This window comes from Argentina silus (assembly GCF_951799395.1).
Source record: "Argentina silus genome assembly, chromosome: 11".
In the NCBI taxonomy this organism is placed as follows: Eukaryota; Metazoa; Chordata; class Actinopteri; order Argentiniformes; family Argentinidae; genus Argentina; species Argentina silus.
In genome coordinates this window covers 7,902,041-7,966,840 of record NC_139665.1, presented here as the reverse complement: position 1 = coordinate 7,966,840, position 64,800 = coordinate 7,902,041, and the positions used below count along the sequence as shown (strand labels likewise).

The 64,800-nt window shown below is 41.4% G+C and overlaps 3 protein-coding genes across 6 annotated transcripts in view; 2 read left to right on the top strand and 1 right to left on the bottom strand.

The window, feature by feature from the left end:
* Window positions 1-9,051: 9,051 nt before the first annotated feature.
* Window positions 9,052-16,631, top strand: LOC310811827 (synaptic vesicle glycoprotein 2A-like; the record flags this gene model as incomplete). Of its 2 annotated transcripts, none has more annotated exons than XM_083680139.1 (12): window positions 9,052-9,673; window positions 10,081-10,261; window positions 10,760-10,911; window positions 11,642-11,775; window positions 12,056-12,145; window positions 12,300-12,407; window positions 13,159-13,247; window positions 13,954-14,118; window positions 14,331-14,464; window positions 14,733-14,936; window positions 15,655-15,814; window positions 16,448-16,631. In XM_083680139.1, 12 exons carry the CDS (start codon window positions 9,052-9,054, stop codon window positions 16,629-16,631), a joined length of 2,223 nt encoding a protein of 740 aa, XP_083536265.1. The 2 variants fall into 2 exon arrangements, with proteins under 2 accessions (XP_083536265.1, XP_083536264.1); XM_083680138.1 differs by having other exon boundaries at window positions 9,052-9,730.
* A 7,153-nt stretch (window positions 16,632-23,784) lies between these two features.
* Window positions 23,785-33,075, top strand: LOC310812311 (Golgi phosphoprotein 3-like). 3 transcript variants are annotated; one of them, XM_083680813.1, is made up of 5 exons: window positions 23,785-23,920; window positions 26,044-26,233; window positions 29,159-29,290; window positions 29,470-29,584; window positions 29,927-33,074. In XM_083680813.1, the coding sequence occupies exons 2-5, from the start codon at window positions 26,063-26,065 to the stop codon at window positions 30,355-30,357; spliced, it is 849 nt and encodes a 282-aa protein (XP_083536939.1). In that variant the 5' UTR covers window positions 23,785-23,920; window positions 26,044-26,062; the 3' UTR covers window positions 30,358-33,074. The 3 variants fall into 3 exon arrangements, with proteins under 3 accessions (XP_083536939.1, XP_083536941.1, XP_083536940.1); XM_083680815.1 differs by lacking the exon at window positions 23,785-23,920 and adding an exon at window positions 23,938-24,137 and having other exon boundaries at window positions 29,927-33,075; XM_083680814.1 differs by lacking the exon at window positions 23,785-23,920 and adding an exon at window positions 23,938-25,109 and having other exon boundaries at window positions 29,927-33,075.
* Window positions 33,076-62,399: 29,324 nt separating this feature from the next.
* LOC310811640 (cathepsin S-like) overlaps window positions 62,400-64,800 on the bottom strand; it is a 3,191-nt gene continuing 790 nt past the window's right edge. The window contains exons 3-7 of the mRNA XM_083679869.1: window positions 64,770-64,800; window positions 64,018-64,242; window positions 63,589-63,754; window positions 62,727-62,829; window positions 62,400-62,516 (exon numbers count right to left, since the gene is read on the bottom strand). The exon at window positions 64,770-64,800 is cut by the window's right edge and continues 122 nt beyond it. Of these exons, the coding sequence (XP_083535995.1) occupies window positions 62,417-62,516; window positions 62,727-62,829; window positions 63,589-63,754; window positions 64,018-64,242; window positions 64,770-64,800 (625 nt within the window). The 3' untranslated portion in view covers window positions 62,400-62,416. The remainder of the gene's footprint in view (window positions 62,517-62,726; window positions 62,830-63,588; window positions 63,755-64,017; window positions 64,243-64,769) is intronic.

The window sequence follows — 64,800 nt, the reverse complement described above, 5'->3', positions numbered from 1 at the left end:
TGGAACTGTTTGGGGTCTGGGATTCACTTGTTCCCTTTCTGAACAGAGTTGGACAATGTTTCCGCAATATGCTGATCAATTAATTAAAGGGCTATTGATTAATTTTAACAATCTTATCTCATTTACCACTAGTCAACGCTCCTTTCAATCCATTCAATCACTTTTTTACACCAGTGTTTTGTTTTTGACAAAATAGCAGTAGCGTCTTTGTGGAATTTACTAGCAATGCTACTGCAAGTCAATGGGGTCCAAAACCATTACTTATGAAGTATGCCAAAGAGTGTTTCCGCATTTAACGCCAGTCACATGAAAGCTGAAAAATCAAAGTCAGTCTACCCTATTGCTATCCCAAACACGCTACGTAACCGTAACCGCGAAGTTGGTGCCAATACAACAGCATGGCAACTTGTTATTCCAAATCACACCTGAATTAAGGTGAATCCTAATTGGGCTCACTATGCACTAGTTGTGACACACTAGCCTCTTGACTTGACTCACAAGCGCATTCACTGATGGGGTGCAGGTGTCAGATCTTGCATTGAAGAGGGTGCGAAAAAACGCAAGCTAACAGAATGGTCAGGTCCGAAAAAGCAACTATTTTCAACTACTACAACTACTAAGTCTGTTCTTTCCATCTGTTAGAGCTACAAACAAACATTTGCCAACACCAACGTTGTGTAGCCTGTCATGTTACGTTATTGTTCCCACAAACACTACGACCTTTGGAAGTCCTATACAATGCATACATTGTCAACTTTGGACAACTTTGGATGTATCTTGAGGCACCCTTTCTTTTTTTCTTTTTTCAACATGCATTTTCAGGCTGAAACAATCCTCAGTCCTCCATCTGTAAACATACATTTTGACAGGACAGAAAAGTGAAAAGATAAAACTTTCATGAGCGATGAGAGAACATATTCATGATCCAATAAGCATCTTTTGACAGTTATGGCACTGATGTAATAAACTGGTTATTACTATGCTCAGAAGGGGTTTAGAAAGGCTCCACATGCACCATGGTCACCAATATACCTCCCATCGTTTTATCATTCCAAGTTCTTCACAGCAATTCCGCTCAAGTGTTCACTCTGTGTGTGTGATACTTCTTATGCACTCTTCAAAAACTTTTGTCTGACTCAACAGCTCACACAAAACATTATCATCCTCATTGTTCATTGATGTTAATATTTCCAAGGTGGAATTTCAAGCCTTCGCTGTAGTGGGACAAAAACAAGTCAAAAATGTAATGAAGATCCTCAACTATACTGGTCTGCACAGCTGCAGCCAGGGGGACAATGATTTTCCCCGTTTTACAGTGCACTAACTCAATGACATTAGTTGCACGTGCTGTAGGGAGACCTGGACCATGTGTCACACCTTTCTCAATGTGATCAATGACAGGGCAGTCAGAAACATTTACATTCAACAAATATTTGTGTTTTCTATAGATGTGCGTTTTTTTGTTTAACTTTATTGTTCGTCTTGATAGTTAAACACTGACTCCGGACAATCCACTATTCTATTGCTACAATCTACTATTGCACTATTATTTGTACACAGAATACACAGTATTTGGCTGCTATTTACTGTCTTTACTGACTGCTCTTTTTGCACTGTTTAAATTATTTTTATTGAATGTTTTACTTTTAGTATGTGTTATCTGTTGTGCTTGGGCACTTTATCTGTCTCACCGTGGGAGAGTGAGAAACGTCCTCTCAATTCCTTTGTATGTCTTGACATGTGAAGAATTGACAATAAAGCCACTTTGACTTTGACTTTGATATTTTTAGCTAGCAGGTGCATGTCTACATCTGACTACTGAAACCACTGCATCTTACTAATGAAACCACTACTTTTAAGCTATGGAACTGTTTTGGGTCTGGAGGTGAACCATTCTGTTTTCTGTTTAATTCTGTTTCACAAATCCTGTATGAGGCAAAGCATTAACAGGTATGCATGCTATCTCTAAATCCACATGTTAAAACTGGTGATACAGACCAATGTGGCGAATTTGATTTATAGTGAAAATAAATGTGTGTTGCATATAGGACAGTCATACAAAGCAGGCATTTTGACAGATGTTTAGGAATCTTGAAATGGTAGTCCTCAAAGTCATTCATCTGTAGCCACTGGCAGACATCCTCAACTGAAAAAGCATTGTGAAATAAATCAATCTGATCTCCACCGTGCTCATTTCTTCTGGAAGTATGTGCAATGTTGTTACAGCCCATTAGGCTGATAATAACAACGGGTGGGCGAACTCAAAATGAATTACAATGCAGCAATCACTCCTATACGCAGAGACAAACATGTATAGGGCTGGGTATCTTTGGAAATGTGGAAACCAATTCCTGTTCTTGAATTCAACACCGGTTCCTTAACTATTCTTTTTTCAGTTCCTATGAATGACAGTGCATTTATATCTTCAATAGCTTGAATATTTTTCTTCCCCATTTATGTCTATGATCCTTACCTTTCAAATATAAAAAAAAATCTAAAATGGATCTTTGTCACTTTGAATAAGGATAAGCAATAAGCTCTCTCATTCAAATCTGCTGGCAACTTTGAACATGTAAGATCTGTGAGGTCTCCACTTGGCAATTATTTTAAAGAAATATCAGCCTATTTGAAATTACTAGGAAATGCTGATCTAAACATCTGCCAACATGCCTGACTTTAACCAGATTGCTAACGGCAAGCATATTCAATTGTAGCCTAATGATAAAAGAACTTGCACTTCTGTGTGAGTCCTAAAATACGGCGCTTCCCCTTTAAATGAAGCGTACGAGTGGGCAGTTCGGGAGTCAATATGGCGGCCACAACTGTGTGGGATGGGCCAGTGGTAGGCATAGCAACAGGGGGCAGGTGTGTGTGTGTGACTGAGACAGAAATATGGGGGTGGCATTTTAATATTCAGCTCAGGAAGACATGCCCAGTTACATGGAAATATTGTTTCAGAGACCTCCTCGTATAGGAATGCGTGTACGCAATGAGTGTATAGACTACACTAAATTAGGCCATGGTAATATTAGGAATATAATATATTATATTATATTTCTCTTTCTTCGAGACATACAGATCCAAATTACATTAACTCTTCTGTTTGATCAAATTTGGAGCAGATCTATCTTCTATTTTAGCGTTATGGTAGCCTACTATTCTGAGTCATTGCACTGGCTGTATTGAGACAATTTCAGATTTAGGCAATATTTAGGTTTATGCATTCTTGAAGATAGGATAAAACACGCGATTTAAGTGAACCAACTTATTTTAGCACTTTTCCATGCAGGCCTACAAAAGCTTGACATTTACTCATCATTTAAAGATTGACATTTACTATCATTTACACCTGTAATTGTTGCTAGCAAATTCACACGTGTATGAATACTTCTGACGCACCAATGATTGTGGAGGGTGTGGCAGTTCATTATTTAATGTGAACATAACATGGATAAGTGGTGGGTTAAAAGACCAACGAGTGGTTTGAAATAGCCTACGAGTTGTGGTGGTGAAATTTCACTGAGCATCTTCACATGACAAACCGAGCCGGAGGGGCGTGATGGTGTGTTTCAGCCGTGGACCAGAGAGGGGGGAGGGGACCTCCATTGGTCGCTGTGCAGTGTGGTACCTCTCGATTCTCGCATCACGCTTCCTCTACCATAGCTAGACGCTTGGTTTACGTGGAGGATCCACGTTCGAGCATCATCGCTCTTTACGCAACATCATCGCACCCTTATCCTGTGTGCAACATTCACGCTGGGATATATCGATAGTCAAGGCCATCCCCGGGATTAAGGTGAGATTGTCCTGTTACCTTTACTGAGATTCAACTGACACTTGATCAATTTGATTCATGTTTAGGCTCATATATGCAGTGTTATTTCACCTAATGATGAATGTGGATGGGTGTGCTCTCCAAATATGCTTTAACGGCCGAAATGTAGGATGTGGAAATCATAAGGTGTGTATTCATGTAGGCATATCTATTTAAAGGCAATTAAGATACATGTTGATGCAGATAATTGTAATATTGTTGCCAGATTCGTCAAAAAGGTCTACATCAGTCCCTGCGTAAAAACGCATTGCCTGTAGCCCGGTCACGACTACATTTCTTCAAATCAAATGAATGGGACTTCAAGATATTGCTAATTAGCTACCATGCATTTAGCTTAGTTTAAGACAATTGCCTAACAGACACTAACGTTACCCAGGCCTAACAGTTTGCGAGATATTATATTGAAATACAGGCTACTCCGAAATAAAATATCAGATAGGCCTATCATTCATAACGGATAAATAAATCCGTTAAAATGTTCCATTGTCCATCACATAGGTCTATTCATCATGTTTTGTTCTGTTGGGCAACTTGTGTTGACGATCGAGGGGATATCATTTTAAGATGTTTTGGGGGTGGGGGTTCCATGCTTAAGTGACGCGTATACTGTAGGCTAATATCAGAAATGCATGTTATTAAGCAGTGGCTCTCATTACGGGCGAGTCACCTTTCAATGATGGAAATGTCGAAGGGAAGCGGTGTTGTCACCGCTTTACAATTCAAGACAGAAATATTGTTGTAACGGTCCTTGCCTCCATCTCCACAACGACCTTGTCATTAGAAATGTGACACTCAGCATGGCGCCATTTGTTGCAGATGCGCCATGGGGTTTACAAGTTGCCTTACCAAATAGATTTTTTTCCTTAAAATATAGCCTGTACACCGTAAAGAAAATATGCACAATCCTTAGTTTCCAAATCATCTGGAGGACTAACACGTTTGGAGAACGCCTCTTGATTAGATCAATTCCTGTAATAAATGGTAAATTAATGAATAATAAGGTTTTGGCCAGTGAACCTTAAAGTGAAAGTGCATTCCCTATGTATGGTAGGCCTATAAGCAACCTTCAGGGGCTTCAGAACATTTCAAATGTATAAAGAATTATAAAAAAAAAAAAAAAAAAATCTCGGAGAATCAAGTTATTCAATAAATAATGCATTTGGACACTTGTGTAACTCCTGAGGTAATCAAGAATGATGCTGTTTGTGGGTTTATTTTGCTGTATATAGGCCTGGACCAAACCTGGACCAAAAATTATAAATAAATGAATAAATAATAAAACATTAGTGTACATTTTGTACATTTAAATACATGCATGAATAAATCAATGAGTGAGGAAATATGAAAATGACTATATTATGGCGCACTATGTAATTGTATACCATAATATCTATCTCAGCCAATCCTTTTAGAATTTAAAAAAATATATATATATCTCGTTCAGGGGAATATCAATGGAATATCAAATAGCGATTTGTAATCTAGCTCAGTGCTAGCACATGTAATTGAGAGATAAATAGGCAGATGAGGTTGTCAATCTGGTAATTTGACTAATCCCATAAAATGGGCTATTTTAATCTACTCCTGGACTAGAAAAAAAAGCTTTCATTGGAGATGCTCCATTGAGCATGGTCTTTAATCCAGGACTAGTCTTAATCTAGATCAGGTAAACTAGCTCAATGGTATGAGATTTAGCATTACTGAAAAGTGAGGTTGCTCATTGTCACCTGTCTTTGACCATATCTATCCCTTCATGTGTAACATTTTGAATAGACTACTGACCAATATGTAACATATCTGCTGTGTGTGTGTGTGTGTGTGTGTGTGTGTGTGTGTTTCTGTGAAATGGCTTTGACTGCTCTGAATCATGACAATGTTAACATTCAAATGAAAATGTATGTTTGGTGCCAGAGTCTGGCTAAACTGTAACGCTGTCGCAGTGGAGGCTGATGGAGGGAGAAATCGGAGGATGGGCTCATTGTAATGCATCTAAAACTCCTGCACATATACAATGCCCCTTGTTCGTTCCCCAGGTCCAATTCTGTGCTGTGTTCCCCCATCTTATGTCTCTTATTTAAACTTGATCTCAATCGTGTCCAAAAGTGAAGTGGAATACCACTCTCCTCTAAATGTATGTTTGGAGTGTGTGTCAGCAACACTCACCCGCCAGGCTTTCTTATAGTTGGTGGTAGGTGGATGTGTTGTCATTGCTGTATCCACTTGTGTCCTCCTCACCCCTGCTGCTTTTGGCACAGCAGAGTCTAATGATGGGTCATTCTGGCCCTCTAATCGTCTGATCTGCATCCCTGTTGCCAGCAGGGAATTCTCTATTTTTCTCTCTCTCTCTCTCTCTCTCTCTCTCAATCTGTCTCTTCATTTCACTCTTTTCTCTCCCTTTGTCAATCTCTTTCTCTTGTCCCTTGTTCTCCCTATTTCTTTCTCTCCGTCTCTGTTTTGTTTTCCATCCCTTTATCTATCAATCTATCAATCTCTCAGTTCCTCTTCCCTGGCTCCCTCTCTCTTTCCATCTGCTCATGCTGTCTCCTGTCCTTCCAAGGTTTTGAAATCAGTCCCAGTCCCAGTACACATTCCTCTCCACACTGTAATCAAGTTTATTTACTCAATGTTGTACATTGTTATTGTTTTCCCCTAATGTAATTCCAAACACTGCCCGTTCATAATCTAGATGAACTAGTTGAAGATACACATTTAAACCTCCCAGAATGCAATGATAAAGAAAGGAGAGCCATATCATAACTTATTTCCAGTCTGTGCCAAAGATCAAGGGGACTGCTCTTTTACTAAATAAATCTTGAAGCCACATTCATCGATAGAGAAAATATAGAATTGGAAAAAGTCAAAAGGACAAATATAGATGCAGTGCAGTAGCGTGTCCCTCTGGGAAATCAAATGTAAACATTGGCGGGTATACACTCATTAAGAGTAGAGGCTTTCCCCGCACTGCACTTACAGAAGAATTTGATTTGCACAACAGCAGGTTCTGGTTAGAGGGAGTTGATACTTAATGAATTGTACAGTCAGGTTGGGTATGCCAGATTATTTCATAGCGAGATGTGTGTGGAAATGCCCCTATCAGCAGTGAGTGAATACCATCCAATGCACTGTTAGATTGTGGATGTTCAGTTAGCTTAGAAGTGTCATCATGGCCCATTGATCCAATTGATTTTATCATGGTATCATGTCAGTTGTATGAATTCAATGAGCTCTTATTTAGTAAGTATTTTGGTACCTTGGTCCAGTGCAGTAGTAATAAATACGGTTATCAGTATTTATTGAATATACTGGAGGGTCCATACTCCAGGGGTGGTGCTGTCTACTAATCAAAGATTTATTGATGTGCTCCCTGCCTTTTATGCCTTTTGGAGACCCTGCATGCACATTTGGCACATTAATCCCTTATGTACTTATGACTGTAACTAATCGCTGACTCTGTGTTACTGCTCGGTTGGAGAATGCCTACACTGTTAAATGACCCGCCCTCTGCCATAGTCCAATACTACTTTGTTATCTGTGGAGGCTGGTGGAGGTAGAAATAGGTTTGATACCATTCCTCATTCTATTCCACGCATGACAATGAGCCCATCCTGTTACAGCCTTCTCAGTGTTTCCCTGCTGCAGAGTGGTTATCAGTTGGACACCAGACGCAGTCTTTCAACAGGAGAACGTTAAGCCATTTCTAATCAGTTTTCAGAGAGTGCAAATTGAGATAAGATGCTCCTTGGCAACTGCTTAGGAATATACCTTCCCTAGCAACAGTAACAGGCATATACTGTAGGCTTTCTCATTTTCAGCTTAAGGTTGATCAAGGAATTACTGTACATAGAATAACACTCGGAATATGGAACCAAGATATTTAGAATGTCATTTGTAGTTCAATTCATGATAAACCCATTGATTCTTGAAGAATATAATTTATAAAAGCCTACGGTGTTTATTGCCCCATTGTTTACAGACACAAGAAGATAAACAAACAATGTTGAACTGTCAGTTCTGCCTGTGAATTTAAATGGGCTAATATGTTCAGCCCCATCCCTCTACCCAAACAAGTGGCAGGACTGCAATTGTTCTAAAAAAATAAATGTGAGATTTGTTCTGCTGTTCAATGAGGGGTGAACAGGGTCTTTTACCCAGACAATGAGGTTAGAAAAGATACAGTTTGAACTTCAATTTCAACATCCGAGTGACTGATGCATCTCTGGTCTTGTCTCCACCGGCTCATGACTTGATACCCACACATGGCCATGACAAACACACACACACACACACACACAAATATAAATAGAAGCCAACAAATTCACAACAGCAAGGATGCAGTGTAGTGGTCTCAATTCAACAATTACACATATACAAATGTACATAAATTACCTATCTGACCTTGGTGGGATTTGAGGATTTGAGTCAGCAAACAAAGTCTATTTTTTTTCCTCCAACTAGATATGCCGACTCTAACACACAAATTATATTATTCAACTGCAAAAAGCACTGCTGCTTCTTAAAATAATCTATGCAAAATGTCTGTCAAAATGTGTTATAAGCAACATTTCTGTCAAAATGCAAGTTGTATTGCATGCATTATGTATCTACCTGTCAAATAGGTTTGGGTTTTCAGGGCATATGGATGGGAATACCATGTATCATTTCCACATTGAAATGGAAATATGTGTGTTTGTGTGTGTCAAAGAATTAAGATTGATATTGTATAGTCGAATTTGTTTGGACTTTAGTTGGATTCTTACTGTATTACGCTGTATGCGGGAAATTACTTCAGGGGTACATTTCACATTCTATTCTATGATTGGATTTTTTCTGTTGGATGTGTTATTGAATTTCAAGTAAGTATCCCAAGGATAGTGTAATTAAAATGTAATTGACTCATAGTCTGATCAGGGGTAGGGTCTATTTAATTTCAATTCAGGAGAACAATTGAAAAGTGTGTTTTATCTTCACGCTGACTAATGTATTGTAAATGTAACAATGTGCTGTGCTTTAACTCTCAGACACAAGAGAAGCTATTATGAGTCGGATGTTTGTCGGCACTGTGATCCAATAGAGCACAACCGTCAGCTACCGTCTGAGGGAACCCTGGAACACTGCCTGACGCAAACCACTCCAGAGAGACTTCACCTGAGCGTCCAGCTGCTCTTCAGGTGAACCCTTACAACCTCGTCCCTCACCACTCCTCAATCCCAGAAAAAATGGAGGAAGGAGGCTACCAAAACCGGACCGCCTTCATAAAGGGCGCCAAGGACATTGCCAAGGAGGTCAAGCGGCAGGCGGCCAAGAAGGTGGGCCGGGGCATGGACCGGATGACCGACGAGTACAGCAAGCGCTCCTACGCGCGCTTCGAAGAGGACGATGATGACGACTACCCCATGCAGGGCGGCCAGGGCGGCGGCTTCTACCGCGGCGACAGCCAGGCGGCCAACGACGACGAGGGAGGCCACAGCGACTCCACCGAGGGCCACGATGAGGACGACGAGATCTATGAAGGGGAGTACCAGGGAATCCCCCGTGCCGACTCGGGCAAGGCCGGTGATGGTCAGCTGGTAGTGGGGCCGGACGCGGTTGGGGCGGGGGGGCAGCAGTTCAGGGACGTGGCCCTCTCGGAGGTGGAGCGGCGCAAGGACCAGGAAGAGTTGGCCCAGCAGTACGAGACCATCCTGCAGGAGTGCGGGCATGGGAAGTTCCAGTGGACTCTGTACTTTGTGCTGGGGCTGGCACTCATGGCGGACGGCGTGGAGATCTTTGTGGTGGGCTTCGTGCTCCCCAGCGCGGAGAAGGATATGTGTCTGTCAGAGCCCAACAAGGGCATGCTGGGTAAGTTCATCCTGTTTTTTTTGCCCATGGATTTGATTGATTTGCACACCAGGTACAGTAAGTGAGGCCTGAATAGTCTTTTTTTTATTGGTTTGGTATAGTGTTAGTGTTCTCAGAGTTTGTTCTCATACATACACACACACACACACACACACACACACACACACACACACACATACTATATATATTTTTATTGGAACTGGAATTCCAAGAAGTCGATTTCTTGAATACAATTAGCGTTTATTCTGTAGAAACTTTAAATAATGTTTATTTTATCATAGAAAATATGTAATTTTAATATAATAAAATAATATAATTTTATTTAAGAAATTCACACTCATATAGTTTTTTATGGGTACAGCTGTCTACTAATATTTGCTTATTGTGTGCCTCTCTTTCCTCTGCAGGACTGATTGTATATTTGGGGATGATGGTCGGGGCGTTCCTGTGGGGTGGGCTCGCAGACCGGATTGGCCGCAAGCAGTCTCTTCTCATCTCTCTCTCCATCAACAGCGTCTTCTCATTCTTTTCCTCCTTCGTCCAGGGCTATAGCACTTTTCTCTTCTGCCGTCTCCTCTCTGGTGTTGGGTAAGGACAGACAGACAGACAGACAGGCAGGCAGGCAGCCAGGCAGCCAGGCAGGCAGCCAGGCAGGCAGGCAGGCAGGCAGGCAGACAGACAGACAGACAGACAGACAGACAGACAGACAGACAGACACCGTCTAATCTCCGGTGTCGGGTAAAGTCATACAGACAAACTTATTTGTACCCTAGGTCAATCATTTTGGGGTTTATAATCCCAAATTAAACTTTAATTCAAGGATGCAAAGGGAGATACAATACAGACCAACCATGTATACTAACAGGATAAATCATATACACAATTAGCTTTGCAAAGTGAGGAATTAATTGCTGCATATTTCAACATTGGTAAATTACTGGAATTACCAAAATTGCTGGTAAAGTTCCATGGTTTTGGAAAGTTTCGTAAACTCACAGGAACTTTGCAACCCCACAAACAACACACAGTACTTAACAGATTCTACACATTTCTTATTCCAGCTAAATTCTGTTAAATGTTCTCTAGGATCGGCGGCTCCATCCCCATTGTGTTCTCCTACTACTCTGAGTTCCTGGCCCAGGAGAAGAGAGGAGAGCACCTCAGCTGGCTGTGCATGTTCTGGATGATCGGGGGCATCTACGCCTCGGCCATGGCCTGGGCCATCATCCCTCACTACGGTGAGCAGCCTGAGGTTGCTTTCAAACAAGAATGATTCTAAAATGATTATTGATGTATCAAAGTTGATATTTCGGGTTTACCTGGGCCTCCTTTAAAGGGGCAGTCTAATAGAATAGATCTTTATTGTCCGTTGTGCAACAGAAATGATTTGTTTGTTCAAGCTGACAAATCACTGGAGAAAATCATCAAAGATATCAATGTAGTGTAGATGACCGGGGTCAGGATTCATCTGTTGTAGAAAGCAACTTTCTGCACTGCTGTTTCAGAACCTTATTTGATTTCTAGTTAACTCTTGATTTGAAAATCAGCAGTCAACCGTTCATATTGTACCACGGGATTGCTGGTGTCTAAATCAAGTAATGTAGTGCAATGGGCCAGTTGCGCTAACCACATGGATCTTCACTGGAGTTAAACTTTTTTAAAATATGTTTTTAGGGCATTTCTGCTTTATTGGGATAGAGACAGTAGAGGTTGACATGAAGGATGGGTGAAAGAGAGGAGGGATGACATGCAAGATATGTCGAGGGTCGGAGTTGAACCAGGAACCTTGCGATTATGTGGTACGCCACTAAGCGCCCACACTGGAGTTAAACTTTGATATTTTATTTTATTTTTGATATATTATTTATTTGATATTTGATAAATTCAACCTCAACACACCAGTTGTCTGTGCTTAATCCCACTTCTCTCTCCTTCTCTCTTTCTCTCTTTTTGTTCCTGTCCTCCCAGGATGGAGTTTCCAGATGGGGTCAGCGTACCAGTTCCACAGCTGGCGTGTGTTTGTGCTGGTGTGTGCTTTCCCCTCCGTGGCAGCCATTATTGCTCTCAACACCATGCCAGAAAGCCCTCGCTTCTACCTTGAGGTACGCAGGGTTCAGTTTCTCCCTTGAAAAAATAAATCAATAAAAATGTCGGAAGTTGAATGGCTGATCAATATTTCAAATGTCACAATTGCACAAAAACATGACTGGGTCCTACACCTTGGAAACTGAATGTTATAGAAAGAGTAATAGTTTATTTGTTTCTTTAAAGGGTTTTAGTCTATAACATTAAAGAGTGGACAGAAGGGTTTTTAAGGATGAAATGTTTTATATTTTGTAATCTTTCAACTTCCAAGTGTGTATGCTCTCATTTCTAAAAAAGAACGGCAAACACGATGAAGGCTGGATGATTCTGAAGCAAGTTCACGACACCAACATGAGAGCCAAGGGACACCCAGAAAGAGTGTTTTCAGTGAGTATCTATGAGAACATTTTAGGGCAAAATCTCTCTGCCTGTCCCTATCATTTGTCTTTGATTTTTGCATTATTGTTCCCATCCTCATAGCACATAGATGAACAGCTGTACCTCATGGTTTACCTCATGATTTACATGTAACTTTGCCCAGGTCACCACCATCAAGACTGTGAAGCAGATGGACGAGCTGGTGGACATGGGAGGCGATACAGCAGCCTGGCAACGCTATAGGATGAAGCTAACCAGTCTCTTCCAACAGGTGAGGGGCACGGTCATGGTGAGAAAACTCTCAACATCTACGATATGGTCCTGGTGAACTACAGAACTGTAGTGAGCGTGCAGGCTTTTGATCCAGACCATCTCCGTCACAGCTGTTTCAAATCAAGTAATCTTCGTCCTCAGTCTAGACCCATAGTATAAAGGGGGTCGTGTTCCAGAGGCGGCCACACTGAAGTCAAATCTAGCCTCACCTAGCAAAGCACTTCAGATTTTTAGAAGTCAGGTGGCCACCTAGCTAGCCTAAGTACAGTGCTGCGCAGTAGTAGCTTCTCAGTGCAGAGATCCTGACCCCTGCACTACCTTTTATACAAGGAAACAAAGAGGGGCATGGTGTCCCGAAAAATTTGAATATCGGCAATTAGATAGGAGTTAGAAATTGCATGCTTTTGAGGAAATAAATCCTCTTTTTGGGTTTGTTATTGACTCAATTCCTGCCCGAATTCTTTCTTCTTCTGTCTATTGGTTATGACACAAGAATGTAAGGAAAATTTGATTATTAGGTCACAGGGACAATTGTTTTGGGAAATATTGGTATTTAACCACATTTCCACACAGAAAAGAAACATATTGTATTGATTATGAGTGTATACAATAATGCCCAATAATACATTTACGTGACCCCGAGTTTATATTATTGATAGGGTCAGGGGTAGTTTAGGGCTGCTGTGTATTACTTATCCCCATGTCAGGAGTAAAACAAAGACAGACATGTTTTATGTGGGCCTCAATAGGTGCGGAGTAACTTCCTGGCCTGCTTCAATCCAGAATACAAACGGACCACGTTCATGTTGATGGCTGTGTGGTTTACCATGTCTTTCAGGTAAGAGAACGAAGGCTACGGACACGCTCAGAAATGTTTCGGTCCGACTCACCTCGTTACCGTGGTTCTTGTTTAAGCTTTCACACGTCCGTTCTTCTCTTATTACCGGTTTCGTTAAAGCCGCTTCACATCGCCCTTCTGCCGTGATCATTTTAGTCAGTCCGTAGAGGGCCTTATCTTTCAGCACACCTTCTCCTCCAATGTATTTAGAGAATTATCATTGAGAATGAGGCGAAGGTGAAGGACACGAGGATGGTATGATACTTTAGGAATAAATAGCAATGGTCGATCCTCACCTCCTTCTCACTGAGTATTGTATGTATTGGAGGAGAAGGTATGTTGAAATGAACGACTTTTGGGATCAAGGATGGATGTGTGAAACCTTTAACAAGAACCACTATAACAAGGTGAGGAGGACCATTACTCTGACTCCATCAGTGGAGGCTGGTGGAGGTAGAAATCAGAGGACGGGCTCATTGTAATGCATGAAATGGCATGAGGAATGGTACCAAAAACGTTAAAACGATCATTTTGATCTCAGGGATGGTCAGTCCTTGCATCCATAGCTCCTATGAATTTGAGAGTGGTAACATTTCTCCAGCCCCATTCCTCAGCTGTTTACCAAAATAAGTGGCGGGGAGACAGCTTTGTTGTTGTTTGAATCCCAGATTGCCCCTTTAATCTGTGGAAATGATTTCATCCCCAGTTACTATGGGCTGACAGTGTGGTTCCCGGACATGATCAAGTACATCCAGAAGCAGGAATACGCCTCACGCACCAAGTTCTTCAGCAAGGAGCTCGTCGAGCACGTCACCTTTAACTTCACCTTAGAGAATCAGGTGCACCGCGATGGAAAGTACTTTAATGATAAGTAAGTCCTCATTCAGGCCAAAACAGGTCTGGCCAGTTTTCTGAAAAAGAAAAAAAAACAAATCTTCATTATGAGAAAAAATGTATTATGAAAAAAACAACATTTTAAATGTACATTGGTGAAATGTGCTGCACTTGGGTTTGCTAAATCAGTTAACTGTAATATGATGTGGGGTCACTGAACGTGTTCCCTACTTCTCTGTTACCTGCCAGGTTCATGAACCTCAAGATGAAGTCTATGGTCTTTGAAGACTCTGTGTTTGAGGAATGCTACTTTGAGGACATTACCTCCAGCAACACCTTCTTCAGAAACTGCACCTTCATATCAACCCTCTTTTACAACACAGGTAAGCTCCTAACAATACCTACTAATCTCCCTTTGTGCCTCGCGAGCGGCTAAGGTAACCTACTAAATTCCGGATCAAGCGGATCAGGCATAACATTTGGGGGGGTGGAGACCTGCTGACAACTTCCCTTCCCCAGTGTTTACTTCCTGCGCCCCCAACATCTCAATCCAGAGATGACATTCTGGGTTCAGAGTTTACGATCAGGATAATGATGTGTCCTTGCCCGCTTCTTAACACGTCCCTCTCTTGCTTTCCTCTCTCTCCTCAGACTTGTTCAAGTACAGGATCATCAACAGCAAATTGGTGAATAGCACCTTCCTACACAACAAAGAGGGCTGTATGCTCGACTTCAGTGACGACAACAACGCCTACATGATCTACTTTGTCAGCTTCCTGGGGACGTTGGCTGTGTTGCCAGGCAACATAGTATCAGCCCTGCTGATGGACAAAATCGGTCGCCTGAGGATGCTGGGTAAGTCACAACAGTCTACTATAAATGTCTATTTCAGTCAGGACACTCACGTCAGGTTAACCACTTATTACATGAAAATGGTAATATGTTTAAGCTTGGCATAATTGGATGGCTCCACTCTGTATAGCTCCCTGCCTTGAAAATGGTAATACATTTAAGCTTGGCATAATTGGATGGCTCCATTCTGTAGAGCTCCCTGCCTGGAGTAACCCTAACCACAACATACAAGTATACAATATGGCAGGGAGCCCATGGCTTATCAAACCCCCCCGTAAGAAGGCTACATAGAGAGCGACCAATTGGGTGGAGGCTAGGGGTGGTGGGTGGGACGACTGCACAGTTAGGGTTAGGGTTAGCCAGTGCAATATTCACACTGTTGAATGCTACAGAGGCGTGTAAACTTGGCTGCTTTTAAGCCTCTGTCCCTTGAACATGTAACAGGTGTTTTTGCATGCTCGTGAACCAGCTGTCTTGTTACCTGACGGACAGCTGGGCCGTTTGACTGAGAGTATCCTGCCTGAACTACTGCTAACTCCATATTATAACTACTGCTAACTCCAATTTCAATCATGCTGTGTTAGTCCTGATTGAGTGGGCACCACGAAATTCAAAGTCGTCCTTCCTCTCTCTCTTTCCCCCCTCCCTCCACCGTTGTCTGAATCCTTCTCTAATTTTCTTTTGCTCTCTTCCATCTCAACCTCTTTTCGCTCTTCTACAGCGGGCTCCAGTGTCATATCCTGTGTGAGCTGCTTCTTCCTGTTGTTTGGGAGCAATGAGTCGGGTATGATAGCCCTCCTGTGTCTCTTTGGTGGCATCAGCATCGCCTCCTGGAACGCCTTGGACGTCCTGACTGTAGAGCTGTACCCTTCAGACAAAAGGTAAGCTCATCTCATCTCAGCTCATCAAGCTGTGAGGCCCAGTCAGTTGACTTGCTGAAAAGCATACATCAGGGGAATCCCGTCCCACTTAACACAAGAAATGGCTCCCTAATGGTATTTTTGTACCCACAGAAGTATTTGTATTCTTCCTTAAAGGGGCAATCATTTTGGGATTTATATGTATGATATATAGCCACTGATTATTGAACAATATAACCAAGAAATAATCAAGAAAGCGTGACTTGGAGAATTGGAGTTATTATGCAGTATGAGTATCGATTGGGCTCGTCTGTGATTGTTGTACAGTGGCCATCTGGCTTTACAGATGGCTTATCGTAGTTAGATAATTCAGTATCGAGTACTCAATATAGAAATTGTGAGGTCTAGCTTTATCTACAGAATATTTATTCTATTTTCATAATCATCATAATTCCATGCATCCTCTCTACAAATCTTGCCTTAAATCTCATGCATTTAATACAGTAGCATTTTAATATTCAACTTTGTTAATTAATTTAAAGCAAATAATCAAAAATAATGTCTTAGAGTTTCAATCTTAGATGTTCTAAGTTAACCTTCATTTAGAAAAAAACCAAAATGTGTCTGACTATTTCCATTCTTTTATTTTTTTAGGACCACTGCATTTGGCTTCTTAAATGCGCTCTGCAAGCTAGCCGCTGTCCTGGGCATAAGCATCTTCCAGTCCTTTGTAGGCATCACCAAGGCTGTGCCTATCTTGTTTGCTTCGGGTGCACTCGCTGCTGGCAGTTTCCTGGCATTAAAGCTGCCTGAAACACGTGGCCAGGTGCTGCAGTAGGACGATTCGCCACTGGAGGGCTGGAGAATGTGGCAACCTCGGTCCGACCAACCCTACACTCTCAGCCCTACAGGCTTGCCATCCAACACTGCCCATCCAACACCAACAACAGCCAATACCAGTGGAACAACAGTTCCTTCCTGTAAACTACTGAGAACGAATTTGGCTAGCATCACTCTAAAAGTGTAGTACACCCAAAATGTGTGCATTTTATAAACAACAATGCACATTAGAATCAATTACTAAACTGTATTTGTCAATCTAAGAGCAGCTTCATGATATTTTATCTTTTATACATTTCTTCATAATGTCATGAATTATACTAATTCAGTAGCCAGTGTAACCCACTCTACGGTATGACTCACAGTGGCATCAACACCAAGTTATAACTAACGACACAAACAAACACAGAGTCTGGGATAATGGACTGATAACAAATCCTTTTCTCTTGGACTCTATTGCCCAAATCACACACGGCGGGGCCGAGCCGAGCTCTGTCAAGCTGTACTGTGTAGGCCAAGTTATGCATCCACCGTAGTTGCTGTAACGATGCTGGAAAGGACAATGTGAAAAGAAAATACCCAAGCCAGCACAGTACGGTTCGGGTCGGGTTCGGGTCCCTTTCCTGTGTCCTATGTCCTTGACTACAACGATGTGAAAGGACTCGATAGATGCAAATGATATGCTGTGGCCAGTGGAGAGCAAGATGAGAATTGCTTTCGCTTATCCAGTCCTATCATATCAGTGGTAACACAGAAATAGCAAAGGACCACAGACAAGAAACCCAGTTGGTATTTTGAACAATTTAACAATGATTAGTTTGCCACCCCTGCTAGCGTTAGAACAACTTTGATTAGCTAGAAGATCAACTATTGATCGGCTGAGTTGAGATTGCTTCCCAGTGAAAACCTGCTCCAACAGTAAACCACTGCCAAAGGATATAGAGAGATGCCTCAAGATAGTTTCACTGCCAGATGATGATACTGTAGATATGTAGATGCTAGAGAAAGATATTAGATAATAGATATTGACTAACAAGAGAGGGAGAACATTCCGGTACACTCAACTCAGCCAAGCAGACTTGAGCCTCAAACCATCCAAATAATCAATCTAACTTTACTTTTTTTTTTTTTTTAATTAGCAGAAAGAAATCTTTTTGGATTGCTCCTCACTAATTACACTTGTTACCTGTTTTTGATTATCTCTCGATTTTTTGTAAATGCTGTTTATCTTTTTATTGTAAAAGTTGTACCTTTTTGTCTTAATCTAGATTCACCAGATCATTACTGTGTGTACAGTAGCAGGTTGATGATTGATCTGCTAATCCAAATACTTACCTTGGGTTTCTTACTGTAATTCACTGTTTTGTAAGGGAAAATTGTCTATGCTTGTGTGCAAAAAATGCCAAACTAACAGATCAAGGGCCAGATCCATGAGGCTTTGCGGTGGTGCAAACCCAGTAGCGCCTGTGAAAACGCTTTCTTTTTTGCACGTGATAAGAGGAAAATCTGGGCCGCAGTTTATTTGTGCTTTAGCCTTAAAGGTGCACTATGTAACATTCAAGCTTTCTAATGGTTCTAAATGACTTATGTTGACGATGTTTAATCGGTAGAGATCAGGGAATGAGATCCCTTGAAAGAAATATTTCAATTACAAACGTTGTTTTGGTCCCAAAAAGCGCTGTCTAAAATCACATGTCTAGGGGGCGACACCTCGGTTTGTCTGGCCATGTGTGTCCTAGGGGAGTGGACTTACCGATTCTTGTCTATCTGCCTCTTCAAATCGTGCGTGCATGCAGAAACACAACAGCTAATGTCTGACATTGCAAGTCCGTTTCGGGGGGGTTATATTATTAAAATTACAGTATTATTTCTACTACCCAAATGATTGATACAGTAGACGCTTTTAACTGCAAATAAGCACATATTTATGTAGAGGCGAAAACATAGGCATAATTGGTGAGCTTTTGCACATTGACATTGTGCACCATACCCACAATCAACACAAATTCCCTCAAAGCTCTGTATATTCCTCAACCTCACTGACGTCTATTATTCGTTTAATTTTGCCGCCTGGACCTGGCGAGTATTCAACTTCTATATTAGCTATATTCTTGACAACTGTTACCATGCAACTAGTCTTATAAGTGTTCCCATCTGGGTAGGAAAGCACCTGGCCTCGTCCCGACATCTGTAATGGGAGGAGAGACAACACACAAACGACAACTTTTTTATTGTGACCATATTTAAACTAAGAATTTGCAGTTCATTGGGATACATTGGGAAAACATTTATCAAACCTTAATTTGCTGCTCTCTTAGTAGATAATATGGCTCCAAGAGCTTACTAAGTAGTAAAAAGGAAAATAAAAGCTCAAATGAATCATTACTTAAATATTTATTTTGATATTATTTATTTTCCAGGATGATTCTTGATTCAATATCCTAACAAGGAAAATAATAACACGATTAATGTAAATATTGTAGTTTATTTATCAATGGCAGTTTGAAGGGATCGGTTTTGTTGATATGCAAAAAACAACTGCATACATGTTTGTCTGTGTCACATTTATGTAAAAGAAAAGAAAATGTGAAATATATCATCAAATAGTTGTGTGTAGTGTGTATGAGAGAGAGGGATGGAGTAACAGAGACTGTGAGTGGCTGTGACTGTGAGTCTTTTTATGCTAAACTATTTGCATAATTTGACAGTTAAATTTTGTTGCCCATTTCACAAATACAATGGTCATACAGTGCTTAAAAGTGACATACACCTGTTAGCGTCAGTAGGCTATTTGACTATTATGTATTGCTAGTCTCCTCTTAGTTTGCCACCTTGCAAACATCAGAATGTAAACACATTTGAGATCCAATATCAGGCAGATTTGAATGCCCCCAGCTGTGGAAATTCAAACCGTCTTGTTCACTAGGCTTAAGGCACAGAACTTTTAGCATGCACTTAGCAATCACTGTCAAAAACCGGCAGCTAACTTAAACACCTATATTAGTTTGAGACCATTTGTTTTTCTTTACATAATATCTTATAATATGAATATGACAAATACCAGAACCTTAACCTCTTTCCGAGTACAAGCACATGATTTCAAAAGTTCTTCAGTCAAGAAACAATGCAGTACATTTTATTAAAGCACAAAGTAATCTAAACTAACTGTTAATAAGCACATCATCCCGAAGTCATACCACTCATGGGAATAGCACCATGCTAGTAATAGCACTACCTCTCAGATAGAAAAAAGTTTTACTTTTACCAATAGTTCAGAGGGTGGTAGCGGATCAGTGGAGGCTGGTGGAGGTAGAAATCGGAGGACAGGCTCATGGCTTGTAATCCATGGAATGGTAACAAACACACATGTGTTTGATCACATTCCTCATACTATATATTACAATGAGCCCGTCCTCGGATTTCTACCTCCACCAGCCTCCACTGTAGTGGATAGTAGCAGAGTGCCCCAAAAATACCATAAGCGTACAGGAAATACAATGGCAAAGGGATGGGGGAGCACTCTCTGGTTTACAGTTAAAACTGTATCATTTAATCATGTAGCACAGAGTCAAAAGTACCCACATTGGGTTACAGGGATGTAGCACTCTAGAGAACCAACATTGAAAAGGGAACTAACGAAATAATACAGTTTTACATGCTGGCCAAGATCTGGCCTTTTCATGGCAAAGATGGTCAAAGATAACGCAGGAATGGCAGCCAGAGCCGACCCACTTCTGTTATACCTGGGCCACATCCGGATACCGATAGAAAACAGACGTGGGCCAGATCTGGGCCATCATTTCTCTGCTGACTGGGTAGAGAGTGCTCCCCCGTCCCTTTTACTCAGAACCAAAACGGGTTCTCTTACAGGGACAAGCAGGAAAACACTTTGGTTCTAGGTAGAACCTCTTTTTCTAGTGTGTAGCAACCAGTCGTTCACATCAAGGGCTCAACTGAATCGATTTTTCCCAGTAGCATGAAAACATTTTTTTTCCCTGTAGTAAAAAAAGATGCTTGATGATTGATGATTGATGATTGATTCCCCTCACAGGTAGATGCTTCCCATTTTCAGAATAACGTGTGTGTGTGTGCGCACGGGCAGCAATTTTGTCAACAAAAACAGTGCATTGCCTACTTTGCTGAGATGGTATTTATTGAATCTGGCCCTTAGTCTGTGCACATTGGGCTGAATCCTAACTTTGGGTCTGCGCATGTAGGCTAACTTTGACATTCATGTAAATAATACATTGATATCAATATGACAGTTGATCTGAAGTTTGGATTCGGCCCTTTGTAAAGTGCTTACTTGTTACCATGTTGACGCCATTCATTCTTATCTTTGTGTCACGAGTGTGTGGTGACAATCAGCTGATGGAGATCTCTTCCATTGCTTCAGTACAGTGTGAGTGTGATATAGCTAAGTGCAGGATGAGTGGGCTTTCTTGAATGTGTTGACTGATGCTGTGATTTCCCTGTTGCTGTGTGCTTGGTTTATGTGAGTGTGTCTGACTTGGTTCTGTAATGCTTTCTAAGAATTGCATCTCTGTAGTGTTGTATACAGTATGTCTGTGAGTTACATTTGGTGTTATTTGTGCGTGCGCATTTGCACCTACGAGTGACGCTTATTCTACCCTATTCTTATTCTAGTTCTAACTTGTGTATGTTTGCGGGACTGTGCGAAAGATAACTGTAACACAATGTGTTCATTCAATGCGTGTGTAGATTGAGTTTGTGATCTCTGTTGTATTAAGTGTGTCTGTGTGTGTGTGTGCGTGCGTGTGCGTGTGTGTGACAAAACATTTTTCTACTTCTTCTGTTCTGGTATTTTCATCCCTAAGAACGAACACAGCTCAATAGGGGCAGATACTGTATAACATATCTATGAACAAAGATACTAATGCAATAGATATAGATGTGATGTGATGTTCTTCATACAGTAGTATTAGACTTGGGCGCTCTTTTGCTGATTAGGCCCATCGATAAACACTCCCCTTGTGAGATTGAATGAAAATAGAAATGTTGTCCCTGTGATGGTACTGTTCAGTAAGTACACAGTACTGTTAACATGTTCACTTTTTGTTTCATAGCTTGACATTGCAAGGTAATTATGAGGACCACAGGTGAAGTCACCCTCAAAGTCTATCAGTGGCTCAATTCAGTCAAACATGAATCACAGAATTTTTCAGAAAAGTATAAACGTTATTTTCTCCTGCGGTCAGATAAAATTGACAAGTGGGTTTGGGTTGTGTCAGAAATACCAGGTAGCATCTTCTACAGGGTAGATGTCTCCAAGCTTTCAGAATTAGTAGGTTGTTTACACAAATACACTATGTAAAGATGGCCAGGTTTCATTGAATCTGAACCTAGGTCTCAGGTTGTAGGCACTGATCGACAGATACTGTAGGAACTGATTTTTTAAGTCATTGATTGGAGGTAAGCCAGTAAAACTGTATTGTCTCTATTTTTCCCTCACGTTGAAAGTAAACAGTCCCTCCATAGCACTAGGATGTAGGACCAGCTTACTGTATGCTCCCCATATCCTAAACTTTTTAAACCATTTGGGAGAAACATGTGAAACTGTCCCAAATCAGCGTCTAACATAGCCCTCACAGTAGGCAGGATGTCAAGCATGCTTGTGGTATCTGATCTCTGTATGCCTGGTGTGTTTATCCAAAGCAGAAACTGTTTTTTATTGCTGTTGTATGGTAGTAAGGTAGTACTTGGATCTATGTATTGCTTCTATGATCAGCAGTGATCAGAGTGGGATGACTTGGTGCAAGTTTAGTGTGTGTTATTTCGAAAGTATGCAGTTCTAGTCTTTGGTGATCCTATTCCTTACTGTTTAATGGTTGTGTTTATCTCTGTTTTCAGTGGGGGCTATTGAAATGATGGGTAGGCTTATTACTGGGAGCACAGAAATCACAGCAATAAAAGGGAATTGTCCTTGTCCTTTCTCAGTGAACAAAGGCACGTTATCGAGAATAAATGGGTGTCATAGTCAAGTTGAGTGTGTATTTTAAAAGACATGTACTCATCAAAAGAGCGCCCTATGTCAACCACTTTGCCATTATTTAAATGTGACTTACAAATCAACATGCTGTCATTGTACTGTGTAGAAACTGTAGATGTTTGTACGTATGAGTATAAAATATGTGGGCTAAAAAGATAAAGGAAAAACAAGTTGAAAAAAACGATCAACATGGCAGAACACTATTGTATGTTGTCTGTGTGTTTTGTAAATGACAATTAACAAAAAAGATGTGAATAAATTCTTCATTAATTACTCCCATGGGATATTGAGAATATTTGACAGTGATGCTGACATGGTGCTGTATTTATTTTATGTGATTTGTTTATTATGCTGGGATTTGCACTTGTGTGCTATTTATCTCTCCAGTTCTATGAAGAAAATGATAAATCACTATGGAAATAAAAACAAAGGAAAAACATTTACCTGTTATTTTCTGTGAAAATACTGTAGTGTGCACTGTACATGATGTAGATGTTTGTATGATGATGTCTGGTTTTTACTGTAGTGCTGTTGTGTGTGCAAAACGAAATATTTCCCCGGCCGACACACTGACTTTCAGGCAAAAGACACACACCCAAGTGCACAGACATGGCTGGGATCCTGCATCTTGTGGGCCATCTGCGGGATCTTGATGGCCTCGATGGAGAGGTAGGTGCTGGTGTACCAGGAGTTTCCAGGATGAAGCAAAACCACAGCTTGAAGACTTTTGGTGAACCTGCAGGCAATTAAGTAAGACTTAATAAAAAAGAAAGAAACTCCTCATGTGAAAATAAGAATTGGTTCATTGATTCATAAAATATCTCTAAACAATGCCATTGTAAACAAACACATATAGCTCCAAAACAAATGTTGATCTCATGTCGTGGCATCCATAGCTCTGTCTATGAATTTGAGAGTGCAGCCTACAAAACAGACCCTTCCATCAGCTGTTTACCCTAAAAAAAAGTGACGGGGTACCGCTTTGTTGTTTGAATACTAGATTGCCGCTTTAAACGAATGTTGTGACGGATACCTTTACCGTAGCACTGTAAATCCACCTGGTGTGATTCTGATTGGACAAGAGCGAATGACGGTCGGAATGCTCAGTGCACCGTGGAAGCATCCGTGCTTATTGTAGGTTGTTGCATTACCAGGAAGTTCTGTGTTAGCTGTCAGTACTTTGAAGAGAACTGTGATTGTAGCTTTACTTGATCCCTGCTACAGACTTAACGAATCTCGCCCTCTGTCTCGACGAAACAACTGCACATATACTGAAAGTAAGTAGCGTTTCTTAAAAGCTGTGACCGATCGATGGGTGACGATGAGGCTGTAGGTCAGTTTGATTCAGTCTACCTGCTGGAATGGAATGGAATGGAATGGAATGGAATGGAACATTCAACTTAATGGAACGGTATCAAATGTCAACGAAGTTGTAGCAGTTCAATGACACAGTGTTCGGGCTTCTGATGAAAGACACGCTCAAACCTGCTACGGGTATTTGTAACAGAAGATTAACGTTTTCGTTCTAGGTGGTATTTGCTGACCCGACCAACTTGATTAATATTTTATTAACATAGTTTATATTGCCGGTGACGTTTACGCGTCCCCGTCAAACAGTGTGTTAATGTTAGTGTCGTGTTTCCATACGCTTTAGATTGCCTGCATGACAATAATTATATATTTCAAATGAGGCATATGTTTTATTCACTAACTGTTGATGCTCGCAGATGACATACCATTGCGTGTAGCCTAATCTTGTCATTCAACTCAAACATGAATTGCATTTACATTTGGTGTTGTTAAACCGACAAATTGAGATAACATCAATTAATGTTCTGAATTAAATATTAATATGTTACAATTTTCTTCAAAATGCATGAAAACGCTTCTAATGCAAAGTTCACATATAAATAAGCCAGCATCAGTGAAGTTTTGCCTTTGATAGGCAACCAATTTCTATTTGAGATAACCGCTTTACTCAAATAGCGCAATTTTCATTTGAACAATTTCAAAGCGCATAGAACTGAGTGCATTAAAAAAAAAAAAAAAAAAAAAAAAAAAAACATATTATTAACAACAAAGACAATTACAGGAAGGCCTGTCTGAAGAGGTGAGTTTCTAGTCCTGATTTGAAGGAGCAGGAGTCTTTTGGCAGTCTCATTCCAGAGCGAGGGGCGGGAGAGCAGAAGGTGTGGCCACCCATTGAGCACAGCTTAGTCCTGGGCACGCGGAGTTGGAGGCTGTTGCCGGATCTCAACCTGCGGGACGAGTTTTAGTCCTTCAGTGGATATGGCCCAATGCAGGGACTTCAAAACAGGGGTGATGTGTTTCTGCACTCTCACCAGGACCCAGGCAGAGCTGTTCTGGATGTATTGGAGCTTCTGCAGGCTCTTGCTGGGGATACTATTACAGTAATCCAGCCCTGAGGAGACAACGGCTTGGATGAGCTTCTCTGCATCAGGCTGTGTGAGGGTCGGACAAAGTTTTGAAATGTTTTTCAGGTGTAGGAAAGAGGCTTTACATATGTTTTTTTAATGTTGATGACAAACACCAGGGAGGTTTCATATTTATGGCAATGTTGGAGACTTGAGCAGAGATTGAGATGTTTTGACCAGCGATGGAGAGGAGGGTTATGTTAGAATGCTGGACCCGGTGGGGGGTGCCTACAAGTAGGGCTTTAGTGTTGCTGCTATTAAGTTATAGACAGTTGACTGTCATCTAGGCCTTTATCTCCTCAAGGCATCTGTTGAGGCGTACAGTGGCTGTAGAGGGATCTGAGTTTTTATATAAAGTTGAGTGTCATCTGTATAACACTGGTGTCTATACTGTACCTTCTCATTCGTCTGAATTAGGCTCCTGGGAGGCTAGAAAAAATGTTTTTGTCAATGGGCCGAGATTTTTCAAAGATGTATGGCAAATAGATAGTAAGAAATGGCAAGAATGATGCACAACACCCAATTTGTTCAACCCCAGTATGACATCAACCTTTTAGTTAACTTGCTGGCTAGTTTTTATCTGTCATTATTTGACAGATAAGTAGTCAAAAATAGTCACTATTTTCGCTCGCCTATCCTGATCACAGTTATGTGGATATACAAAAATAACGGACGGGGCTTGTGTCCTCGGCCAGTTTGGGGCTGCTGTTACAGATCCAAACCTTCTGCATACTATATACTGTATTCTGATGAGATAAAGCCTATAAGCATTAGCTTTGGAAAGTCTTCACCGTGTGTAGTGGATTTAATACTCCACACATGGACTACATAAAGGGAGAGGTCTAATCTGTGGTAGTATCGGAAAAAGAGAAAGAAAGAAAGAAAGACATGAAAAATACTGTACCTCTCATTTCCTCCCCCTCTTCACTCCCCTGCAAATGACTTAGAATTCCCTGTCTTTCCAGGTGGCCTGGTTGGGGCAGGATGACTACTGTAACCCGTCGGAACCGTCATATAGAGGCGACTGTGGAGAAGCGAGGTCCGAACGAGGAAGATGAAGATGAAAGAGTGGAGGAAGACGAAGACAAAGGGGACTCGAAAGATCTCCGGCTCACTCTTATGGAGGATATCCTGCTTCTGGGACTCAAAGACGAGGTACATGAAATCTATGGTGTTTTACTGTCCTGGCGCCCCGCTGGTGGAACGAGCTTCCCACTGCTGTCATGACTGCAGAGTCACTACCTATCTTCCGCCGTAGATTGAAGACCCATCTCTTCAGGCTACTACTACTACTATCTTAACTGTCCCTCCTAATGACCTCTTCATCCCCACTACCCCCCTGTGCAAGTTTCTCTCCTGTAAATAAATATAAAAAATAATAATAAAATCTTCCTTTCTTCTAGCATTGTGACTGCCAATAGCCCCTGGTCTCAGCATAGATTTTTTATGATGACTGATGGATAGATGATTCATTTACTTAGTCAAATGTATTTGTTGTATGTCGCCTTGGATAAAGGTGACTGCTATACATTTACATTTACGTAAATGTACAGGCCCTCCCGAACCAGTCATCAATATCAGGCCATGTTGCTAACCAGGAAGTAGAACTATCTGAAATATGATATTGAATACTATCCCTAACCCCTTACCCAAACCTCACCCCTAACCTTATGCCTAACTCTAACCTTAAATTAGCACAATGGTATATTGAATAATCAAAGCTGTTTCTTGAAGGTTTGGTATTGGCCCATGTCTTGACGTCAGAAATGGGTTTCATTTCATAGTCTTTGTGTGTTTAGCAACAGGGATGGTATTTGCAAAGTAAATGTCCATCTATACTGTACATGATTCATAGTTCTGAAGTAGCCTAGTTAGCTAGCAAGCTGGTTATCGGAACATAATTTGATGTTAGTTAGTTGCTGGTTATCGTTGGGATACATACAGGGCTCTATCTGTTGCAGTTGTTTTATATTTTCAAGGTATTCCCAATCAGGTTCAGATTCAGGTTCATACCTGGCTAAAAATCTCGGGCTTTGTGCCACTGTGTTCGCTAGCTACCATCATTTTATGTGGGGTTTGTTTTGGTTCTTGTGAAAGGCTGAGGCAGTGACCATTCTGTCAGCCAATCAGGGCTGAGGAACATGAATATTATTGACTCATGAAAACACACCCACAGTGGCAGACTGTATTTCCAAGAGAAAAATATCAAATAAATCATTACAAATAGTTGTTGATGATTTAAAAAAATAAAATAAAAAAAATAATGCACACATTGGTTTATTAGATGCTTAGTAATAATACAAAATTGAAATTAAACCGACTGGAGTGGAGCTTTAAAGGTGAAGTAGACACACTGCCTCAATAAGACATTTCAATGAGGCATTATTCTAGAATAAACTGGCACATTAATAAAGTAATAATTTGTATAATTTCAGCCAATAGTTAGAAAGTAAAAGTATTGCTCATTAGAGAAAAAACGGGTCCCCATCGTGTGCCCTGCAGTCTGTGCGTGGGGATTCCACTGGGGCTCTCTGCAACCACATAGGACCCCAAGCCCACGCAAGCTAGCTACGTTAGCTAACTTTGTGGAGACCTCTATGTATTGAAAACCCTAACCCTAAAGCTTACAAATATTGGCGCTCATAAACTAGATCATGTGGCTGAATAACGTAAGACAATGATGCAGTTGATTGATTATATTTATACGAGCTATACATTGAAAACTAGATGTTTAAAAAATACAGACAGTCGCAAAGATCCCGTAGCATATCTTTAATTGTAATAACCATAATTAATATTTTATTCTATCTTGTGGGATCGCTTTAACATTTTGTGCGCATTCTTTCCAACCTCGTGCACACGTATTACTATGTGGTGTGCACGCATTCGACTAAATATGTCTTAATTGGGGTCTTAATCATCTGTGAGTAATGTAAATTCTAGTCTTCTGTGTTCATTCAGGATGGTGATGTCTGATTAAATTAGCTTTGCATTGTTTCCAGTCAAGACTCAACATCCTGTATCCATATGTATGTGAAGTGACAGTTGCTAGTGTTTGGCTTTCTCATAGCTTTTGTTATTGGGATAACAATTGTTGGAAAAGTTTAATCAATGGCTCTCTGAAGATGTTGCACAATGTTTGCAAATGGTTCGTAATGTTTGTCATTTGCTTTACTTTGCATAGTGTTCAAAACGACACACCCATATCAAGGACATACAGTGCATTCGGAAAGTATTCAGACCCTGTCACTTTTTCCACATTTTGTTATGTTACAGCCTTATTCTAAAATGGATTTTTTTTTTTTTTTTTTTATCTCATCAATCTATACACAATACCCCATAGTGACAAAGCCAAAACTGTTTTTTTTTTTAGAAATGTTTGCTAATTTATTAAAAATAATAAACCGAAATATCACATTTACATAAGTGTTCAGACCCTTTACTCAGTACTTTGTTGAAGCACCTTTGGCAGCAATTACAGCCTCAAGTCTTCTTTGGTATTCAGTAGGGACAGATACAAAAACATAAAACATTGACACATTGAATAATCAAGAGTCAGATGCATTTCACCATCATGCTTTAGCTAATTTTCAGCATCAGTCCCGAGTTGGATCTTCAAATAAGAAATTAACAGATAAAAAGTACACACTGCGGACACTGGCCCTTAAATGCTCACCCGTGGTATAGCAGGATCTTCCCGTTCTTCACATCGGCGTAGTGAAGTAGATTTGGGTGAAGGTGGGGCTAAAGTTGTTTGATACGATTTTTTACATTCCTTCATCTTTTTTGGACCAACTGGCAGAGCAGGTTTTGACAGTGGAATCTAACCTCGATATCCTTTGACTGCTTTAAAGTAGGTCTAATGCTGTCGAACAAGCTTGATGATGAAACAAATTAAAGCAACATCCCCTAACTTGGATGTCACTTTGTGACAATGTCATTGTAAACATGGCTAGGGAGCTTAATGGAGTCAGTGACGTTTGACTGTCCGTAAAGACGGGGTGCCACTAGTCGTTATTATTATTATTATTATCTGCTGTAATAAACTGCTTAAGTACCTGTGTTTGGTTCGTCTCCTAGGGTTACATATCCTTCTGGAATGAATGTATCTCGTCTGGATTGCGTGGCTGCATTGTAATTGAGCTGGCCCTCAGGGGCCGCATCCAACTAGAGCCTGTAACCATGAAGAGAAAAAAATTGCTGGACCGCAAGGTACGTATGTACTTAAAAAAATTAAAAATAAATAAAGTGAATTGGCAAGTTACACTATCCTTCTTAATCCTATGTTTATTCTTTCAATCCTTCACTAAGATTTGGCACTTGGTTCTGAACCCGTTCAGTCTCAGAGCATGTGTGTAAACATTGGTGACCTGTAACCTCTACATGACCAGGTGCTGCTCAAGTCAGCTGCCCCCACTGGGGACGTGTTACTGGACGAGGCTCTGAAGCACATCAAGGCAACTGAGCCGGCAGAGACCGTCAACAACTGGATCGAGCTGCTCACAGGTGTGAATGGGGTAACACTTTACATGAAGTTGACCTAAACCTGTGAAGTAATTACTCTAGTAACAATATTGTACTGTATTAACATGTCATTATAGTAATAATTGTCAGGGGCTGGGATAGGTGTCAGCCTGAGAGAGATTCACAATTCTGTAACAATTTTCATTTTTTTTTAGTAGATTAATATCACAATTGTTTGGCTAACATGAATGACTTAAGACAGATTGATTGACAACTGTAGCTCAATGTCCAGAAGTCATTCAGTCATATATGTGTTTTCTTGGGCTTACATGACAGTATCTCAAGTAAATCTTTAATCTTCACATGTCTTGCTTTCGGAGTCAGGCGAATCGTGGAATCCCATGAAGCTCCACTACCAGATGCGTAACGTGCGCGAGCGCCTGGCCAAGAGCTTGGCAGAGAAGGGTGTCCTCACCACTGCCAAGCAGAACTTCCTGTTATTCGACATGGTCACACACCCAGTCACCAACACCACAGAGAAGCAACGTCTGGTGAGACGGGTGCAAGACTCCCTGCTGGACCGCTGGGTGAATGACCACCGGCGCATGGATACCAGGGTGCTGGCCTTGCTGGTCCTGGCCCACGGGTCTGACGTGCTGGAGAACGTGCTGGCGCAGCTCCCTGACGAAAGCTATGAGGTAGTGTCTGCCCGCTACCAGGCCCTAGTCAAAAGCGACCCCAACGTTGAGGGCCGGAGCAATGATGGCCCTCGCGAAATTATCTGGGCCGTCTTGGATGCATTCAACAAGGATTGATTGGATTTGCCTGTATAACATTTGGCCTCCTCCAATGAATCATTCCTCAGTTTCTAGGTTGAGGCCATAGGGTTAGTAGCGCAAGGGGGTTGGGAATGCGGGGATGCTTAAGAGCAACAGCATCATTTTCCTTTTTTCAATTTATTTAACCATGTTGGTCTACTCAGTAACAATCATCGTTGTTTTTCATAAGTCCTGAGATCCATAAATGTCATCAACTTTCCTCTCTTTTGAGTTCTCAGGGTTTTTTTGTTGTTGTTCTACAGTGCTTTGTTGCAGCTGTAGGTATTAATGTTTAATGTGGCTGGCTTTTTATTTATGTTTTATATACGAACCCAGCAACTTTTGATTCAATCTAGAGGGTGCACAATGTCATCATAATAATGTCAGAACTATCTGACTACTTGATCATTGTGGCTGAGCTCGTACAGCTAAAACAAAAAATCTATCTTATTATATTATTTGCGTCATTATAAAGAAAACTCTTCTCCATTCCAGAGATTAAGTTGGGTGTGGTTGGCTTTTTGTTTTACTTTCTCTGATCATAATATCAAGGGGTTCTTCCATTGTGGAAGAACATTACCACTTTTGAACTTTTTGTTGCTGCCTTCTGGTCACATATATCAGTATGTACCATGGCAAAATACTCTACATACCTCTGACACACCTCATTTGAATGTATTGTTGTTAAGTTGGCCAGACCTGTAGGACTGGAGTCACTTACACAGAGGCTAAAAAAAAAGACTGCACCTTTAACAATGGTAATGTTATGTTTATTTGTGTGAAAGTGAAAAAGTGGTCGCTGACTCTCAGATTACTTTGATATCATTTATTTAAGAATACATTAATTGAATTGGTTAACTGTGCCTAAGTGACCTTTTTACCCATTCTCTACCCTAGTATCTATGTAGGGAGATATATTTTGGAATAATAATATAAGATTTTTATCAAGATTGTGTGATCTCATGTCTGTTGTTATTTCTGTGATGTCATGAGTCTGACCAACTTTGGTTTGTGATCATGTTAATACAGGAGGTTTTCTTTAATGTGACAGAATTGTATAAAACTTGATTATTATCAAATGTCGTCACATCCTCCAATACACCAGTACCTCAGGAGTGCCTTACAGAAGTGCAGTTATCACTGGAGGTAGTGATGGCAGCTTCTCTCCGGTTTTTCACTCAAACCATGCCAGATTTCCCCGTCACACTGGGATTCAAACTGGCAATCGATTTTTGTGTTTTTTATTATACACATATATTTCAATATCAACAATTGCAGAAAATAAAGCTGATAGTGACTTTAATGCAAGTTTGATTGAATTGAGTGCCAAGTCAGACAAAGAGGATCAGGGTGCCATGCATTGTTGCATCCACAAGATGGCGGCAGCACCTCATCTACTATAGTGCAGATGCCTCCATTGGAGTAGTGAATGTCTCACAGTATCTTGTTAAAAATCGCCAATAATCCAAGGGTCCAATATATGTATTAAATTGCCCTGAGACACACATTTAGCTAGCCCATGATATGCATTTTACATACTTATAATCTACATGTTTGTAATGTCTATTTTCGTTTATAAAGTTTTACCATCCTTTTAACCTAATACAGAGGACAACCTATTACAGTAGGTCTTGTTTCACTGTTACATGAAATAACCCTCTTTTACTGTTTAAGTTCCTCAGGTAGATCAACCTTTAGATTTTCAATAACATGATACTACTGCAGTCACTCTGGTTCACATACATTGTGACTGTTATGCTTATTTTACTCTCTTGATATGCCACGAAGCTGTGTCAGATGCCACTATAAATGGGACTAAATTTAATTCCAATACCACCCTATAGGGGCTGGGGGTACAGATGGCATACATGGTGTTTTCAGTGGCATGATGATGTAACACAGTCAAAGATGCCAATTCTATGTTGGCATACCATCCCTGTATGAAGACCCCTTTAGACTAGATGTTTACTTGAGATCCTTGACATCCATATGGTCATTCAAGAGATACTTTCTTCCGAAGCAACCTTCTCATGCTACTTAAAGGGGCAATCTGGGATTCTGTACATCCATTTTTGGACTTTTAAATTATTGATATATAGTCATATTATATTGAATGTTACACATATTATTGAATAATTAACTTATAAATGCGTCATGCGCTTAGTTCAACTGTCTTACCCCATCAGAACCCAAAATATAAGCTTGTTTTACCCGATTATAGTATAGCTATAATCATTAGTATAGCTTAAAAACATAATTAAAACTATCATTTTGATCTCATGGCTGGTCAGGCCTTGCATTCATAGGTCCATTTGTGTATTTTAGAGTGGTTACATTTATCCAGCCCCATCCCTAAGCGGTTCACCAAATAAAGTGGCAGGGAGAACACTTTGTTATCGTGTGAATCCCAGATTTCCCCTTTAAACAATGGTGGATTCTTCTGTCTCTGTTCCTACTCATAAAAACAGAACTATTTTTTACCTTCTGCTATTAGGATTTTTAACTAGGGCACTTGTCTTGTCTATTACATTCTGTTTTTCTAAAATAACTGTTTCCATCTCTTCTTCCACGCTAAAAGTAGGATAACAGGCACGTGCCGGTTGTCACCACAATGTGTAATCAATGTGGACCCTCAACAAAGCTCACTGCACTGTTGGGGCTCCCTGGGGAACAGCATTTGTATTGTGGATAACGTGGTATAGATGTCAGTTTGTTTCTCTGCCCATTCTCCACACTCCTTTCTTTCTTTTGAGCCTTTCCTCTCAGTATGGTCTAGGCCTGGTTTGAATGTGGGGGTGGAGACTGGGATGGGGATGGGAGTGGAGGCAGGGATGAGGGTAGAGGTGGAGACCGGGATGGGGGTGGAGACAGGGATGTGGATGGGGATGAGGGTGGAGGTGGAGACGGGGATGGGGGTGGCCATAGGATTACAGGTAACCTTCCATGGACAGCAGAGGTTTTGGGCAAAGAAATTACCTCTCTTATATACAGTAGAATCTGTCTGTCCACCTATCAGCTACTGAGGATGAAGGGAATGGGATTGTGCCTGTTGGTTACTTATTCCACGTGAGGTCCAAATAATAAGTCACAAATATTATTTACAAAGTTTACTTTACAAAGTTCATAGAATATATGTGCTATTTGAATAAGGTGGCCTAATAACCTTCATGTGAATTGGGCCTCACCAAGACCCAAGATCCACCATGGGGTGATGAATATAACAAAGAATAAACCTGCAATGACACCAGAAAAAAGCTCTGAAAAGCCTTGATTTCATAGCTGGTGATTAAATAGTCAACACATGTGTTGGACATTCTAAAATGAAAGCCACTGAAATGTTTCATCAAATCTGAATGCAATGATTAAACTAAGAAGTGGACAATGAATGATTTGGTTTTGGTTTCAACAGGTAGAATTTCACCCTGCTTCTCCAATTCACAAATTTCCCTCTTTCCCCTTCAGAGCCCTATGTTTAATTAACAGGAAAGCAGACGACCCACAAAAAAAAAACTGTGTAGGCCCCAAAATGGGTATATCGATCCATGGCTCTCTCACCAGCGGGGGAAAAAAATGGCGGTTCAGGGGCAAGACAATTCCGGACACCTCGATCAATATCACGCTTCATCATCTCGTTGCCATGGTAACCTGTCGAGAGGGAGGACACTGCCTGTCATTTATTTAGTCCGGACGATTCCTGCTCAAAGCGAGCGTGTGCCGTTAAAGAGAGGAGGGTCACAGGGATAAACGGGTCAAGGCTCCTCCTGAAGCCCTCCTCGCTTCAGCAATGCTATGTGGAAAAATGCGATGCGGAAAAAAAAAAAACATCATCCAGGAGGGCGCTTTGTGAGTGGCTGGGCAAAGGGCCAAGGTTTTTGCCGCCTTTCATCCTATAGGCCCTTTCTCAACTGTTGGAAACTCGATTCCTCGCCGTCCTCTCTCACGTCCTCCACTCTCGTCCTACTCAAAACTCCTGGGAAACCAGGAGAATAAATAAACTTGATTGGAAACGCCACTGTGAATGACAACATTCAGCTCCAACACATCTGCTGGAAATGTTGGAGATATGAGATCTCCATAAGTGTGACTTATAAGAATCCACAACGTATTCCCCCTTACCAAGTACAGTCCACCCATTAATGTAACTAGATAACTTTCGGAATACTGCTAGGGCCTTCCTCCCATACAGTATCTCTCTGGACTGATGACATCAGCACCCAGAGTATCCTCACACCATAGATTGAGGGCTCTTGTCATTGACCCCAATCTTGGGAGGGTCATGCAAATATGATCCTTGGAGAAGTGTCTTCTCCTTAGCCCTCATGGTCATCATCCAATCAGCTGCCGTGCTCGGAGGTGGACAGGTTCCTATTCTCTCACTGAGGTAAAAGCTGACTTGGGGTCAAGTAGGAGGGGGGTTGTTGGTTAGGGGAGGGGCTTTAGCTCTGCAGTCTTTCAGCTGGACAATAGGGAGCCTGGTGACCTGTGACCCCTGTTGGCTGCTTCAGATGGTCCTGCCTCCACAATCCCAAACCGGTCAATAGTGACCTTTGCAGCTTACTGTGATGGGCCCTATTGATTTACTCAGAACAGGACTGCAATAGCATAGGCACTCCCGCTTCTGCAATGGTGCACAACTGTGGTCCTGGAAGCCTGCTGTGTCTGCTGGTTTTAGCCACTCCTTAACAGTTTTCTTCGCTGGCATTTTATTTATTTATTTTATTTCGATGGACTCTTCTATGGGGTTTTTATATTTTATCTTATTCTTGCTTTATGTTTTTCTTATTTCAGAATTTACATTTCTATAGTGTGTTCTGTACGTTTCGTAAAAGTGTAAAATACATTTTGTAAAAATTTGAAATAAAGTGGGATTTGATTTAAAGTGCTATCTGAAGTGCTAGAATTAAAAACATTTGCTTTACTTTGGGGGTCATTTCCTCCACTGGGGTCACAGAGCCATCTGTATCCAAAGGTCATTCACTTTGGCCACCATCTGGGTTAGGATGTCTCTCTCTCTCCCTCTCTCTCTCTCCTGGACACACGACACAAAATAGAGGGGCCAAAGGTTCCCTATGCTCTTGTGCCCATTGTCATGGTCAATGACGTTAAGCTTTGTGAGCCTTTTTTTCTGCAACGTGAACCCTATTGGCTAGTAAGGAGATGGTGGTTGAAGGAGAAAAGGAGAAGAGTGTAGTAAGAGAAAACAGCCTCATCTCTAAACACAGGGGGAGGAGAAGGGAGGGGGCGAGGGAAGGGGGAGAGGGAGGTTCGCCGCAGTCCATTTATTATCACAGAGATCAATAACCTCCACCATGACGGGGGTTGCTAGGCGACTGCAACATCCAAGATGGAGTCAGAGAGGTGGAGAGGAGCAAAAGCCAGCTGGGGTTATGGGTCATCAGCAGGGTCGTTGGTCACTCTGAAGTGAGGAGGGGTAGGGGGATGTAGTGTTGTCACTTTCTGTATGGTCTGAAAGAAGTGTGTAAGAAGAGCATTGCTGTTTTGTCACCGCATCAGGTAGAAACACTTGAACTCATTTAGTGCTGAGGGTGAATAAAGTCGCCAAATGGTCAACATTCTAGAGTGCCAAGGGTGACTTTATTCACCAAGAATGCATAACTGATGATGCTTAATTTTGTAGCCAATCAGAGTATTGTTGCTAGGTAAATACCACATAAAACACTTGCTGGTGAGCGTTCCAGGAATACTTGGTGAGTTGATGAGTTAATAGCTAAAAAACAACGGGAACAACATCTGTGGCCAAATCACCTCAATTGAACTCTTTGACTTGGTCGGATGTTACTTTGTGTTGATTTGGCCACAAATGTATAACTTTGTTTTTGTCCCCAATCACTCCATTGTTTTTTGTTAGCGGTGGCTAACAAAAGGATTTCTTTATTTAGCTGACGCAAATGATAAAAACATGAGAAAAGTCGTGACAGGTTCATTCATCGGTTCATTTATCCCAGCCCACTAACTGCCGGAGACCTGCCCTCCGCCTCTGTGCTAACTGAGACTTTGCTAAACTAAATTATCAACAAAGCGTCCAAGACAACTAAACCAAGTGCAGACGAATGTAAATGTAAATGTAAACGGTTGACACAGACGTTGTGGTGCTGGCACAAGATCTTTCATTATGATAAACTTTGGCATTTGGAATAGGCAAGAATTTCCCATACCTGGCAGCCAATTAAAGTTGCAGGTGGCCTCAGACCAGAAAAGGCACATGCACGCCCAATGCGTTGACAGGGTGTAACACAGTGTCAAGCTTTGTTGGCCATGGTAAAAAGATTGTCTGGGCCAACTGGAACATTCTACCAGAGCTCACAGATGCATGACTAAAACTGTCCTCTGCACCGTGTGATATTCCTCACGATGCAATGCACACCATTGAGAGTTTTGTTATCCCACTGTATGACAGGACATGAACAGAGGTCAATGTCCATTTTGCTATGGCCCCCTGTGGTGGCGCTATATGTACATCTTTTCAGGGTACATACTGTAAATCTACATCACAAAATGATCAGAAAGCATTCAAATTAAAGGTTTGTAAAATAGTGGTACCATTGGTGGCCATTTTTAAAAATGGCTGCTACAGCTGCCAGGGGCCAAATCTGTAGTGGCTTCATATCGTACATAAATCTACCTTTGTGCCAAATGTAGTGCTTTCATCAAAAAGTGAACAATATATTGGCTTTACTAGGAGAGAGAGAGAGAGAGAGAGAGAGAGAGAGAGAAAGAGGAGGGGGCAGGCCTTTCAGGCTGTATCAATCGCCTGGGTCTCGGCCATTGAAAGTATTGATTAGTTACCTTCCTTATTAACATGCTGATTAAAACAGGCAAGAGGAGAGAGAGAGAGAGTGAGAGAGAGAGAGAGAGAGAAACAGATGGTTAGAAATGGGGGAAGGAAGCAGGCTCTTGGTTGTCTCTTCGAGGGAACGACAGAAAAGCAAGTGGCAGGATGTGGAAGAGGAAGAGAGGAACAGGGAAAGCAAGAGGAAGGAGAGAGGTGTCATCACAGCAGGGAGAACAGACAGAAGACAGAAGAGGAGGAAGGGGGGAGAGATGGAGGGATGGAGGGATGGAGGAAGGTTGATGCCCAGCTGAATGAAACCTCCAAAAGGCCTGGACTACCTTCAAGTAAGAGGCTCCACAAGTCTTTGGGAGGAACATTGGGGGAATATCAGAGGACCATTACAGTGAGATACCCTGCAATGGGACCTATGATAGGGGCCATTTAACACCTGTTCTGTGCAATGAGTGATAACCATACTGTATGGTTCTTCAATACAAGGACGTGGACCTGTAACAAACAATATCTACATCAGAGGTACAGTAGGGATCTTTCCCATTTCTTATTTGATTGTCAATGCTGTGTACTGTGTGCATTCTGTCTTTATTAGTGTGTGTGTGTGTGTGTGTGTGTGTGTGTGTGTGTATGTGCCTCCATGTGTAAGTGTGCATTCTGTCTTTATTATTGTGTGTGTGTGTGTGTGTGTGTGTGTGTGTGTGTGTGTGTGTGTGTGTGTGTGTGTGTGAATTCTATCTTTATTATTGTGAGTGAGTGAGAGAGAGAGAGAAAGAGAGAGAAATAGGTGAAGTTGCGTGGGGGGGGGGGGGGGGGGGGGGGCGGAGGGGGCCCTTGCTGCCATTTTGCATCTGGAAACTCACCACACATCAACAAACAAAGGCTGGTTTGCCAAGTTCTGTTCTGTTCTGTTCTGTTCTGTTCTGTTCTGTGTCTTGATACATCAAACTGTATCAGAGATTGAGCTTTGCATAAGCCAAGGCTGGAAATGATCAACGTGCAAAAAAAGAGGGGAATTGTTCCTTTCTCCAGAAACAGCTTCTAGGTAAAAATATATCAGCTCTTTGAAAGTTCATTCTGAAACAACCATCGTTCAATTTACGGCAATTAGGTCACCTGTTCTTCTTTTGTAATTGCAAATACTCTGAATAACAGATATATGGCATCATGTTTGAACTAAACTAGAAGCTACTGTACAAGACAATGCCTTTAAGCTTTGGAATTCTAATGATGACATACAGTTGTCATAAACTTTCATCACATATCATGCATGTTTATAATACACTTATGTAGGCTATATGACAGAATATTGAATCAGTGATTTGAATGATTTTACAATTTCCTTACACTGCTTCTGTACCTCACCTGCCAGTCATTTCAGGCTGCTACATATATTCCTACAACAGTATTTATTGTATATCTTTATGAATTTTAGAAAGTGTATCCCAGCGCAGGTTCTAGGCTTTGAGAGGCCCTCGGCAAGACTGCCAGGACTCCCTACAGGTCATTTGTAATTAACATTAATTTATGGGAAGATCATTATGTTCACGTTCATGTTCACGTCCATGTGTTGTTAACCCAAAGCAGGGCATTGCTAGAATTGTTTCTGAATATCTATTGTACATGAAAAGTTTTTCCCTTTTTGAATTATGAATTTGAATGAAATCGAGAGCAGAGAGTGGTAGAGGAAGCAGCTATGGAGATCAGGGAAATGGTGATGGTCAAGTCAGTGGATAATATATCAGTCTACATTTGATAGACAGTTGTAGATTGAGTTCATGTTTATTTTCATCCAGCAAACAGTAGTGTGCAGTATCAACACTAGTGTGTAGTATCAACAGTAGTGTGTAGTATGTACTGTATGTAGTAAACAGTAGTGTGTAGTATGTATGTACTAAGCATGTATCAACAGTAGTGTGTAGTATGTACATAGTAAGTATGTATCAACAGTAGTGTGTACTATATATGTAGTAAAAATGTATCAACAGTAGTGTAGTATGTATGTCGTAAACAGTGGTGGAGAAGCCACTCTGAAAATGTAATGACTTTACAACGAAAGAAGTTGAACTACACCCAAGCTACCCTTGAAAGAAATATAGTTTGTCAAACTAAAGCTACTTTGAAAAAGTAGAAACTACTTCAACCAACACATGATAATGAGTTACTGAAAGATGATAGAAAGTGTGTAATTGAAATGCTCTGAAATCACTGCAAGAGAGAAAAAAGGTGAGGTGGAGCAAAGTGGGGAGACCGTAGGCAGTGAAGTAAAAAATAGTAGGGAAATTGAAGTTCAAGGGCTGGAATAATAGCTTAATTGCAATGATTTGTTTTCTTTTCTTTTGGGAAAATGTAGAGTAGTGACAGTAGCTTACTTACCGCTACATGGCAAAACAAGTAGTTAACTATCGCAGGAGCTTTGCGTTCAGGACTGTGGAATTCTTTTTTGTCAACTGCTTCTGTGCTTGCTCTCTTTTTTTTACTGTTATGTTGTTAAACACGCTATACATATAAAATAAAATAAGATATGACTGATTGATTGATAGAATCTGAACAATAGAATAAATTTCTCAAGGCTAAGCACAAAGATGGCTAAGGCTATGGAAGCCTCATATGTATTCAGAACAACTCAACCATCATTGAACAACAATATTGTTGAAGATTTAACTGACCCAACGTTTAGATTTGCTGGATGAAGATAGGTAACCCAAACCCTAACCCTAATTACAGTGTGTGTGTGTGTGTGTGTGTGTGTGTGTGTGTGTGTGTGTGTGTGTGTGTGTGTGTGTGTGTGTCTGTGTGTCTGTGTGTCTGTCTGTCTGTCTGTCTGTCTGTCTGTCTGTCTGTGTGTGTGTGTGTGTGTGTGTGTGTGTGTGTGTGTGTGTGTGTGTGTGTGTGTGTGTGTGTGTGTGTGTGTGTGTCTGTGTGTGTGTGTCTGTCTGTGTGTGTGTGTGTGCGTGTGTGTGTGTGTGTCTCACCAGACTAGTTTTCTTTTCCAATCTACTTTGACTTTTTTGTCATCAGTTGTACTATAACAGAATGTTAATACAATGTTGTTGCTACAGCAATGTGATTTCATAGGTAAGTAATGTTACTTCATATAAAGTATTACCAGATTTTCAATAACAAACAGTTCCCCAATGTCTCTCAACCACCCAAGGTCCGACCTGAATATATAGTGTTGATTGAAGTGTTTTATCATGCCAAAAATAAATTGTTTTGAAGGCACTGTATGTATCTATAACCATTCTTAAAGAAACGAGGAGATACAGGATTCATCAGAGGGTAGTACTGTAGTCTACAGTCAGATGGCCATTGTCCAATACTAAATATCACAAGCAATTATCAATGTGATCATTTTTCAGCAAATATGTATTACTTCATGTGATATTCAGTCTTGGGTGTCAATTGTCGTTTGGTTTATTTCATTAGTTGTGTTCTATAATTACTCTTATGTTTTCCTCACAGCAATGCAAATCAATAAAATACTTTTATAGGCACGATAAATTGGCATACACATCTTATAGAGCATTCACCCGCATTCATCAGAAAATAGGCCTTTATTCTAATGGAATTTATAGTCTATATCTCACGCACATTTGAAACATATCAACCTATTTTAACAAACAATATTTGGTCAAATCAAACAAAAAGTTAGCGATAGAATAAAAATAAACTAATAATGTAAGTGAACTATACTCCTTCACGTTTATTGACCATATCAAATCACTATAACAGACTCCTATAGACAGCATTGCAATTGTTAAAAGCATGCTCATAATAAAAACAATAGCAACAACAACACAACAGCAGCAGTAATAATACAATACAGGAACTGAATGCAAATCACTCAAAAAGCACACATTTTGGCCAAATATATATGAGTATGCAAGCGGTAGGCGTAGCCTGTAGACAAGTCCATCTTACATGGTCTTTATAACCGTCAGTTACAATCAATTTTATGGACGAATGAATGGGCAGCTCCTATTACATGACATGGTTGCTGTTACTTCATTTTTGTTTGACAGCAGTTGATTTGTTACAGCAGTGCTTGCACTGCTCTGTTTAAATTATGCATGGACCTGAATGATATTGTCTGAACTGTGTTTTTCTTTTTCTTTTCTTTTTTGTTTGAGCGTTTTTAATTTTAATTTAGTGTTGCCCTTAAGATAACCAACATATTTGGTTCAAGGCTTTTGGCCTTTTGTAATCTAGGTGCAATTTAGTTAACAATATGGACTATGTTTCGATAATACATGGCTTTATCCCGTATTTGAATGCGACGTATCTTGCATTCCGCAAAATGTCCTAGCAACTCCATATTTGGTGTCGACGTAACTGCGGCCAAACGCATTCACAGGGGCGCTCGACGTATTATGATAGGGAGGTATTCAAGCCTTATGATGCTGTAAACGGCCCAAATTAAGAGAGACGTGGCTGATATTTGGACCCATTCCAGCAAGGTTATAATAGTGTATATTTCTCTATTGCGAAATATATATGTGGAAATATAAATGTGGCCGGGGGCTAATGTAGGCCTATGGCAGACCTGTGTCGCACCAGACAGTAGCCTTGCCTATCAGGTGCGGAATCAATGATTTTAATCAAAGACTTTTTTTAAAAGAAATAATCTGTTAAGAAAAGCAGGCTATTGCAAAAGGCCTATACACTGTATTGTTCTAAGAACACTCTTTGGGGTCTTGGATCCCAATATGTGTCCATCCTGAATTATCTATTATTCGTCGCCTCATAATGTGATTCGAATAGATTACAAGGTTTCTCCCTCTGTAGGCTACTTAATCTTTGTTTGGATAGATACAAAAACAGGCAACAACACATAGCCTAGGATTAACTCATGATACCTTTATCTATCAATCTATCAAATGATCTCAAAATGTTGTTTAATGTTGATTCATTAGATTCATAGTCTACATTTCATTTGGATAAATTTCTAAAACACGATGGACATCCTGGTAGGGTTAGTTTAAATTACTGGGTTAAAGAATTAGCTTTATCTTAACTTTCAAAAAATAAAACATTCGGTTTTAGACCAAAGTGCATTCATGGGTAATTTCAGGTCAAATATATTTCAGTATTTTCATTAGGCCTATTCAACAATATGCGCATGGGGAACACGCAAGTTTTAATAGCCATGAAGTTGGTCTATTGATTTTATTTATTTATTTATAATAATAAATGATAGCCTAGTATTCTATATTTCACGTCACTTTTAGTCGTACAGATAGGCTACTTCACTGCACTTGGGGATAAGGGCCACTAAGCAAGTAAAGGCCTACAGTTTATTTTTTTGTTAATATGCGAGAAAGCTTCAAAACAAAGCCATAGCATCATACTCTTGGCATTTACTTTATTTGATTTAAGGGGCTGAAAAGCTCTATAACATTTTTATAGTTTTTAAAAGCACAATCTGGGATTTGTTCTGCTGTTCAATTTGAACTGCTGTTCATACAGGGCGCAATCCTATCTCCAGTTATCTGCACTTCACTCTCATTTTCGCGCATAATCAGCCATGCCCAGATTATACCTTCCCTCCGTGTTTTACTCAGCGACTCTTAATTCAACACAGTCTGTAAATGTATATAAAGACCACCTGCTTCGTCTATGTACACTATACAGTGTATAGCCACGATGGGCCCTGCTTTACATGTCATGGTTTTGTTTAGGGATTGGGAGAGGAGACGGAGACGGGATGTCCCAGGGGGTGAGAGGGTGTTTAGGCCTCGTTTGAACATAAAGGGCATGACCGATCGACAATGTATAGGCTATAACGGTTCCGTTTGGACAGGGCGGTAATACACTACTTGCGCAAGTCCGGTGACCTGGAAGGCCGCATTGAACATGCCCATGGGATCCCGGTCCTGAAGATGACAACCGCGCTCTCGGTCCTGGCCAGAGGGTCATTTTAGCGGGTGTCGAGGGATGTGATGGTTATACCCAGTCATCGGTGTCATGGTGCCATGGTGTCAAATTCCTTGCAGGGATGTTAAGGCACACCAACACATTCATCCAATTCCCCAGTAGGCCTCCAATTCCCCAGTAGGCCTACACCCGCTGAAACACGGCGCGTAAAAGCTGGGTTTCACTGATTTGCTGGTTTCCCCAACGAGCTAGGACCATTGATTACACCCATGTGGGTATAAGGGCACCTTCTGTGGACGACCGCATACATCGAAAAAGGTTCCACAGCATGAATATGTAAGTGGTGTGCGACGCCGATAAGGATATTCAATCGATATACCATAGTAGACCAGGAGGTATGACAACACAGTTCATAGCCAATTTGTGAGGCCACTATATCACCAAATGGAATCAATGCACATTTGAAGTTATGATGAACTGCCATCATTGCTTTACCATCATTTTGTGGATTTCCATGGCATGGTGAGGGTTAGGGTTAGGGGTTCCAATCCGTACATTTAATCAGAACAAAATTCAGTAGCCTAGGTCTATCGTAAAATAATCTAGTTGGGAGTTATTTGCCTACAAACACAAGCTTTCACGCAGAGCTGGAATTTATTTGTCACGGATGGCATTGGATTCACTACATGTTATTGCACCGAGTAGTCTTAATTAAAGGTGCATGTGCATTAAAGGGGAAGCCGAGATTGTGCATGTGAAAACCCATTTGGAATAAAACCCCTTGACATAATGTTCGTTGGCCATCTAACATCGTGGGCAAATTAACATGTTTTTTAAACTGAGATATGCGGTTGCTTATTCATGGTTATGATACGAACAACTATGGTGAGCGTAAAGTTATCAGAATTAAGATAGCGCTTAAGTGGGGAAGTTAGGATTCCGGCCACAATCAGTATGATAAATAGACCACTCAAATTCATAGAAAGGGCTCTGGATAGTTTTAAATGTATTTCAAAGATTCTTTGTTAAAAAATACAGTTTACTAATAATGAATTAAAACAACCTTATATTTTGGGTAGCCTAATGATAAAGCAATCTAAGTCAGTCGTAGGCCAATTAAGTTTATTAGGCATTTATAAGTCATAGCCTATTCTTTGAGAATCATATATTACAATGACTATTGAATAGCTGGACAAATCCAAGATTGTGGATTTCAATGATCGGATACAAAGAAGTAGTTTAAAACATTTTGAGGTAGGCCTATACAAATATAGTTAGTTATAGTTATAGTTATACAAATACAGCCTCGTTTTCTTGCGTTAATGGGATTTATTATGTTTTAAACAGAAAGACAGATATAGACATGCATTAATGTAATTATAATGTAATAATGCATTAATGCATATAATATCTCAAACTGCTTAACGGTGAAAACACTTTTTTCAAACAACTGACACATTTTCATAACAGTGTTGGCTAGGCCTGTGTAGGCTCCATGCGATCTAATCTTTTTTTTTTTTTTGGGGGGGGGGGGGGGGGGATCGATAATAGTGCATAATAGAGTGGTCATACTGTCTGCAACAAAGGGTGGTGTGATCGACATGAAACCGGGCTTGATATGGAAACCTGCAGACCATACATTAGCAATCTCGGACTGCACTTCTTGGTTCATTGCGGACGGGCGAAGGCCGCTGATATAGCCTTGGATTGTCAAGCCTGTCTTCGGTAATATTCGAAAATCCTAAATTAGAACTACTGAAAATGAGCAAACATTAATAAACCCTACCAAGCCTTAATTAAACAGGGGCATTTGAGACTGCAAATAGGCCACTACGGTAGACTATAGGCCCTCTATGTGTTATATCTTTTATACTTTTCATAATTCACTTATTTTTTTAAAATGATTTATGTAGCCTACATGTGAAAACGTGAAGAAGGTATTAGGTCTACTTGAAAATAAGAATAGATTTTCTTTTCACAACGGAAAACGAAAGAGAGTGCCTGCGTGTCCCAGATTGTTAGAAAAATAGCGTTTAGGATGGACTCAAACTCTATAAGGCTATTATGATTATGATTATATCATCATGATCATTATTTTCCTTTTTGGCTTTATAACTCGAGCTTCAACCTCTAAATGCATCTGCTTGTTAGAGGTCAAACACACACACACACACACACACACACACACACACACACACACACACACACACACACACACACACACACACACACACACACACACGCAGACAGACAGACAGACAGACAGACAGACAGACAGACAGACAGACAGACAGACAGACACACACACACACACACACACACACACACACACACAGAGAGAGAAAGAGACACACACACACACACACACACACACACACACACACACACACACACACACACACACACACACACAGAGAGAGAAAGAGACACACACACACACACACACACACACACACACACACACACACACACACACATACACTCTCCCTATTTTGACCAAGACATTACGCTTATTAAAATCCAAGTCTGTGTTTCCATATGCGCCAGGAGATGAACTCTCACCCTTCTTCTGTATTGGTCGTGCTGCAAAGAACCTTCGACCATTTTACCTCCAGCTATGCCCTCTCTCTCGCTTCATAGATTTCTCCCCCACATCCAAACATGCAAGCCGCGGATCGATACAGCAACATCTGCTCACCATAGGCCCCGGTCCCAGCACAGCACACAAAGCTACATTTGATTTGCCTCTCTTTGCTGTTAAATCAAGACTGGTTTCTAAATCATTTTGAAAACCTAAATGTATGCAAAGCTTACTCAAATTGTCATCGTTTCAACTGGGCTATTAGATCTACTCTCGAATTAAACCCTTTTACCTCTATGTTAATTTCCCCATTGCCTTAATGCAATAGGCTATCACAGCAGATGGATTGCAGTAGGCTGTGTGTTCCGTGACAATAGTGTCGGTAAATTCTGAGTTGTCAGAAACATTTAACACGTTTCTTTGATCGGTCAACGTTACCACATTGACATCACCTGAATGGGTTAACAGGAGTTGGAATTTCAATGCACATCTGTCAGATTTTTTAAAGTGACATGCCGAAATGGGAGAGCGAAGGAGGGAGGGAGAGGGAGGGAGGAGGCGGAATGGAAGAGAGCGCGTTAGTGGGGGGAAATCGATAAAGTGAGAAGCGAGAGGGTAGGGAGGCAAAAATAATCTCACGAAAGAAAGAGAAAAGGAAAAAAGAAAAAAGAACGACCAAATCGCAAACGTGAGCACGAACGGAATGACTTCACCATCTCCTTTCTCCAGAGCAGCAAAACCGCTCATCTGATCGTTATTCTTTTGCACCTCAAACGCGCATTCTAATGGAAGACACATATTGAATGAGGTATCGAGGGCGTCGATACGACGTTGGCAGCAGGTTCTATTAGCCTACATTCTGGATTACCGAACATTGTATCTGCGGTCGACCCACATTGTGTAGTTTGGGTTGGCTACTTTATTTTGTTACCGCTTGTCGTCCGTCGCCAATGTGTCGCGAGGTAAGCAAGGATAGCCTATGGCTCATTAATAATTAATAATTTAAAAGTAGTGTGGGATAAACACGAATAAAGAAAATAAATGTCTTATAGGCCTAATATCTCAATACAATGTTGTATGTTTGTGATTGTGGCCTATATTATGCTATTTTCAACATTGTTTGACTGTGTGGGTTTTGTACATTCGTGTCAGAGGTCAGTCACATGTATCTTTGTAAAAGGACCTTTTTCATGATTTGCGCACTTGTCTCTCCAAGTGGATCCTAACTTCAGGTGCTTTATTACATTTGTGTCAGATGCGCGGTTGGGGTGGAGTAGCACAAAAACAGAGGCGTGTCACATTGATAAGTCAGATAAGCGCATCCTAACTCTGGTTTTACGCACCGTTTCTCCCGCACCGTTTCTCCCGCCACCCTCGTTCATTTGAGAAGGTGGACTATGTCTAGCAAACCTACAGGTAAAGCATGGCAAAGCAGCTACATATAGCTGTAGCAACATGTACTGTATTTCAATTTCTACAGAAATTAATATTTTCGCAGTCTTTTCTTGTGTAAATACGCCTGTAATCAACATTCACCAGGAAAAACAGCAAAGCAGCATGTTGTCCCAAACATTCAAATGTTCTGTGTAACCTGAAAACTAGGTCCCTACAATTATCTAGAGGAAAGTATGCCTTTCCATTTCACATAAATTATTAAAACCATTCAGGCTAAACTGTGTTTATTTTACCATACTCCTTATAGTAGGCACGCGTCTGCAAACCTCTTTTGCCATGGGGAGAAGGAGGAGACACGCTCAGCTGTGATGAACAAGAGAGTTCATAAATAAAGATCACCCTACCTTTTTTTGTTGGTCAAAATATAGTGAAATGAGCGTTGAAGTCCAGGATACAAAAAGGGAAGGCGGGGCCTGTTTGTCTGCATCATCAGCACCAATCTCACGGACAGCACCGTGTTTTTGTCTTAACGGTCAATAATGAATTGGAATGTGTTCAGTTGCAAGCAGAAAAAGAAACCTAATGTGATGTTTATCCGAATATCCAACATCTCGTTTATGAAAAAGTGGCTTGTATATAAACGGACAAAAACGATTTAACTTGTAACTGGGGAAGACAATTATTACTCCCATTATTGTATTTCAGTTTCGCTGAATTTCACTACAGATGATTCTTAACATAAATCGTACCGAGTATGTTGAATTAAAGGTGCATGTGCTTTAAAGACGAATCTGACACTTTTGACTTGAAAATGTGCTTGACAAAAAACTCCACAAAACATTTGGCCTCTCAAAACAATTTGCATGCTTTACCGGTACCTCGCAAATACTGTATTGATATAAGCGGTTGCTTAGTCAGAGTTAGGCCCCGGCCACACTAAACTATCAGAAACGAATACAAATGTATACATCTGAAATCATTATTCGATTTGATCCGTGGAATTCAAGCGTGACTTTTGAAACAACAAAACCTAGCAACTCAATATTAAACGTTTCTAATTGGCTAAATGTATTGTGAAAAGTACAACTCCTTCAAAAAGCTTGCTTGATTTCACCAAGTTAGGATTTCACCTAAATGATCATAGGCCTAGCTGTTATTTTGGCTTTGCGCTCCTGATGTGTAATTACACAATATATCATTTAAAAATAACATTCACAGAGAAAATCATCATGGCAATTATATATCATGGTGATATGAATGCACATTTTCAAATATAATAATGTGTGTATCAAAAAAAAGTTTACATTCCTGCCTTTGTGTTACCTAAACCTTCTATTTAGCTGGTTTTGGCTAACACACAATTTACCTGACCCCTAGTGGAAAGTGAGGTGACCATTACAGAATAGTGCAATTGAGCTCAAGGTAAAACTTAAGCCTGATCGAAACCACAAGTGCAAGAGGACAGAGCGGTACAGAGCAATCACTTTTAAGCATCTGTGAGTCTAAATTCTGTACACGTGTCTCTCTTGGGTGTAGACGGCATGACTATGCTAAGCTAGCTGTCGGAGAAATAGCCCCACTATGTTTTATCATCCACAGGTACTTCAAAGTGCACAGGCAATACAGACGTGGAAGGCATTGAGAGAGGACAATACTGCAGAACCAAGAGGACTTCCACATATCCTAGACCTCCTTAAATCAGAATTAGATGATGGACGGCCAAGCAAGTCAATCATTCATTTATCCACTCCTGAACCTCCAAACCCGCCTAATGAGAAATCAATAGCTCCATATTTTTATACGACAGAGGAGAAAAAGAGAGGGAAGACTGAGAGAGGGGGGAAAGAGGAGGAGACAAGACAAGGAAAGGCATTGGATAATCGGGGGCAAACAAAAGAAAGCTTAGATCGATCGATTGCTAGGCCAGAGGACAAAAGCATGGATGTTGGCATAGGGGACATGGGGCATTTCCAAGATGGGGGCCGGACGGGGTTACTGCACCCAAGGGACCTTCCCTCTGCTGCCCTCCCCAGAGCTGCTCTCCAGGGACTCATGGGTCTAGAGGGCCCAGAGCAGAGGCCCCTTGGCTATGGAGGCGACTCTTCAGCTGATGACTGCGGTGCCACATACACCACCCTGACTCCCCTCCAGCATATGGGAAGAAATACCTTTCAAACACACCAGCAGCAGCACCATTTCCCTCCGCAACACCATCCAAACCTCAACCTGCCTTTGGGTAACGTGATGGGCAGTTTCATGCTACTCCGCGAGGATGGAGGACAAGGTGGCGGGCCCTACTACAGCCCCTACAACACCAAAGAGCCAGGGTCATTGCCAACTCTATCCACGACTTCCATTAATTCGTGTTTCACTGACACTTACGCTGGGCACGGAAGTAGCCCCAGCACCCAAGTGAAAAGTGCCAGTGGTTTGTATGAAGGTAGCCCCAGTGTACACAACTTGCTCCTCAATGGTTATGACAACACCCATATGGACAGCGGAGGAGAAAACGCACCTTTCAGAAACGATTTTAGCCGGGAGATGTCGCCGCCCCCACCACCGGGCCTACAAGACAACAGGGCCAGTGACCCCCAGTTCACCAAGAGGGTGGTGTCAACCCAGCCTCTGCACCCCACCCATCCCTCTATGCCATCCATGCCCATGTACAGTCTTCCCTATCAATGCCACCCACACTCGTACCCTCAAGTCCACCCCGGCTGCTCTCCTGCCTCTCCGCCCGCCTACTGTCCTCCAGGGCTCCAGGGCGGCGCCAGCGGCGAGGAGATCAACACTCGGGAGGTGGCTCAGAGGGTAATGGGGGAGCTGAAACGTTATAGCATCCCCCAGTCGGTCTTTGCTGAGCGGGTGTTGTGCCGCTGCCAGGGCACCCTGTCAGATCTTTTGAGGAACCCAAAGCCCTGGGGGAAGCTCAAGTCTGGTCGCGAGACCTTCAAGAGGATGTCCCAGTGGCTGCAGGAGCCGGAGTACCAGAGGATGGCCTCCTTGCGGCTTGAAGGTAATAACATTTTTTAATTGGATTTTACCAAGGCCGGAGAGAGGCATCACATTTAATGCTTATTAACACTGTGTTTGCGTTAGATGCTTCATGATAGAGATTTGGCAGTAAGATAGGAAGTGGTGATCACTACACCCAAATGTAATATTACCCAGATTGGCCTAATGGGGGCGCTGTGACAAGTGTTTGAAATTGCCAACTTTGAAAGACCACATCTCCCACACCCTATGACCTAGAGTCACCAAATGTCGTACATGGGTCCCTCTCATCATGATGAACAAAGACCATCAACGTCAATCAATGGATCTTCCGCCATTTTGAATGTGTAAAACACTAAGCCTTTTACAGTTATTGACATATCTGCACCAAACTCGGTATGTAGCATCAATGGACTGCGGTGCTCACGGGATCCATTTTGTTTACCATTTGAATAAACAACATGGACGCTATTAACCAATTAATTGTCCAGGGGGCGTGGCCTCTCACATAAATGGTTTTAAGTCAAAGACAATTAAGTCCTGACTTGTCATGCCCTTCTCTGAATCCTCTGAAGGCTCTTCATCTGTGCCCAATATCCAGGGGGTAAGGACCAGTGATATAATGGGCCATTGTTAGCATTAGTCCATATATTACCAATCTACGTGATGGTAAACACATGGTGGTGATAATTTGATGATGATAGTTTACCCCCACCAGAAGTGGGGGTAAACTATGGGGGTAACATTTAACATTTAAATTATCTCTCTCCACCTCTCCTTTTCATCAAGCCTGTTATCTACTTCTCACTCTCTCCTCTCCTCCATTGTTCTTTGTAAACCATAGTACTGAGAGGTGCTCAACCTCCATCTATTTTACTGTATTGAATGTGACTCTCAAAGCCAAAACAAACAAACTGTCCCGTCATAGTTGGAAACACCGCGAGACCTCTGTACACAAGGCAACTCGGAAAATGTGGAATGGATTTTAGTGCCCTGAGATCTCTACAGAGACTTGATGCAGCTCCAGTTCCATCCACAGCTCCCTTGCCTATCAGCATGGAACTATGCACAGTCTCTCACTAACAAATTCCTTCTACTGCACACATCACATACTGGACAAGAAGCTTGACATCATGTACCTTGCTGAAACCTGGCACCAGCCTGGGGTTTACTAGCCATCAATGAGGCCTGGTAAACATCAGCACCAAACTGAATTGAAATTGGAGTGGCAGTCCCACTCTTTTTTGATTGGATAGAGATAGTAGAGAAAGACATAGTATGTCAGCAGTGCATGGGCCGGATTCAAACCCATGCCAAAATGGGCATATGTGTGTACTGTAGGCTGTGGTGCTAGACCACTGGACCACCCCAGGTCACAGAACTGTGTTCTTTTGAATGTCTGACTGTTAAATGCAAATCTCCGCACTCCATGATTATGCTTCTGGTGTACCAGCTCCTAAGCCTAACCCATCCTTCATTCCTGAAATCTCTGAACTGCTCACATCACTTCAATCAACATGGTGATCCTAGGGGATTTTAATATCCATGTTGACTCTGTCTCATGTCACTCTGCTGCTGAGTTTCTGAGTCTGATTAACTGTCTTGACCTGAAGCAACACGTTGAGGCCCCTACATACACCCGTGAGCACATATTCACACATCATCATCAATCATGTCTCCACCACAAACCATCTCCTAAAACCCCAATCCCAGTCTCCCATCGAAACAACGGAGGAGCAGTGTAACAGCTCCATTGGACTTTAAAAAAAAAGAAAAAAGGTCAACAATATCAGATCTCTCATCTCCAGCTGTACTCCTCTGTCTCCTCCCTCCCTTGATCCACTGCCAACTCCACCTGAGGGAGGCATTGAGGAAACCATCTCAAAATCAAAACCTCTTCATGTGCCCTGGATCCTGTCCCAACTGACGGCCTACTGAAATCATGTAGCCCTGCACTCACTTCTCTGATAACTCAGATTGTGAACCACTCCCTCCAATCTGGTAGTGTCCCACCTGAACTGTCATCAGCCCTCTTCTAAAGAAGCCCACCCTGGACCTGGAAGTTCTGGCCAATTATAAAGGAAAATACCAAAGTTGCACAGATGTCAACTAAACTTTGTTGAAATCAGTAAATTTTGCTCAAGCGTTTTGCACAAGAAAAATGTTGCCCTAAGAATTCAAATACTATTCAAATATAAATTAATGAATGGAATGCTTCTATGCAGCAGCTGGTTGTCAAAACTGTGGTCAAACACATTTACAGTACACTATACTATCTGACTTCAGCATCGGCCAGTCCTGTACTGCTGGGGGGAGGGTTAGGAGTTTGAGGTGCCCAGATTGAATCAATATTTTTCATCAGCAATGCCACAGATAGAGCTTTGGGCTGGGGGCGGCTTGGGGGTTGGGGCTAATAGTCAAGTGTGTGTGTGTTTGGTGTGTGTGTGTGTGTGTGTGTGTGTGTGTGTGTGTGTTTGTTGTCTGGATTTGGGGCGGAGGGGGGACATTTTGTTTTAGATTAGGGTACTGCTTAATTTCACAGTTTTCATTTTGGTGATATTAACATGATATTAACAGGAAATTATTTGGTCACAATGGCTGTGGAACAGCTTTTTCTCATGCAACATTGAAAGCTCACAGGCACAAAATGAGAATGCTTTCTTTATTACTGATACTGGTATTACTGGTAAATCTACATGGTTTCTGAACGACACAAACAGGTTTCCAATGTATTTTGTTATCTGAAAATAGTAAGCTAGCTTGTTAGTAGCATGTTCAAAGTTGTTGTTGTTAGTTGTTACAGCCTCTGGTTTTAGGCCTCGGCCTGCTGGCTATTGAACATCTTGGGTGAACAGCACATCTCCTCACCCTTGTAGATTTATTTCCATGTCCCACAAATGATCAAGACCATTCAGTCTCTTCTTTGTGTTTATAATATGTTTCTTTTTAGGGGAATAGGTAGGCCTTGAGCCAAATGCACACATTTTGATGATTTAAAAGGTAAAAAAAAAGAATCACGAGAAAGAATCATGCTCAATTGTGATTACAGAGTTGAGAAATGTGGCCCCTATGATTCCAATATAGGCTGTTCTTCTGGAGATCAGTACCAAAACCAGGGACATTGCTGTCCTTACTTTAAGATATCTCAATGAACAACTAGACAATGCAAACATCTTCACCTATTTAAAAGGATAGTATGCACAGCTCTGTATGCTACCTATTTGAAAGAAACAATTATTTAAATATCCCCAATCACTGATAACCTGGCTAGGTATCCTGCTCAGACTGATAGCCTGATAGCTGTTTCTATACTCTCCATCCATTGGGATTCCACTAAGGAAGTGTTTAATGAGTTATGTAAGTAAGATACATGTTAAAAAGTCTACAGGGGTTAACATGTTTGATCTCTGCCTTATTAATAGTTGAATCTCTGGCTCACATTTTAAACAAGACAACTCTCTCTGGTAACATTCCCAATGAGTGGAAGGCAGCCAATGTTCTCCCTCTTCATAAGGGGGTGATCCCAGTGACTTGAATAATTACAGCCCTGTCTCAAGGCTTTCTTATATAACTAAAATATTGGAGTCCCTCATCAATTCTCAGATGCGGTCCTTTTTAACAGTAAATTTGCATTTTAAATGTGCATCAGCCAGGTTTTAGGACTGGATGTGGCACCATCTCTGCTTCCCTCATTATCAATGACATTATGATCTCTCTGGATAAGAGACACATTTAGTGCACCTACATATAAACGTTTGTTTTGTTAGTCCGGTGCGTCAAGCCAATGGACAGGCGATGCGCTGCACTCTCTGCTGCTGCAGTAAGCACAGAATAAGATCCAGATAGAAACTATATACAAAACATATCTTCATATTGTGACATGTTAAAACATGTTAGTATACAATGTCAGTAGGTATCAATACATTGAAGTCCATATCTCCTCAGAGGAATTGTTTTAGGTCCTATTCGTTTGGACCTTTGGGGTGACATGGTACCAAGTATATCCAATAGGACTCTTTCTTCAACAGAAGTTGGTCTTCCACTGTACCATAACATATTTTTAACCAGCTGAAGCAAGCACACACAGTTTCTTCAGAAGCCTCTGTATTGAAATATTTCCTTTGTTTCAGGAATACCAAATTGTTCCAAAAACATCTTGCCTGTCTATAAACATTCTTTAATTCATTCTTTGGTAATGTTATCATACAACCAACTAAAAACATTCCTTTATATTCTGGGGACGCTTTTACAGTAGTTAAAGTGACTGGTTCTTGAGCAGTTCTTAATTACCCGTCTTATTCAATTATGGAATGGTAATGAATACAGATCCATCTGCTAACAAAGACGACTAGTAATTGATCAAGTGCGGATTGTTATGGGAAGAGTAATTACGGTCAGAAAACAGGGATGTCGTGGGGCAGAAAACCAAAGGCATCGTACAGTATGGTGTAAAGGAGTGAAACTGGAGGACAGGCTCATTTTCATCTTTCTCTTCCTCTCTCCCCAATTCTGATAAGGCCAGGCCAATGCTGGTCTTTGTCTCTCCCCCCACACCCCCCACCCCCCCACCCCCCCATCCCCCCCATCCCCACCCTCTCCCCAATCACCAATTCTGATAAGGTCAGGCCATAGCCGGCCTCTCTCCCTCCCCTGCTGTCCCTGCCCTTGCCCTGCCTCAAGCTGTTTGACATATGCTGGGTCTCCATGGTGACCAGCGGGGGGAGAGCGGGACAAAGGCAGCCATTATCGATCTGCAACGGCAGTAGGGTTGTGGCTTCTTTAGTGAAGAGGCGCCATCTGTTGGTAGACATGACATGCATGTCTATCTCAGGTCACTGAAACATTGGGAGAGAGGAAAGACTTGTATCTGTAAATATTTTAGATTACAGTGCCTTTGTTTTATATAAATAAAACAAAGGCACTCTCTTATTCTCTCACACTCTTGACTTACTGATAAACTGGCTTTATAGTAAATGTGTTAGAGCTTGGTGAAAACAACACCTTGTTGTGCACCCCTATTGTCGAGGAGACTGGTACGTGTGTACCAGGAGAGGCTGGTGGAGGTCGGGTTCATTGTAATGCATGGAACGGAATGAGGAATGGTATCAAACACACATGTTGGATACCATTGCTCATTCCACAAGCTTCATTCCACCAGTCTCCCCTGATGTGCACTATGATCTCTCTATCTCTATTGTACACTATGATCCAATGAATTAACTTCTGTAAGGCTGCAAGGCTATGATGTGTTATACAATGTAATGCAATGATCCAATGTGTTGATGTTTTTTCTCCCCTGTCTCATCTCCCCACCAGCCTGCCATAGGAAGGAGCAGGAAGAGGGGCGACTGGAAAGGAACCAGGGCCCCAAGCGCAGCCGTCTGGTCTTCACTGACCTGCAGCGTCGCACCCTGCTGGCCATTTTCCGGGAGAACCGACGCCCCCCCAAGGACCTTCAGACCACCATCTCCAAGCAGCTGGGCCTGGAGCTCACCACGGTGGGCAACTTCTTCATGAACGCCCGGCGCCGGAACCTGGACCGCTGGGCCGACGAAACCCAGACGCGGCCCTCCTCCACGGGCTCCACCGTCTCCTGCAGCACGGCGTGATGGACAGGACGGCCGCGGAGCAAGAAGGCGAGTCGAAGGGATTGGAGGGGGCGAGAATGATGAGAAATATACGCCCCCCCCAAGCCAAGCGGGCTTGGGGCAGAGCTGGTATGATACCAACCCTAGGTGGCTGGAGGAGGAGATGAGAGATAGAGAGTTAACCTCCTCCCTCCGGCTGTTCGGGGTGCAGCTAGAATGATACATAAGCCCCTAGGAAGGAAAGGTGCAGAGATTTGTGCGACACCTTACACTTCTTAGGGCTGGTGGGATTGAGGTGTGATACCTAGTCATAGTAGATCGTCCTGGGTCCTCAAGCGGATGAGAGTATGTTACCACCTGACGAGATGCAGTGGAGTTATCGATCTAGCGTGATATATGCTATATATGGAATAATGTGAAACAACCCCCCCACCCCTCCATCCCCTACCCCAGAGCGAGAGGTGTCCGGTTGGTGCTTGTATGATACATACCCCAGATGGGTAAGTGTAACTATCATGATAAGCAACCGCCAGATCCCAGCTCCCAGCTCCCAACCACCCAGAGAAATGGTGTAGGTGACACCCTAGGTGGACGGACCAGAGCTAGTATGATATGCATGCTACCTGGATAAGACAGAGCTTTGTTTTACCTTTATGTCCTGGGCCTCGTTCCCTAATAGTGATGGAACTTAAGCTTAAGAGTCTTAACGATGCATCCTTGTAACATCTGCTTTCCCAAAACACCTCTACAGTAAATAAAACGTTGTTAAATGCATTTTGAGAGCATCGTAAGAGCAGAGAGGGACATACAGGCAAAAATTCACCTTACGATGAACTGCTGCTGTACAAGTAGTCTGAGGCAATTGTTAATTACTCTCTAGCCACTCCACTGAACCAAACTAGGCTCATCCTATCGATATATCCATCTATCCATCTATCCATCTATCTATCTATCTATCCATCTATCCATCTATCTATCTATCTATCTATCTATCTATCTATCTATCTATCTATCTATCCATCTATCCATCTATCCATCTATCTATCTATCTATCCATCTATCCATCTATCTATCTATCTATCTATCTATCCATCTATCTATCGCTCTCTCATCTACCTTATCATCTATCTAGCAATCTATCTATCGATCTATCGATCTATCTTTAGTCTAACAATTCATCCAGCCAACCAACCAACAAACCAACCAACCATTAATTCATCCATCCATCCATCCATCCAACCTTTAACTTTATCCTCTACCATAATAAGATTCACTTTCTCTAGACTACATAGCTAATCTATCTATCTATCTACCGTCCAAAGTGAACCATCTTTAAACTTTTTCCACTACATAAATAAGACTTTTCAAGCCCACAAACCTCTTTTTCTAGTTTACAAGTGTTCTCAAGTGCAACGTTCGTTATGAGGGTTTTGGGATACAGCCAAAAAATTCACAATGATTTTATGATGCATTAATGTGGCTTCTAATGATGCACATAGCTTTAGGGGAACAAGGCCCAGCAGTCTCACTGAGATAAAATCTTGTTTACCAAAGATTTGTATTTAACCAACCCATGCCAATGTAACACGTACCCCCCTAAAGAAAATGTAGTGCTATAAGATGCACAAACTTGTTTGGGATCACAAGTGTGATAATCCTATGCTGGGTTGATGGGGTGATATCTTTCTTGCTGGGCAGTATTGAAAACGTGTTGCTACAGTAACGTTTGGAAGTGGAAATGGTAAAATAGAAAGGGCTGAAAGGGCGAATGTGTAGGTGTGCTGCTGCCTTCTGTAGGAGTTAGGCCTGTAATAGGGCACAGTTACAAGAGAAAGAGTCATTTCAGTACACGTAGTTGCAAAACATAGCAAAAACATCACATCAACTGAATGCACCCTAGATATGTATAGGGACAAAAGTAACATGAAACACATGAAATTGTGAATTAGTGGATTCGTTGGATCTAGAATAGAGTGCACAGGGGTAGAATACACTACCCATAAAGATGTACCGGAGAGATCTCCTGTGACACAAATGTAAGAACAATTTTGAATGGAGTGCTTTTACTTGGGAGTTGTTTGTCCAGAGTTCAGAGGAAGGGCACCTGTATCATGCAATGCCTTGAGAATTTTCTGGAAGATCATAGCTTTGTTTTGCTGTGGGGCGAGCCCGAAGAATGGTCATGTGATTCGCCACGGGCACATCAATAACAGGATGAAACCTTGAGAGATGGGTCCTGCTCCAAATACTCCCTTATCAACCTGACTTACAAAGGGGGAGGCAGGACTGGCCATTTTCCACTATCAGGGGCCAGGGCTATTCAGAAAAAAAAGACACAATTCTGCCTCACTTCTCTCTCTCTGAATCTATAATGTTGTCTACTAGTGTGGTAATGTTAGTAGCTTCTATATTTATTTATTGTAACGTGTTTGTGCCTGTATTTAAGTATTTATTTGACAATGTTTTGTATATATAAAATATATAGATTATGTTTTGAAAGTGACACACTGATTTTGTTGATGGGAGCATTCAGCTGTGGGATACCCATCATTAAGCCAAAGAAGCAGATGAAACCAAAGACCGATTGATTGGGTCCAGAATGGATCCCCTGTCTGAATGTAATCCTCTGTGCTCAACTTGTATAGCTTTTGCCATGGTAGCATTTTAGTTTACTGTCCTATTTCCACGCGTATTTATGAAGAAATATTGTCGTAACGACAGGTGTTTTCTAACACATACTTCAAATAATGAAATACAATTGATAACTAACTACCTGTTTCCAGATGGTGCCTAATGATGCTTGCATCCCAAAGAAAAAACAAATAAGTAATTCATAACATATTATTGTTTAATCACGTTTCAAGTTTACTAATGTCATTTGGAAGTAAACAACTTGCATTTTCTGCATCGTAAAATAAAGTGCTACCTTCACTCCCCTATGTTCCCTTACCTTGCAGTAGGACCCGCTGTGGGACCTGCTGACAGGAAATGGAGAATAAAGCCTTTGTCGTTTGCTGCAGTTGAATACTGACAATACTGTATGTGTGGCTTGGGCAGGTCAGCTTATTCAAAAGGGTGGAATCTTCCGAATCGTTCAGATAGAACTGTTTGTGGAATGTCTATTCAGGGTATATTTCTATATGAACATTCTGGAATGCTCCTTCCTCCTGAGCCCTCTGGTGGGCAGTTGCAGTCTCTTGGCAGTTCCAGGGCCTAGATTGTATTCCCTTTATTGCTGTTTATTTATTTATTTGGTTATTTATTATTTATTATTGATTGTTTGTTTAATGCATATGCATTATGTGCTTGCATTTGCTATTTCAAGACCAGCATGTTCAGCACACGTTTGCTTTTCCTTGACCACTCACAGCTATCATTATATTGTACTAGTAGTATGTAATATACTTATTGTATATTATGTTATACTAATATATATATATATAATCCATCACTACAAGCCCTTTCAGTCGATTACCCTGTTACTGCTGAATTCCAAATCAACTCCTAACCCCTCAAGAGGCAGAGCACTACCTCTTTTACATCAGTAAAGACCTCATATTTAACACAGATCTACTCATTCAAATGTCCAAACTTTGGCTAACAATATGATACAATACCTTTGCTATCCATCTCCATGGAGATTTATTATGTGGAGTCAGCAGCTGCAGACCTGTGAGAAAACAAATCAGTCAAATGCAATTCATGCTCAGTGGCAAAATGACATCAGTATTTCTTTCCCATGATGAATCAAAGGGAAAATTCTTCAGTTTTTGAGAAGACCTTACTGTACCCCCCCCCCTAAATATGTATCTGTTTGACCAATAGATTGACGGACCTGCAGACCTTCACACTAAAACAATATCATTTGATTCAGGATACTCAGAACAACATTGCATGTGGATTGTCATTGGCTTCGTATTTGAGGTACTCTACAAATTCAGGGAGGTTGTACCTCCCTCCACCCCTACCAGTGGTTTCAATGGTACCAAAAAAGGAGAGAGGAGAGAGGGCGAGGGGGTGAGAGAGAGAGGGAGAGAAAGAAAGAGAGCGAGTGTGTGTGTGTGTGTGTGTGTGCGCGCGTGCATGTGTCAGAGAGCAGAGATGTGTCACGTCTGGCAAGGTCAAGGAAACGTTTTTAGGTGCAGGGAAAAATCAATACGTTGACTGGGGAGATGTATTAAATATGTCCCAGTGTGGCTCTTCTCTTTAGGCCTGGGCGCATGACAAACAGCCGTTTCAGGCCTTGGGGGACTTTGCGCTCTGAGTTACGAGCACGGTTGTAGGCATCATAGGAAGAGATTGAGCCGCAGGCTGCCACCCGTTGCTATGCGTTTGTCATCCAGTTTTTCAGAAATGTAATTCAGATCTAAATGTTCCTGTTTTTAGCTCCTGTCCCCACATTGTTTTATAAAGAAACTGAAAGACAATATTCAACCAAATGTCATGAGATCCTTGATATGAATAACAGCCCAGATGTACCGTAGGAGAAGATGTGGTTTGTTTGTTGACATTGATTTGGATTAGGTGATATCCAAAAGCATAGGTACATTTAATCTGAGGGGGAGAGTATGGGATGCCGTTTGTAAAGTTGAACCATATTTATAAATCTGACTAGATCTGACTCAATAAATATGTCCCCTTTTTAGTGGATTTCATTTATTAAAACTACTTTTAACCCTTTAAATAAAGATATGATGCTAGGCACAATTCCATTACAGCTAATGGGGTCCGTTCGCTCATTGTCTGACAGCTGCTTGGACTGTGGTCCTCCTCCCATCCCTATAACGTTTCTTCCTGTTACTTTAGCAATCACACATGATGCCCCAGCAGCCCCAATGTTGTGATCTTAGCTAACCAGCAGGCACCTGTTTAGACGGTGCCTTGTCTGATCACTGAACCAGAACACACCCATTTCCCCTGAGGTGGGTGGACTTCATTTGCTTATATTTTCTCAGCTATAATACATCTGGTGTAAAAAATGTTTTAAAAAAAGTGTAAATCTCAGATTTAGATTTAAATGAAATACTTAATTTCATATCCCTAGATAAAAAATAAAATAATAATGATGATGATTCAACTTTACATACAGCACCCCAGAGGGGAACAGAATTCAACACAATACAGGATAATTTTCTATCTGGATTAAACTGGTCCCTAAACAGAAAGGAGATAAATGCATATTGCCGAATCCAGGTGCAGTTGGGCCCCCTGGTGGAAGGAAATAAATATGATAACCCATTCACTGTACTATACTTCAGGACTGGCAGTCATTTTGAGACCATCTCTGTAGTGTAGAAAAATAAGTGTTGAAGATCAAACCAACTCCTATCATGATTGGTGTCAATTTAACAAGGCAGCAATATACTGGATCATTACCATTGGCTAGATAGTGAATGCACAATTTATTAAAAAAATTAGTCAACTGTTATTTCCCAGATATTAAATAATCTGTGACATCACATGGTAGCCAGGGGAGGCTGGTGGGGGTAGAAATCGGAGGACGGGCTCATTGTAATGCATAGAATGGAAAAAGGAATGGTATCAAATTGTATAAAACATTCCTTCTCGAACACAATGGAGTAGAAGGTCAGAGGGGAGGAACCTCAGATATTCTCCTGAAATGCGTTGTGATAAGGAAGCCAGGACACACACACACACACACACACACACACACACACTTATGTTATAATCGTCTGTCATTTTATTTATGGTGAATTATTTTGGGTATAACTAACACTTGTCTTTAAAAACAATTCAAATGTATGCCAAAGATTTTCAAATGAGACCAAAGTATTGCACATAATTGCTCCCTTTTGAGAATTGTGTCTGAAACATGATATGCCAAAACTACCAAAGGATATGTTGGACCTATTGACATGACAATTTCCCATGATATTTGGTGGGCTGTGTTGTAATGCCTATTAAAATTGACTTTGCTGAAATACATTGACTTATTTATTCTCCTTACCCCATAAACATTGTATTACTCCATCATTTTGAAACAAGAATGTGAACATACTGGAGAGCTACTAAATATGTCTAAAACCATCAGTCTAGAGGGAAACTATGAATTTGAGAGGGGTTATATTTCCCCAGTCTGAGCCCTCTGCTGTTTACTAAAACAAGTGGTAGGGCTGTTTTGCAAATAACCAAATCCCTTTAATGGACTCTTTACAAACCAACATTTGCAACTTTCTGGTAAATTCCTAGGTTGGAAGTCAGCCATGATTAGTGTTGGAGGCAATTAATCCTTATATATAGAGATCATTATATATTAATCCTACACCTGGACATCATACAGTATACAAGACCCTAATACACAATGACATTTGTTGATAACTAACAAGATGGGTGTGGGAATCAGTCTGAAGATCAATCTCTGAGTGTTTTCCAGCAAAGTCTTGAGTGAGACAAGGCACAAACAAAAAAACACATTTTGAAATGATTCACCAAGATCTCCCACTAGAGGTCACTAGTCCACAGAGGAACACCAGTTTGAATTGCAAAAACACATACTATGCAAGAATCAAATCAATGTGACAAGAGAACATTTGACAACTACAGACAAATGGCAGTGAAGACAGTTCAACTGAACACTAAACTCCTTCCAACATGTAAATGATTATGAACCAGCAAGGACCAAGAGACTCAGTCAATGATAATCAAGTTCTTTATTGAGATGCCATAAATAGTTGAAGTAAAACAAATTTGCAAATGCTAAACTGAACAAAAGCAAGCCGTTTTGAGGTACTGCAGTACAAGGCTAGTGTCGTTGACTACAACATGCAAATGGTTGTGACAGTTATCCTGGGTACATCACATGATAGGGTAACATGGGTAAAGGGCGATGCCACACTGGTTGTGCTGGTTCCTTGCCATCTTGATGTAGCCCCGATCCCCATAGGTGACTCCCCAACTACAGGAAGAGTAAAACCGTTATTGGAACTGCATCCAGTGGCCAATGACCTGGCCGAACCACCTTCAGTATAAACAGCCTGATTCACAGTACTTGTTCAGAAAATTGAAAATGTAATGTCTGAAATGGCAGTACTACTTTTTAAAACCATCAAATGTTAAATGCTGCAAACACATTTGATCACGGTAGCACAGAAACTGCCATACCAACCTGTTCTTTATTATCCAGTAGTCCTGTCCATTTTCAGTGCCATAGCCAACCGCCAGCACACCATGATTGATGTCATGGGTACATGTGTGATCACGATACACACCTGCAGGAAATGGCCACATTTTGTCAATAGTTTGTATCCTTCTAAGTGAAGATTTAACCACAGCCACACCCCACTGTTTATTGGACTGAGGAGAGTGTCTCTAGAAAGGCACAAATCAAAAATGAAGGAAGAGAAATACATTTGCACAAGTTATTGTATTTAAGTGCCACAGGGGAAAGTAGCACCTTCAAACCCAATTGGTTAGGGGTGAGAACTAGTTGTAGTGAAAAGATTAGATGATTTTTATGTATATGAAGTGGCATAAGAAAAGACAGACATCTTCAGAATCAGACAAGTACAATGCAGTGCAAAAATAAATGCTAGGTACTATAACACCCCATTATCAGCTGTGTTAAAAGGATGGTTCCATTCTTACACCAACTGGTTAGATACATGGACACATTTGTGCAGTCAAGCAATCCAGATGGTTTAAGTGCATATGGTTATTTAGTCATGTCAGGCAGCAAATGTAATGACACTTGGTTTTGCCTCATGGCTAGATATTTCTAGTAGCTCAAATTGAGGATATTAAGGAGAGGTTTGAACTTTAAAAAGCTTGTCCTGGGGGCGCTTCGTGGCAGCACATAATCGCAAGGTTCCTGGTTTGATTCCGACCCTCGACATCTTGCATGTCATCCCTTCTCACCCATCCTTCCTGTCAATCTCTACTGTATCCCAATAAAGCAGAAATGCCCTAAAAACATTCACAAAAAAAAACTTGTCCTGACCAGGTCTTACAAAATGGATAACGACACTCACCATGGCGGTAGAAGACAAACTTGGGCCTTGAAGCATCGATGGCAACAGAGATGGGGCCGATGGTGGCCAGGCCCTCCTTCAGAGCCACTTCATCCCCCTGAGGTAGGAAGGCGTAGCCGGAGCAGTTGGCGGCCCGGTCCTCTGAGCTGTACTTACACCACCCAGCCTAAAAGAACAAAGAGCTTGAGTCACATGACTGCCTTAATGTTCAGTGGAGACCCACTTGAGTATAGTCAAGTGACCATATCATACTATATCAAATGACCTTGCAAATGCAATCTGACCCAGATCGAACCCAGGCCTCTTGCTTTCCAAAAACCCACCATAGCCTGCTAAGCTAAAGCCTAGGCATTAGCCCAATTGAGTTAATTCAGTGGAAATGGACAAGTTTAATTTCCTCCATTTACAAGAGGGTAGGATAAAACTCACCCTGCCTCTGTAAGGATAGGTAGTCTCTGAATCGATGCCTTGGTTCTTCATGACATACTTGAAGGCGTTGATCATGAAGCCGCCATGGCAGCCGTGGTTGCCATACTTGCCAGAGCAGTCCACCAGGTTCTGGGGGCTCAGAGAGACCAGGGTGCCTGTAGTCTTCTTCAGCTGGCCCTCCAGGGCACCCACAGCACTGAAGGCCCAACAAGAACCACAGGATCCCTGCAGAATAGAAGACAGCAAACAGTCTTGACTCTTGAGTTCCTCCCTGGCACTAAACATTACTGCCTGGAGAGTGTAAACATCCAACATGTCATGGAGAGCTATGAATGATCATGATTAAATAAGCTCAATTTAAGACTTCCGACTACTTTTCAGTGGTGTAGATGGTTAACATTGGGCGTTTGTGGGTGGTCACAATACTGTTTGCAACATACATTAGCATGCCCAAGAAAAGGATAATTAGCTTGCCCAAGAAAAGGTTAGAGCTTCTGGATTTGCTGCTATAGTAATTTAGCTGACCAAAACACGTACAACCTTCGACATTGGTTACGCAGAGCTGGGGCTGAATGTTGATCAAAGTCAACTCTCCTATCCCACTTTGTGATATGCTGCCCCCCCACCAAATTTCCCCAGGCAGAAATCAAGCTAGAATCCAGAAGGCAGCCCCCCCAGGGACCAGAGCTATGCCCCCCTGCTTTCAATAGAGTAAGGGAAGTTTTAACACCTCCTTGATCCTCATACTGTACCTGCATCTTGACTTCTGTTACCAAGCCCTTC

What these genes read in the sequence shown, in the direction of transcription:
- LOC310812311 (XM_083680815.1), top strand. Translation starts at nt 26,063, where the DNA reads ATGACTACTGTAACCCGTCGGAACCGTCATATAGAGGCGACTGTGGAG. An exon ending in AAAAATTGCTGGACCGCAAG is followed by an intron (nt 29,291 to 29,469) that starts GTACGTATGTAC and finishes CTACATGACCAG; the next exon opens with GTGCTGCTCAAGTCAGCTGC. An exon ending in CTGGATCGAGCTGCTCACAG is followed by an intron (nt 29,585 to 29,926) that starts GTGTGAATGGGG and finishes TTTCGGAGTCAG; the next exon opens with GCGAATCGTGGAATCCCATG.